Source organism: Symphalangus syndactylus, chromosome 6 (genome assembly GCF_028878055.3).
Source record: "Symphalangus syndactylus isolate Jambi chromosome 6, NHGRI_mSymSyn1-v2.1_pri, whole genome shotgun sequence".
NCBI lineage: Eukaryota > Metazoa > Chordata > Mammalia > Primates > Hylobatidae > Symphalangus > Symphalangus syndactylus.
This window is the reverse complement of record NC_072428.2, coordinates 149,267,181-149,339,269: the sequence shown is the minus strand read 5'-3', so window position 1 is coordinate 149,339,269 and position 72,089 is coordinate 149,267,181.

Sequence of the window (72,089 nt, the reverse complement as noted above, 5' to 3'; positions counted from 1 at the left end):
TCTACAGACAGAGTGTTTCAAAACTGCTCAATCAAAAGTATGGTTTAACTCTGTTAGCTGAATGCTCAGATCAGAAAGAAGTTTCACAGAATGCTTCTGTGTAGTTTATATTTGAATATATTCCTTTTTCCACTACTACTCTCTTAGCGCTCCAAATGTCCAGTTGCATTTTCTACAGAAAGAGTGTTCAGATCTGCTCAATCAAAAGTATGGTTTAACTCTGTTAGCTGAATGCACAGATCAGAAAGAAGTTTCACAGAATGATTCTGTGTAGTTTATATTTGGAGACATTCCTTTTTCCACTATTACCCTCTTAGCGCTCCGAATCTCCACTTGCATTTTCTACAGAAAGAGTGTTTCAGAACGGCTCAATCAAAACTAAGGTTCAACTCTTGTAGTTGAACAAACAGAACAGAAAGAAGTTTCACACAATTATTCTGTGTAGTTTTTATTTGTAGACATTCTTTTTCCCAATATAGGCCTCTTAGCGCTCAGAATGTCCAACTGCAGTTTCTACAGAAAGAGTGTTTCAGAACGGCTCAATCAAAAGTAAGGTTCAACTCTGTTAGTTGAATGCACAGAACAGAAAGTAGTTTCATACAATGCTTCCGTGTAGTTTATATTTGAACATATTCTTGTTTCCACTATTACCCACTTAGCGCTACGAATATCCAGTTGCATTTTCTACAGACAGAGTGTTTCAAAACTGCTCAATCAAAAGTATGGTTTAACTCTGTTAGCTGAATGCTCAAATCAGAAAGAAGTTTCACAGAATGCTTCTGTGTAGTTTATATTTGAATATATTCCTTTTTCCACTACTACGCTCTTAGCGCTCCAAATGTCCAGTTGCATTTTCTACAGAAAGAGTGTTCAGATCTGCTCAATCAAAAGTATGGTTTAACTCTGTTAGCTGAATGCACAGATCAGAAAGAAGTTTCACCGAATGATTCTGTGTAGTTTATATTTGAAGACATTCCTTTTTCCACTATTACCATCTTAGCGCTCAGAATCTCCACTTGCATTTTCTACAAAAAGTGTGTTTCATAACTGCTCAATCAAAAATATGTTTTATCTCTGTTAACTGAATTTACAGATCAGAAATAAGTTTCACAGAATGCATCTGTGTAGATTTTATTTGAAGATATTCTTTTTCCCAATGTAGGCCTCTTAGCGCTTAGCATGTCCAATAGCAGTTCCTACAGAAAGAGTGTTTCAGAACGGCTCAATCAAAAGTAAGGTTCAACTCTGTTAGTTGAATGAACAGAACAGAAAGAATTTTCACAGAATGCTACTGTGTAGTTTATATTTGAATATATTCCTTTCTCCACTATTACCCTCTTAGCGCTCCGAATGTCCACTTGCATTTTCTACAGAAAGAGTGTTCAGAACTGCGCAATCAAAAGTATGGTTTAACTCTGTTAGCTTAATGAACATATCAGAAATAAGTTTCACACAATGCTTCTGTGTAGTTTTTATTTGAAGATATTAATTTTCCCTATATAGGCCTCTTAGCGCTCAGAATGTCCAATTGCAGTTTCTACAGAAAGAGTGTTTCAGAAAGGCTCAATCAAACGTAAGGTTCAAATCTGTTAGTTGAATGCACAGAACAGAAAGAAGTTTCATACAATGCTCCTGTGTAGTTTATACTTGAACATATTCTTTTTTCCACTATTACCCACTTAGCGCTACGAATGTCCAGTTGCATTTTCTACAGACAGAGTGTTTCAAAACTGCTCAATCAAAAGTATGGTTTAACTCTGTTAGCTGAATGCTCAGATCAGAAAGAAGTTTCACAGAATGCTTCTGTGTAGTTTATATTTGAATTTATTCCTTTTTCCACTACTACTCTCTTAGCGCTCCAAATGTCCAGTTGCATTTTCTACAGAAAGAGTGTTCAGATCTGCTCAATCAAAAGTATGGTTTAACTCTGTTAGCTGAATGCACAGATCAGAAAGAAGTTTCACAGAATGATTCTGTGTAGTTTATATTTGGAGACATTCCTTTTTCCACTATTACCCTCTTAGCGCTCCGAATCTCCACTTGCATTTTCTACAGAAAGAGTGTTTCAGAACGGCTCAATCAAAACTAAGGTTCAACTCTTTTAGTTGAACAAACAGAACAGAAAGAAGTTTCACCCAATTATTCTGTGTAGTTTTTATTTGTAGACATTCTTTTTCCCAATATAGGCCTCTTAGCGCTCAGAATGTCCAACTGCAGTTTCTACAGAAAGAGTGTTTCAGAACGGCTCAATCAAAAGTAAGGTTCAACTCTGTTAGTTGAATGCACAGAACAGAAAGTAGTTTCATACAATGCTTCTGTGTAGTTTATATTTGAACATATTCTTTTTTCCACTATTACCCTCTTAGCGCTCCGAATCTCCAGTTGCATTTTCTACAAAAAGAGTGTCTCATAACTGCTCAATCAAAAATATGTTTTAACTCTGTTAACTGAATTTACAGATCAGAAATAAGTTTCACAGAATGCATCTGTGTAGTTTTTATTTGAAGATATTCTTTTTCCCAATGTAGGCCCCTTTACGCTTAGCATGTCCAATTGCAGTTTCTACAGAAAGAGTGTTTCAGAACGGCTCAATCAAAAGTAAGGTTCAACTCTGTTAGTTGAATGCACAGAACAGAAAGAATTTTCACAGAATGCTACTGTGTAGTTTATATTTGAATATATTCCTTTTTCCACTATTACCCCCTTAGCGCTCCGATTGTCCACTTGCATTTTCTACAGAAAGAGTGTTCAGAACTGCGCAATCAAAAGTATGGTTTAACTCTGTTAGCTTAATGAACATATCAGAAATAAGTTTCACACAATGCTTCTGTGTAGTTTTTATTTGAAGATATTATCTTTCCCAATAGAGGCCTCTTAGCGCTCAGAATGTCCAATTGCAGTTTCTACAGAAAGAGTGTTTCAGAAAGGCTCAATCAAAAGTAAGGTTCAACTCTGTTAGTTGAATGCACAGAACAGAAAGAAATTTCATACAATGCTTCTGTGTAGTTTATATTTGAACATATTCTTTTTCCCACTATTACCCACTTGGCGCTACGAATGTCCAGTTGCATTTTCTACAGACAGAGTGTTTCAAAACTGCTCAATCAAAAGTATGGTTTAACTCTGTTAGCTGAATGCTCAGATCAGAAAGAAGTTTCACATAATGCTTCTGTGTAGTTTATATTTGAATATATTCCTTTATCCACTACTACTCTCTTAGCGCTCCAAATGTCCAGTTGCATTTTCTACAGAAAGAGTGTTCAGATCTGCTCAATCAAAAGTACGGTTTAACTCTGTTAGCTGAATGCACAGATCAGAAAGAAGTTTCACAGAATGATTCTGTGTAGTTTATATTTGGAGACATTCCTTTTTCCACTATTACCCTCTTAGCGCTCCGAATCTCCACTTGCATTTTCTACAGAAAAAGTGTTTCAGAACGGCTCAATCAAAACTAAGGTTCAACACGTTTAGTTGAACAAACAGAACAGAAAGAAGTTTCACACAATTCTTCCGTGTAGTTTTTATTTGTAGACATCCTTTTTCCCAATATAGGCCTCTTAGCGCTCAGAATGTCCAATTGCAGTTTCTACAGAAAGAGTGTTTCAGAACGGCTAAATCAAAAGTAAGGTTCAACTCTGTTAGTTGAATGCACAGAACAGAAAGAAGTTTCATACAATGCTTCTGTGTAGTTTATATTTGAACATATTCTTTTTTCCACTATTACCCACTTAGCGCTACGAATATCCAGTTGCATTATCTACAGACAGAGTGTTTCAAAACTGCTTAATCAAAAGTATGGTTTAACTCTGTTAGCTGAATGCTCAGATCAGAAAGAAGTTTCACAGAATGCTTCTGTGTAGTTTATATTTGAATATATTCCTTTGTCCACTACTACTCTCTTAGCGCTCCAAATGTCCAGTTGCATTTTCTACAGAAAGAGTGTTCAGATCTGCTCAATCAAAAGTATGGTTTAACTCTGTTAGCTGAATGCTCAGATCAGAAAGAAGTTTCACAGAATGCTTCTGTGTAGTTTATATTTGAATATATTCCTTTTTCCACTACTACGCTCTTAGCGCTCCAAATGTCCAGTTGCATTTTCTACACAAAGAGTGTTCAGATCTGCTCAATCAAAAGTATGGTTTAACTCTGTTAGCTGAATGCACAGATCAGAAAGAAGTTTCACCGAATGATTCTGTGTAGTTTATATTTGAAGACATTCCTTTTTCCACTATTACCCACTTAGCGCTCCGAATCTCCACTTGCATTTTCTACAAAAAGAGTGTTTCATAACTGCTCAATCAAAAATATGTTTTATCTCTGTTAACTGAATTTACAGATCAGAAATAAGTTTCACAGAATGCATCTGTGTAGTTTTTATTTGAAGATATTCTTTTTCCCAATGTAGGCCTCTTAGCGCTTAGTATGTCCAATTGCAGTTTCTACAGAAAGAGTGTTTCAGAACGGCTCAATTAAAAGTAAGGTTCAACTCTGTTAGTTGAATGCACAGAACAGAAAGAATTTTCACAGAATGCTACTGTGTAGTTTATATTTGAATATATTCCTTTTTCCACTATTACCCTCTTAGCGCTCCGAATGTCCACTTGCATTATCTACAGAAAGAGTGTTCAGAACTGCGCAATCAAAAGTATGGTTTAACTCTGTTAGCTTAATGAACATATCAGAAATAAGTTTCAAACAATGCTTCTGTGTAGTTTTTATTTGAAGATACTCTTTTTCCCAATAGAGGCCTCTTAGCGCTCAGAATGTCCAATTGCAGTTTCTACAGAAAGAGTGTTTCAGAAAGGCTCAATCAAAAGTAAGGTTCAACTCTGTTAGTTGAATGCACAGAACAGAAAGAAGTTTCATACAATGCTTCTGTGTAGTTTATATTTGAACATATTCTTTTTTCCACTATTACCCACTTAGCGCTACGAATGTCCAGTTGCATTTTCTATAGACAGAGTGTTTCAAAACTGCTCAATCAAAAGTATGGTTTAACTCTGTTAGCTGAATGCTCAGATCAGAAAGAAATTTCACAGAATGCTTCTGTGTAGTTTATATTTGAATATATTCCTTTGTCCACTACTACTCTCTTAGCGCTACAAATGTCCAGTTGCAGTTTCTACAGAAAGAGTGTTCAGATCTGCTCAATCAAATGTATGGTTTAACTCTGTTAGCTGAATGCACAGATCAGAAAGAAGTTTCACCGAATGATTCTGTGTAGTTTATATTTGAAGACATTCCTTTTTCCACTATTACCCTCTTAGCGCTCCGAATCTCCACTTGCATTTTCTTCAAAAAGAGTGTTTCATAACTGCTCAATCAAAAATATGTTTTATCTCTGTTAACTGAATTTACAGATCAGAAATAAGTTTCACAGAATGCATCTGTGTAATTTTTATTTGAAGAAATTCTTTTTCCCAATGTAGGCCTCTTAGCGCTTAGCATGTCCAATTGCAGTTTCTACAAAAAGAGTGTTTCAGAACGGCTCAATTAAAAGTAAGGTTCAACTCTGTTAGTTGAATGCACAGAACAGAAAGAATTTTCACAGAATGCTACTGTGTAGTTTATATTTGAATATATTCCTTTTTCCACTATTAAAATCTTAGCGCTCCGAATGTCCACTTGCATTTTCTACAGAAAGAGTGTTCAGAACTGCGCAATCAAAAGTATGGTTTAACTCTGTTAGCTTAATGAACATATCAGAAATAAGTTTCACAAAATGCTTCTGTGTAGTTTTTATTTGAAGATACTCTTTTTCCCAATAGAGGCCTCTTAGCGCTCAGAATGTCCAATTGCAGTTTCTACAGAAAGAGTGTTTCAGAAAGGCTCAATCAAAAGTAAGGTTCAACTCTGTTAGTTGAATGCACAGAACAGAAAGTAGTTTCATACAATGCTTCTGTGTAGTTTATACTTGAACATATTCTTTTTTCCACTATTACCCACTTAGCGCTACGAATGTCCAGTTGCATTTTCTACAGACAGAGTGTTTCAAAACTGCTCAATCAAAAGTATGGTTTAACTCTGTTAGCTGAATGCTCAGATCAGAAAGAAGTTTCACAGAATGCTTCTGTGTAGTTTATATTTGAATATATTCCTTTTTCCACTACTACTCTCTTAGCGCTCCAAATGTCCAGTTGCATTTTCTACAGAAAGAGTGTTCAGATCTGCTCAATCAAAAGTATGGTTTAACTCTGTTAGCTGAATGCACAGATCAGAAAGAAGTTTCACAGAATGATTCTGTGTAGTTTATATTTGGAGACATTCCTTTTTCCACTATTACCCTCTTAGCGCTCCGAATCTCCACTTGCATTTTCTACAGAAAGAGTGTTTCAGAACGGCTCAATCAAAACTAAGGTTCAACTCTTGTAGTTGAACAAACAGAACAGAAAGAAGTTTCACACAATTATTCTGTGTAGTTTTTATTTGTAGACATTCTTTTTCCCAATATAGGCCTCTTAGCGCTCAGAATGTCCAACTGCAGTTTCTACAGAAAGAGTGTTTCAGAACGGCTCAATCAAAAGTAAGGTTCAACTCTGTTAGTTGAATGCACAGAACAGAAAGTAGTTTCATACAATGCTTCCGTGTAGTTTATATTTGAACATATTCTTGTTTCCACTATTACCCACTTAGCGCTACGAATATCCAGTTGCATTTTCTACAGACAGAGTGTTTCAAAACTGCTCAATCAAAAGTATGGTTTAACTCTGTTAGCTGAATGCTCAAATCAGAAAGAAGTTTCACAGAATGCTTCTGTGTAGTTTATATTTGAATATATTCCTTTTTCCACTACTACGCTCTTAGCGCTCCAAATGTCCAGTTGCATTTTCTACAGAAAGAGTGTTCAGATCTGCTCAATCAAAAGTATGGTTTAACTCTGTTAGCTGAATGCACAGATCAGAAAGAAGTTTCACCGAATGATTCTGTGTAGTTTATATTTGAAGACATTCCTTTTTCCACTATTACCATCTTAGCGCTCAGAATCTCCACTTGCATTTTCTACAAAAAGTGTGTTTCATAACTGCTCAATCAAAAATATGTTTTATCTCTGTTAACTGAATTTACAGATCAGAAATAAGTTTCACAGAATGCATCTGTGTAGATTTTATTTGAAGATATTCTTTTTCCCAATGTAGGCCTCTTAGCGCTTAGCATGTCCAATAGCAGTTCCTACAGAAAGAGTGTTTCAGAACGGCTCAATCAAAAGTAAGGTTCAACTCTGTTAGTTGAATGAACAGAACAGAAAGAATTTTCACAGAATGCTACTGTGTAGTTTATATTTGAATATATTCCTTTCTCCACTATTACCCTCTTAGCGCTCCGAATGTCCACTTGCATTTTCTACAGAAAGAGTGTTCAGAACTGCGCAATCAAAAGTATGGTTTAACTCTGTTAGCTTAATGAACATATCAGAAATAAGTTTCACACAATGCTTCTGTGTAGTTTTTATTTGAAGATATTAATTTTCCCTATATAGGCCTCTTAGCGCTCAGAATGTCCAATTGCAGTTTCTACAGAAAGAGTGTTTCAGAAAGGCTCAATCAAACGTAAGGTTCAACTCTGTTAGTTGAATGCACAGAACAGAAAGAAATTTCATACAATGCTTCTGTGTAGTTTATATTTGAACATATTCTTTTTTCCACCATTACCCACTTGGCGCTACGGATGTCCAGTTGCATTTTCTACAGACAGAGTGTTTCAAAACTGCTCAATCAAAAGTATGGTTTAACTCTGTTAGCTGAATGCTCAGATCAGAAAGATGTTTCACATAATCCTTCTGTGTAGTTTATATTTGAATATATTCCTTTTTCCACTACTACTCTCTTAGCGCTCCAAATGTCCAGTTGCATTTTCTACAGAAAGAGTGTTCAGATCTGCTCAATCAAAAGTATGGTTTAACTCTGTTAGCTGAATGCACAGATCAGAAAGAAGTTTCACAGAATGATTCTGTGTAGTTTATATTTGGAGACATTCCTTTTTCCACTATTACCCTCTTAGCGCTCCGAATCTCCACTTGCATTTTCTACAAAAAGAGTGTTTCATAACTGCTCAATCAAAAATATGTTTTATCTCTGTTAACTGAATTTACAGATCAGAAATAAGTTTCACAGAATGCATCTGTGTAGTTTTTATTTGAAGATATACTTTTTCCCAATGTAGGCCTCTTAGCGCTTAGCATGTCCAATTGCAGTTTCTACAGAAAGAGTGTTTCAGAACGGCTCAATTAAAAGTAAGGTTCAACTCCGTTAGTTGAATGCACAGAACAGAAAGAATTTTCACAGAATGCTACTGTGTAGTTTATATTTGAATATATTCCTTTTTCCACTATTAACCTCTTAGCGCTCCGAATGTCCACTTGCATTATCTACAGAAAGAATGTTCAGAACTGCGCAATCAAAAGTATGGTTTAACTCTGTTAGCTTAATGAACATATCAGAAATAAGTTTCACACAATGCTTCTGTGTAGTTTTTATTTGAAGATATTATTTTTCCCAATAGAGGCCTCTTAGCGCTCAGAATGTCCAATTGCAGTTTCTACAGAAAGAGTGTTTCAGAAAGGCTCAATCAAAAGTAAGGTTCAACTCTGTTAGTTGAATGCACAGAACAGAAAGAAGTTTCATACAATGCTTCTGTGTAGTTTATATTTGAACATATTCTTTTTTCCACTATTAACCACTTAGCGCTACGAATGTCCAGTTGCATTTTCTACAGACAGAGTGTTTCAAAACTGCTCAATCAAAAGTATGGTTTAACTCTGTTAGCTGAATGCTCAGATCAGAAAGAAGTTTCACAGAATGCATCTGTGTAGTTTATATTTGAATATATTCCTTTGTCCACTACTACTCTCTTAGCGCTCCAAATGTCCAGTTGCATTTTCCACAGAAAGAGTGTTCAGATCTGCTCAATCAAAAGTATGGTTTAACTCTGTTAACTGAATGCTCAGATCAGAAAGAAGTTTCACAGAATGCTTCTGTGTAGTTTATATTTGAATATATTCCTTTTTCCACTACTACGCTCTTAGCGCTCCAAATGTCCAGTTGCATTTTCTACACAAAGAGTGTTCAGATCTGCTCAATCAAAAGTATGGTTTAACTCTGTTAGCTGAATGCACAGATCAGAAAGAAGTTTCACCAAATGATTCTGTGTAGTTTATATTTGAAGACATTCCTTTTTCCACTATTACCCTCTTAGCGCTCCGAATCTCCACTTGCATTTTCTACAAAAAGAGTGTTTCATAACTGCTCAATCAAAAATATGTTTTATCTCTGTTAACTGAATTTACAGATCAGAAATAAGTTTCACAGAATGCATCTGTGTAGTTTTTATTTGAAGATATTCTTTTTCCCAATGTAGGCCTCTTAGCGCTTAGCATGTCCAATTGCAGTTTCTACAGAAAGAGTGTTTCAGAACGGCTCAATCAATAGTAAGGTTCAACTCTGTTAGTTGAATGCACAGAACAGAAAGAAGTTTCATACAATGCTTCTGTGTAGTTTATATTTGAACATATTCTTTTTTTCCACTATTACCCACTTAGCGCTATGAATGTCCAGTTGCATTTTCTACAGACAGAGTGTTTCAAAACTGCTCAATCAAAAGTATGGTTTAACTCTGTTAGCTGAATGCTCAGATCAGAAAGAATTTTCACAGAATGCTTCTGTGTAGTTTATATTTGAATATATTCTTTTTTCCACTACTACGCTCTTAGCGCTCCAAATGTCCAGTTGCATTTTCTACAGAAAGAGTGTTCAGATCTGCTCAATCAAAAGTATGGTTTAACTCTGTTAGCTGAATGCACAGATCAGAAAGAGGTTTCACAGAATTCTTCTGTGTAGTTTATATTTGAAGACATTCCTTTTTCCACTATTACCCTCTTAGCGCTCCGAATCTCCACTTGCATTTTCTACAAAAAGAGTGTTTCATAACTGCACAATCAAAAATATGTTTTATCTCTGTTAACTGAATTTACAGATCAGAAATAAGTTTCACAGAATGCATCTGTGTAGATTTTATTTGAAGATATTCTTTTTCCCAATGTAGGCCTCTTAGCGCTTAGCATGTCCAATTGCAGTTTCTACAGAAAGAGTGTTTCAGAACGGCTCAATCAAAAGTAAGGTTCAACTCTGTTAGTTGAATGCACAGAACAGAAAGGATTTTCACAGAATGCTACTGTGTAGTTTATATTTGAATATATTCCTTTCTCCACTATTACCCTCTTAGCGCTCCGAATGTCCACTTGCATTTTCTACAGAAAGAGTGTTCAGAACTGCGCAATCAAAAGTATGGTTTAACTCTGTTAGCTTAATGAACATATCAGAAATAAGTTTCACACAATGCTTCTGTGTAGTTTTTATTTGAAGATATTATTTTTCCCTATATAGGCCTCTTAGCGCTCAGAATGTCCAATTGCAGTTTCTACAGAAAGAGTGTTTCAGAAAGGCTCAATCAAAAGTAAGGTTCAACACTGTTAGTTGAATGCACAGAACAGAAAGAAGTTTCATACAATGCTTCTGTGTAGTTTATATTTGAACATATTCTTTTTTCCACTATTACCCACTTAGCGCTACGAATGTCCAGTTGCATTTTCTACAGACAGAGTGTTTCAAAACTGCTCAATCAAAAGTATGGTTTAACTCTGTTAGCTGAATGCTCAGATCAGAAAGAAGTTTCACAGAATGCTTCTGTGTAGTTTATATTTGAATATATTCCTTTGTCCACTACTACTCTCTTAGCGCTCCAAATGTCCAGTTGCATTTTCTACAGAAAGAGTGTTCAGATCTGCTCAATCAAAAGTATGGTTTAACTCTGTTAGCTGAATGCTCAGATCAGAAAGAAGTTTCACAGAATGCTTCTGTGTAGTTTATATTTGAATATATTCCTTTTTCCACTACTACGCTCTTAGCGCTCCAAATATCCAGTTGCATTTTCTACACAAAGAGTGTTCAGATCTGCTCAATCAAAAGTATGGTTTAACTCTGTTAGCTGAATGCACAGATCAGAAAGAAATTTCACCGAATGATTCTGTGTAGTTTATATTTGAAGACATTCCTTTTTCCACTATTACCCGCTTAGCGCTCCGAATCTCCACTTGCATTTTCTACAAAAAGAGTGTTTCATAACTGCTCAATCAAAAATATGTTTTATCTCTGTTAACTGAATTTACAGATCAGAAATAAGTTTCACAGAATGCATCTGTGTAGTTTTTATTTGAAGATATTCTTTTTCCCAATGTAGGCCTCTTAGCGCTTAGCATGTCCAATTGCAGTTTCTACAGAAAGAGTGTTTCAGAACGGCTCAATCAAAAGTAAAGTTCAACTCTGTTAGTTGAATGCACAGAACAGAAAGAAGTTTCCTACAATGCTTCTGTGTAGTTTATATTTGAACATATTCTTTTTTCCACTATTACCCACTTAGCGCTACGAATGTCCAGTTGCATTTTCTACAGACAGAGTGTTTCAAAACAGCTCAATCAAAAGTATGGTTTAACTCTGTTAGCTGAATGCTCAGATCAGAAAGAAGTTTCACAGAATGCTTCTGTGTAGTTTATATTTGAATATATTCCTTTTTCCACTACTACGCTCTTAGCGCTCCAAATGTCCAGTTGCATTTTCTACAGAAAGAGTGTTCAGATCTGCTCAATCAAAAATATGTTTTATCTCTGTTAACTGAATTTACAGATCAGAAATAATTTTCACAGAATGCATCTGTGTAGTTTTTATTTGAAGATATTCTTTTTCCCAATGTAGGCCTCTTAGCGCTTAGCATGTCCAATTGCAGTTTCTACAGAAAGAGTGTTTCAGAACGGCTCAATCAAAAGTAAGGTTCAACTCTGTTAGTTGAATGCACAGAACAGAAAGAATTTTCACAGAATGCTACTGTGTAGTTTATATTTGAATATATTCCTTTTTCCACTATTACCCTCTTAGCGCTCCGAATGTCCACTTGCATTATCTACAGAAAGAGTGTTCAGAACTGCGCAATCAAAAGTATGGTTTAACTCTGTTAGCTTAATGAACATATCAGAAATAAGTTTCACACAATGCTTCTGTGTAGTTTTCATTTGAAGATATTATTTTTCCCAATAGAGTCCTCATAGCGCTCAGAATGTCCAATTGCAGTTTCTACAGAAAGAGTGTTTCAGAAAGGCTCAATCAAAAGTAAGGTTCAACTCTGTTAGTTGAATGCACAGAACAGAAAGAAGTTTCATACAATGCTTCTGTGTAGTTTATATTTGAACATATTCTTTTTTCCACTATTACCCACTTAGCGCTACGAATGTCCAGTTGCATTTTCTACAGACAGAGTGTTTCAAAACTGCTCAATCAAAAGTATGGTTTAACTCTGTTAGCTGAATGCTCAGATCAGAAAGGAGTTTCACAGAATGCTTCTGTGTAGTTTATATTTGAATATATTCCTTTGTCCACTACTACTCTCTTAGCGCTCCAAATGTCCAGTTGCATTTTCTACAGAAAGAGTGTTCAGATCTGCTCAACCAAAAGTATGGTTTAACTCTGTTAGCTGAATGCTCAGATCAGAAAGAAGTTTCACAGAATGCTTCTGTGTAGTTTATATTTGAATATATTCCTTTTTCCACTAATACGCTCTTAGCGCTCCAAATGTCCAGTTGCATTTTCTACAGAAAGAGTGTTCAGATCTGCTCAATCAAAAGTATGCTTTAACTCTGTTAGCTGAATGCACAGATCAGAAAGAAGTTTCACCGAATGATTCTGTGTAGTTTATATTTGAAGACATTCCTTTTTCCACTATTACCCTCTTAGCGCTCCGAATCTCCACTTGCATTTTCTACAAAAAGAGTGTTTCATAACTGCTCAATCAAAAATATGTTTTATCTCTGTTAACTGAATTTACAGATCAGAAATAAGTTTCACAGAATGCATCTGTGTAGTTTTTATTTGAAGATATTCTTTTTCCCAATGTAGGCCTCTTAGCGCTTAGCATGTCCAATTGCAGTTTCTACAGAAAGAGTGTTTCAGAACGGCTCAATCAAAAGTAAGGTTCAACTATGTTAGTTGAATGCACAGAACAGAAAGAAGTTTCATACAATGCTTCTGTGTAGTTTATATTTGAACATATTCTTTTTTCCACTATTACCCACTTAGCGCTACGAATGTCCAGTTGCATTTTCTACAGACAGAGTGTTTCAAAACTGCTCAATCAAAAGTATGGTTTAACTCTGTTAGCTGAATGCTCAGATCAGAAAGAAGTTTCACAGAATGCTTCTGTGTAGTTTATATTTGAATATATTCCTTTTTCCACTACAAAGCTCTTAGCGCTCCAAATGTCCAGTTGCATTTTCTACAGAAAGAGTGTTCAGATCTGCTCAATCAAAAGTATGGTTTAAGTCTGTTAGCTGAATGCACAGATCAGAAAGAAGTTTCACCGAAGGATTCTGTGTAGTTTATATTTGAAGACATTCCTTTTTCCACTATTACCCTCTTAGCGCTCCGAATCTCCACTTGCATTTTCTACAAAAAGAGTGTTTCATAACTGCTCAATCAAAAATATGTTTTATCTCTGTTAACTGAATTTACAGATCAGAAATAAGTTTCACAGAATGCATCTGTGTAGATTTTATTTGAAGATATTCTTTTTCCCAATGTAGGCCTCTTAGCGCTTAGCATGTCCAATTGCAGTTTCTACAGAAAGAGTGTTTCAGAACGGCTCAATCAAAAGTAAGGTTCAACTCTGTTAGTTAAATGCACAGAACAGAAAGAATTTTCACAGAATGCTACTGTGTAGTTTATATTTGAATATATTCCTTTCTCCACTATTACCCTCTTAGCGCTCCGAATGTCCACTTGCATTTTCTACAGAAAGAGTGTTCAGAACTGCGCAATCAAAAGTATGGTTTAACTCTGTTAGCTTAATGAACATATCAGAAATAAGTTTCACACAATGCTTCTGTGTAGTTTTTATTTGAAGATATTATTTTTCCCTATATAGGCCTCTTAGCCCTCAGAATGTCCAATTGCAGTTTCTACAGAAAGAGTGTTTCAGAAAGGCTGAATCAAAAGTAAGGTTCAACTCTGTTAGTTGAATGCACAGAACAGAAAGAAATTTCATACAATGCTTCTGTGTAGTTTATATTTGAACATATTTTTTTTCCACCATTACCCACTTGGCGCTACGAATGTCCAGTTGCATTTTCTACAAACAGAGTGTTTCAAAACTGCTCAATCAAAGGTATGGTTTAACTCAGTTAGCTGAATGCTCAGATCAGAAAGATGTTTCACATAATGCTTCTGTGTAGTTTATATATGAATATATTCCTTTTTCCACTACTACGCTCTTAGCGCTCCAAATGTCCAGTTGCATTTTCTACAGAAAGAGTGTTCAGATCTGCTCAATCAAAAGTATGGTTTAACCCTGTTAGCTGAATGCACAGAGCAGAAAGAAGTTTCACAGAATGATTCTGTGTAGTTTATATTTGGAGACATTCCTTTTTCCACTATTACCCTCTTAGAGCTCCGAATCTCCACTTGCATTTTCTACAAAAAGAGTGTTTCATAACTGCTCAATCAAAAATATGTTTTATCTCTGTTAACTGAATTTACAGATCAGAAATAAGTTTCACAGAATGCATCTGTGTAGTTTTTATTTGAAGATATTCTTTTTCCCAATGTAGTCCTCTTAGCGCTTAGCATGTCCAATTGCAGTTTCTACAGAAAGAGTGTTTCAGAACGGCTCAATTAAAAGTAAGGTTCAACTCTGTTAGTTGAATGCACAGAACAGAAAGAATTTTCACAGAATGCTACTGTGTAGTTTATATTTGAATATATTCCTTTTTCCACTATTACCCTCTTAGCGCTCCGAATGTCCACTTGCATTATCTACAGAAAGAGTGTTCAGAACTGCGCAATCAAAAGTATGGTTTAACTCTGTTAGCTTAATGAACATATCAGAAATAAGTTTCACACAATGCTTCTGTGTAGTTTTCATTTGAAGATATTATTTTTCCCAATAGAGTCCTCATAGCGCTCAGAATGTCCAATTGCAGTTTCTACAGAAAGAGTGTTTCAGAAAGGCTCAATCAAAAGTAAGGTTCAACTCTGTTAGTTGAATGCACAGAACAGAAAGAAGTTTCATACAATGCTTCTGTGTAGTTTATATTTGAACATATTCTTTTTTCCACTATTACCCACTTAGCGCTACGAATGTCCAGTTGCATTTTCTACAGACAGAGTGTTTCAAAACTGCTCAATCAAAAGTATGGTTTAACTCTGTTAGCTGAATGCTCAGATCAGAAAGGAGTTTCACAGAATGCTTCTGTGTAGTTTATATTTGAATATATTCCTTTCTCCACTACTACTCTCTTAGCGCTCAAAATGTCCAGTTGCATTTTCTACAGAAAGAGTGTTCAGATCTGCTCAACCAAAAGTATGGTTTAACTCTGTTAGCTGAATGCTCAGATCAGAAAGAAGTTTCACAGAATGCTTCTGTGTAGTTTATATTTGAATATATTGCTTTTTCCACTACTACGCTCTTAGCGCTCCAAATGTCCAGTTGCATTTTCTACAGAAAGAGTGTTCAGATCTGCTCAATCAAAAGTATGCTTTAACTCTGTTAGCTGAATGCACAGATCAGAAAGAAGTTTCACCGAATGATTCTGTGTAGTTTATATTTGAAGACATTCCTTTTTCCACTATTACCCTCTTAGCGCTCCGAATCTCCACTTGCATTTTCTACAAAAAGAGTGTTTCATAACTGCTCAATCAAAAATATGTTTTATCTCTGTTAACTGAATTTACAGATCAGAAATAAGTTTCACAGAATGCATCTGTGTAGTTTTTATTTGAAGATATTCTTTTTCCCAATGTAGGCCTCTTAGCGCTTAGCATGTCCAATTGCAGTTTCTACAGAAAGAGTGTTTCAGAACGGCTCAATCAAAAGTAAGGTTCAACTCTGTTAGTTGAATGCACAGAACAGAAAGAAGTTTCATACAATGCTTCTGTGTAGTTTATATTTGAACATATTCTTTTTTCCACTATTACCCACTTAGCGCTACGAATGTCCAGTTGCATTTTCTACAGACAGAGTGTTTCAAAACTGCTCAATCAAAAGTATGGTTTAACTCTGTTAGCTGAATGCTCAGATCAGAAAGAAGTTTCACAGAATGCTTCTGTGTAGTTTATATTTGAATATATTCCTTTTTCCACTACAAAGCTCTTAGCGCTCCAAATGTCCAGTTGCATTTTCTACACAAAGAGTGTTCAGATCTGCTCAATCAAAAGTATGGTTTAAGTCTGTTAGCTGAATGCACAGATCAGAAAGAAGTTTCACCGAAGGATTCTGTGTAGTTTATATTTGAAGACATTCCTTTTTCCACTATTACCCTCTTAGCGCTCCGAATCTCCACTTGCATTTTCTACAAAAAGAGTGTTTCATAACTGCTCAATCAAAAATATGTTTTATCTCTGTTAACTGAATTTACAGATCAGAAATAAGTTTCACAGAATGCATCTGTGTAGATTTTATTTGAAGATATTCTTTTTCCCAATGTAGGCCTCTTAGCGCTTAGCATGTCCAATTGCAGTTTCTACAGAAAGAGTGTTTCAGAACGGCTCAATCAAAAGTAAGGTTCAACTCTGTTAGTTAAATGCACAGAACAGAAAGAATTTTCACAGAATGCTACTGTGTAGTTTATATTTGAATATATTCTTTCTCCACTATTACCCTCTTAGCGCTCCGAATGTCCACTTGCATTTTCTACAGAAAGAGTGTTCAGAACTGCGCAATCAAAAGTATGGTTTAACTCTGTTAGCTTAATGAACATATCAGAAATAAGTTTCACACAATGCTTCTGTGTAGTTTTTATTTGAAGATATTATTTTTCCCTATATAGGCCTCTTAGCGCTCAGAATGTCCAATTGCAGTTTCTACAGAAAGAGTGTTTCAGAAAGGCTGAATCAAAAGTAAGGTTCAACTCTGTTAGTTGAATGCACAGAACAGAAAGAAATTTCATAGAATGCTTCTGTGTAGTTTATATTTGAACATATTCTTTTTTCCACCATTACCCACTTGGCGCTACGAATGTCCAGTTGCATTTTCTACAGACAGAGTGTTTCAAAACTGCTCAATCAAAAGTATGGTTTAACTCTGTTAGCTGAATGCTCAGATCAGAAAGATGTTTCACATAATGCTTCTGTGTAGTTTATACTTGAATATATTCCTTTTTCCACTACTACTCTCTTAGCGCTCCAAATGTCCAGTTGCATTTTCTACAGAAAGAGTGTTCAGATCTGCTCAATCAAAAGTATGCTTTAACTCTGTTAGCTGAATGCACAGATCAGAAAGAAGTTTCACAGAATGATTCTGTGTAGTTTATATTTGGAGACATTACTTTTTCCACTATTACCCTCTTAGCGCTCCGAATCTCCACTTGCATTTTCTACAAAAAGAGTGTTTCATAACTGCTCAATCAAAAATATGTTTTATCTCTGTTAACTGAATTTACATATCAGAAATAAGTTTCACAGAATGCATCTGTATAGTTTTTATTTGAAGATATTCTTTTTCCCAATGTAGGCCTCTTAGCGCTTAGCATGTCCAATTGCAGTTTCTACAGAAAGAGTGTTTCAGAACGGCTCAATTAAAAGTAAGGTTCAACTCTGTTAGTTGAATGCACAGAACAGAAAGAATTTTCACAGAATTCTACTGTGTAGTTTATATTTGAATATATTCCTTTTTCCACTATTACCCTCTTAGCGCTCCGAATGTTCACTTGCATTATCTACAGAAAGAGTGTTCAAAACTGCGCAATCAAAAGTATGGTTTAACTCTGTTAGCTTAATGAACATATCAGAAATAAGTTTCACACAATGCTTCTGTGTAGTTTTTATTTGAAGATATTATTTTTCCCAATAGAGGCCTCTTAGCGCTCAGAATGTCCAATTGCAGTTTCTACAGAAAGAGTGTTTCAGAAAGGCTCAATCAAAAGTAAGGTTCAACTCTGTTAGTTGAATGCACAGAACAGAAAGAAGTTTCATACAATGCTTCTGTGTAGTTTATATTTGAACATATTCTTTTTTCCACTATTACCCACTTAGCGCTACGAATGTCCAGTTGCATTTTCTACAGACAGAGTGTTTCAAAACTGCTCAATCAAAAGTATGGTTTAACTCTGTTAGCTGAATGCTCAGATCAGAAAGAAGTTTCACAGAATGCTTCTGTGTAGTTTATATTTGAATATATTCCTTTCTCCACTATTACCCTCTTAGCGCTCCGAATGTCCACTTGCATTTTCTACAGAAAGAGTGTTCAGAACTGCGCAATCAAAAGTATGGTTTAACTCTGTTAGCTTAATGAACATATCAGAAATAAGTTTCACACAATGCTTCTGTGTAGTTTTTATTTGAAGATATTATTTTTCCTATATAGGCCTCTTAGCGCTCAGAATGTCCAATTGCAGTTTCTACAGAAAGAGTGTTTCAGAAAGGCTCAATCAAAAGTAAGGTTCAACTCTGTTAGTTGAATGCACAGAACGGAAAGTAATTTCATACAATGCTTCTGTGTAGTTTATATTTGAACATATTCTTTTTTCCACCATTACCCACTTGGCGCTACGAATGTCCAGTTGCATTTTCTACAGACAGAGTGTTTCAAAACTGCTCAATCAAAAGTATGGTTTAACTCTGTTAGCTGAATGCTCAGATCAGAAAGATGTTTCACATAATGCTTCTGTGTAGTTTATATTTGAATATATTCCTTTTTCCACTACTACTCTCTTAGCGCTCCAAATGTCCAGTTGCATTTTCTACAGAAAGAGTGTTCAGATCTGCTCAATCAAAAGTATGGTTTAACTCTGTTAGCTGAATGCACAGAACAGAAAGAAGTTTCACAGAATGATTCTGTGTAGTTTATATTTGGAGACATTCCTTTTTCCACTATTACCCTCTTAGCGCTCCGAATCTCCACTTGCATTTTCTACAAAAAGAGTGTTTCATAACTGCTCAATCAAAAATATGTTTTATCTCTGTTAACTGAATTTACAGATCAGAAATAAGTTTCACAGAATGCATCTGTGTAGTTTTTATTTGAAGATATTCTTTTTCCCAATGTAGGCCTCTTAGCGCTTAGCATGTCCAATTGCAGTTTCTACAGAAAGAGTGTTTCAGAACGGCTCAATTAAAAGTAAGGTTCAACTCTGTTAGTTGAATGCACAGAACAGAAAGAATTTTCACAGAATTCTACTGTGTAGTTTATATTTGAATATATTCCTTTTTCCACTATTACCCTCTTAGCGCTCCGAATGTTCACTTGCATTATCTACAGAAAGAGTGTTCAGAACTGCGCAATCAAAAGTATGGTTTAACTCTGTTAGCTTAATGAACATATCAGAAATAAGTTTCACACAATGCTTCTGTGTAGTTTTTATTTGAAGATATTATTTTTCCCAATAGAGGCCTCTTAGCGCTCAGAATGTCCAATTGCAGTTTCTACAGAAAGAGTGTTTCAGAAAGGCTCAATCAAAAGTAAGGTTCAACTCTGTTAGTTGAATGCACAGAACAGAAAGAAGTTTCATACAATGCTTCTGTGTAGTTTATATTTGAACATATACTTTTTTCCTCTATTACCCACTTAGCGCTACGAATGTCCAGTTGCATTTTCTACAGACAGAGTGTTTCAAAACTGCTCAATCAAAAGTATGGTTTAACTCTGTTAGCTGAATGCTCAGATCAGAAAGAAGTTTCACAGAATGCTTCTGTGTAGTTTATATTTGAATATATTCCTTTGTCCACTACTACTCTCTTAGCGCTCCAAATGTCCAGTTGCATTTTCGACAGAAAGAGTGTTCAGATCTGCTCAATCAAAAGTATGGTTTAACTCTGTTAGCTGAATGCTCAGATCAGGAAGAAGTTTCACAGAATGCTTCTGTGTAGTTTATATTTGAATATATTACTTTTTCCACTACTACGCTCTTAGCGCTCCAAATGTCCAGTTGCATTTTCTACACAAAGAGTGTTCAGATCTGCTCAATCAAAAGTATGGTTTAACTCTGTTAGTTGAATGCACAGAACAGAAAGAAGTTTCATACAATGCTTCTGTGTAGTTTATATTTGAACATATTCTTTTTTCCACTATTACCCACTTAGCGCTACGAATGTCCAGTTGCATTTTCTACAGACAGAGTGTTTCAAAACTGCTCAATCAAAAGTATGGTTTAACTCTGTTAGCTGAATGCTCAGATCAGAAAGAAGTTTCACAGAATCCTTCTGTGTAGTTTATATTTGAATATATTCCTTTTTCCACTACTACGCTCTTAGCGCTCCAAATGTCCAGTTGCATTTTCTACACAAAGAGTGTTCAGATCTGCTCAATCAAAAGTATGGTTTAACTCTGTTAGCTGAATGCACAGATCAGAAAGAAGTTTCACCGAAGGATTCTGTGTAGTTTATATTTGAAGACATTCCTTTTTCCACTATTACCCTCTTAGCGCTCCGAATCTCCACTTGCATTTTCTACAAAAAGAGTGTTTCATAACTGCTCAATCAAAAATATGTTTTATCTCTGTTAACTGAATTTACAGATCATAAATAAGTTTCACAGAATGCATCTGTGTAGATTTTATTTGAAGATATTCTTTTTCCCAATGTAGGCCTCTTAGCGCTTAGCATGTCCAATTGCAGTTTCTACAGAAAGAGTGTTTCAGAACGGCTCAATCAAAAGTAAGCTTCAACTCTGTTAGTTGAATGCACAGAACAGAAAGAATTTTCACAGAATGCTACTGTGTAGTTTATATTTGAATATATTCCTTTCTCCACTATTACCCTCTTAGCGCTCCGAATGTCCACTTACATTTTCTACAGAAAGAGTGTTCAGAACTGCGCAATCAAAAGTATGGTTTAACTCTGTTAGCTTAATGAACATATCAGAAATAAGTTTCACACAATGCTTCTGTGTAGTTTTTATTTGAAGATATTATTTTTCCCTATATAGGCCTCTTAGCGCTCAGAATGTCCAATTGCAGTTTCTACAGAAAGAGTGTTTCAGAAAGGCTCAATCAAAAGTAAGGTTCAAGTCTGTTAGTTGAATGCACAGAACAGAAAGAAATTTCATACAATGCTTCTGTGTAGTTTATATTTGAACATATTCTTTTTTCCACCATTACCCACTTGGCGCTACGAATGTCCAGTTGCATTTTCTACAGACAGAGTGTTTCAAAACTGCTCAATCAAAAGTATGGTTTAACTCTGTTAGCTGAATGCTCAGATCAGAAAGATGTTTCACATAATGCTTCTGTGTAGTTTATATTTGAATATATTCCTTTTTCCACTACTACTCTCTTAGCGCTCCAAATGTCCAGTTGCATTTTCTACAGAAAGAGTGTTCAGATCTGCTCAATCAAAAGTATGGTTTAACTCTGTTAGCTGAATGCACAGATCAGAAAGAAGTTTCACAGAATGATTCTGTGTAGTTTATATTTGGAGACATTCCTTTTTCCACTATTACCCTCTTAGCGCTCCGAATCTCCACTTGCATTTTCTACAAAAAGAGTGTTTCATAACTGCTCAATCAAAAATATGTTTTATCTCTGTTAACTGAATTTACAGATCAGAAATAAGTTTCACAGAATGCATCTGTGTAGTTTTTATTTGAAGATATTCTTTTTCCCAATGTAGGCCTCTTAGCGCTTAGCATGTCCAATTGCAGTTTCTACAGAAAGAGTGTTTCAGAACGGCTCAATTAAAAGTAAGGTTCAACTCTGTTAGTTGAATGCACAGAACAGAAAGAATTTTCACAGAATGCTACTGTGTAGTTTATATTTGAATATATTCCTTTTTCCACTATTACCCTCTTAGCGCTCCGAATGTCCACTTGCATTATCTACAGAAAGAGAGTTCAGAACTGCGCAATCAAAAGTATGGTTTAACTCTGTTAGCTTAATGAACATTTCAGAAATAAGTTTCACACAATGCTTCTGTGTAGTTTTTATTTGAAGATATTATTTTTCCCAATAGAGGCCTCTTAGCGCTCAGAATGCCCAATTGCAGTTTCTACAGAAAGAGTGTTTCAGAAAGGCTCAATCAAAATTAAGGTTCAACTCTGTTAGTTGAATGCACAGAACAGAAAGAAGTTTCATACAATGCTTCTGTGTAGTTTATATTTGAACATATTCTTTTTTCCACTATTACCCACTTAGCGCTACGAATGTCCAGTTGCATTTTCTACAGACAGAGTGTTTCAAAACTGCTCAATCAAAAGTATGGTTTAACTCTGTTAGCTGAATGCTCAGATCAGAAAGAAGTTTCACAGAATGCTTCTGTGTAGTTTATATTTGAATATATTCCTTTGTCCACTACTACTCTCTTAGCGCTCCAAATGTCCAGTTGCATTTTCTACAGAAAGAGTGTTCAGATCTGCTCAATCAAAAGTATGGTTTAACTCTGTTAACTGAATGCTCAGATCAGAAAGAAGTTTCACAGAATGCTTCTGTGTAGTTTATATTTGAATATATTCCTTTTTCCACTACTACGCTCTTAGCGCTCCAAATGTCCAGTTGCATTTTCTACACAAAGAGTGTTCAGATCTGCTCAATCAAAAGTATGGTATAACTCTGTTAGCTGAATGCACAGATCAGAAAGAAGTTTCACCGAATGATTCTGTGTAGTTTATATTTGAAGACATTCCTTTTTCCACTCTTACCCTCTTAGCGCTCCGAATCTCCACTTGCATTTTCTACAAAAAGAGTGTTTCATAACTGCTCAATCAAAAATATGTTTTATCTCTGGTAACTGAATTTACAGATCAGAAATAAGTTTCACAGAATGCATCTGTGTAGTTTTTATTTGAAGATATTATTTTTCCCAATGTAGGCCTCTTAGCGCTTAGCATGTCCAATTGCAGTTTCTACAGAAAGAGTGTTTCAGAACGGCTCAATCAAAAGTAAGGTTCAACTCTGTTAGTTGAATGCACAGAACAGAAAGAAGTTTCATACAATGCTTCTGTGTAGTTTATATTTGAACATATTCTTTTTTCCACTATTACCCACTTAGCGCTACGAATGTCCAGTTGCATTTTCTACAGACAGAGTGTTTCAAAACTGCTCAATCAAATGTATGGTTTAACTCTGTTACCTGAATGCTCAGATCAGAAAGAAGTTTCACAGAATGCTTCTGTGTAGTTTATATTTGAATATATTCCTTTTTCCACTACTACGCTCTTAGCGCTCCAAATGTCCAGTTGCATTTTCTACAGAAAGATTGTTCAGATCTGCTCAATCAAAAGTATGGTTTAACTCGGTTAGCTGAATGCACAGATCAGAAAGAAGTTTCACCGAATGATTCTGTGTAGTTTATATTTGAAGACATTCCTTTTTCCACTATTACCCTCTTAGCGCTCCGAATCTCCACTTGCATTTTCTACAAAAAGAGTGTTTCATAACTGCTCAATCAAAAATATGTTTTATCTCTGTTAACTGAATTTACAGATCAGAAATAAGTTTCACAGAATGCATCTGTGTAGATTTTATTTGAAGATATTCTTTTTCCCAATGTAGGCCTCTTAGCGCTTAGCATGTCCAATTGCAGTTTCTACAGAAAGAGTGTTTCAGAACGGCTCAATCAAAAGTAAGGTTCAACTCTGTTAGTTGAATGCGCAGATCAGAAAGAATTTTCACAGAATGCTACTGTGTAGTTTATATTTGAATATGTTCCTTTCTCCACTATTACCCTCTTAGCCCTCCGAATGTCCACTTGCATTTTCTACAGAAAGTGTGTTCAGAACTGCGCAATCAAAAGTATGGTTTAACTCTGTTAGCTTAATGAACATATCAGAAATAAGTTTCACACAATGCTTCTGTGTAGTTTTTATTTGAAGATATTATTTTTCCCTATATAGGCCTCTTAGCGCTCAGAATGTCCAATTGCAGTTTCTACAGAAGGATTGTTTCAGAAAGGCTCAATCAAATGTAAGGTTCAACTCTGTTTGTTGAATGCACAGAACAGAAAGGAATTTCATACAATGCTTCTGTGTAGTTTATATTTGAACATATTCTTTTTTCCACCATTACCCACTTGGCGCTACGAATGTCCAGTTGCATTTTCTACAGACAGAGTGTTTCAAAACTGCTCAATCAAAAGTATGGTTTAACTCTGTTAGCTGAATGCTCAGATCAGAAAGATGTTTCACATAATGCTTCTGTGTAGTTTATATTTGAATATATTCCTTTTTCCACTACTACTCTCTTAGCGCTCCAAATGTCCAGTTGCATTTTCTACAGAAAGAGTGTTCAGATCTGCTCAATCAAAAGTATGGTTTAACTCTGTTAGCTGAATGCACAGATCAGAAAGAAGTTTCACAGAATGATTCTGTGTAGTTTATATTTGGAGACATTCCTTTTTCCACTATTACCCTCTTAGAGCTCCGAATCTCCACTTGCATTTTCTACAAAAAGAGTGTTTCTTAACTGCTCAATCAAAAATATGTTTTATCTCTGTTAACTGAATTTACAGATCAGAAATAAGTTTCACAGAATGCATCTGTGTAGTTTTTATTTGAAGATATTCTTTTTCCCAATGTAGGCCTCTTAGCGCTTAGCATGTCCAATTGCAGTTTCTACAGAAAGAGTGTTTCAGAACGGCTCAATTAAAAGTAAGGTTCAACTCTGTTAGTTGAATGCACAGAACAGAAAGAATTTTCACAGAATGCTACTGTGTAGTTTATATTTGAATATATTCCTTTCTCCACTATTACCCTCTTAGCGCTCCGAATGTCCACTTGCATTTTCTACAGAAGAGTGTTCAGAACTGCGCAATCAAAAGTATGGTTTAACTCTGTTAGCTTAATGAACATATCAGAAATAAGTTTCACACAATGCTTCTGTGTACTTTTTATTTGAAGATATTATTTTTCCCAATAGAGGCCTCTTAGCGCTCAGAATGTACAATTGCAGTTTCTACAGAAAGAGAGTTTCAGAAATGCTCAATCAAAAGTAAGGTTCAACTCTGTTAGTTGAATGCACAGAACAGAAAGAAGTTTCATACAATGCTTCTGTGTAGTTTATATTTGAACATATTCTTTTTTCCACTATTACCCACTTAGCGCGACGAATGTCCAGTTGCATTTCCTACAGACAGAGTGTTTCAAAACTGCTCAATCAAAAGTATGGTTTAACTCTGTTAGCTGAATGCTCAGATCAGAAAGAAGTTTCACTGAATGTTTCTGTGTAGTTTATATTTGAATATATTCCTTTGTCCACTACTACTCTCTTAGCGCTCCAAATGTCCAGTTGCATTTTCTACAGAAAGAGTGTTCAGATCAGCTCAATCAAAAGTATGGTTTAACTCTGTTAGCTGAATGCTCAGATCAGAAAGAAGTTTCACAGAATGCTTCTGTGTAGTTTATATTTGAATATATTTCTTTTTCCACTACTACGCTCTTAGCGCTCCAAATGTCCAGTTGCATTTTCTACACAAAGAGTGTTCAGATCTGCTCAATCAAAAGTATGGTTTAACTCTGTTAGCTGAATGCACAGATCAGAAAGAAGTTTCACCGAATGATTCTGTGTAGTTTATATTTGAAGACATTCCTTTTTCCACTATTACCCTCTTAGCGCTCCGAATCTCCACTTGCATTTTCTACAAAAAGAGTGTTTCATAACTGCTCAATCAAAAATATGTTTTATCTCTGTTAACTGAATTTACAGATCAGAAATAAGTTTCACAGAATGAATCTGTGTAGTTTTTATTTGAAGATATTCTTTTTCCCAATGTAGGCCTCTTAGCGCTTAGCATGTCCAATTGCAGTTTCTACAGAAAGAGTGTTTCAGAACGGCTCAATCAAAAGTAAGGTTCAACTCTGTTAGTTGAAAGTACAGAACAGAAAGAAGTTTCATACAATGCTTCTGTGTAGTTTATATTTGAACATATTCTTTTTTCCACTATTACCCACTTAGCGCTACGAATGTCCAGTTGCATTTTCTACAGACAGAGTGTTTCAAAACTGCTCAATCAAAAGTATGGTTTAACTCTGTTAGCTGAATGCTCAGATCAGAAAGAAGTTTCACAGAATGCTTCTGTGTAGTTTATATTTGAATATATTCCTTTGTCCACTACTACTCTCTTAGCGCTCCAAATGTCCAGTTGCATTTTCTACAGAAAGAGTGTTCAGATCTGCTCAATCAAAAGTATGGTTTAACTCTGTTAGCTGAATGCTCAGATCAGAAAGAAGTTTCACAGAATGCTTCTGTGTAGTTTATATTTGAATATATTCCTTTTTCCACTACTACGCTCTTAGCGCTCCAAATGTCCAGTTGCATTTTCTACACAAAGAGTGTTCAGATCTGCTCAATCAAAAGTATGGTTTAACTCTGTTAGCTGAATGCACAGATCAGAAAGAAGTTTCACCGAATGATTCTGTGTAGTTTATATTTGAAGACATTCCTTTTTCCACTATTACCCGCTTAGCGCTCCGAATCTCCACTTGCATTTTCTACAAAAAGAGTGTTTCATAACTGCTCAATCAAAAATATGTTTTATCTCTGTTAACTGAATTTACAGATCAGAAATAAGTTTCACAGAATGCATCTGTGTAGTTTTTATTTGAAGATATTCTTTTTCCCAATGTAGGCCTCTTAGCGCTTAGCATGTCCAATTGCAGTTTCTACAGAAAGAGTGTTTCAGAACGGCTCAATCAAACGTAAGGTTCAACTCTGTTAGTTGAATGCACAGAACAGAAAGAAGTTTCATACAATGCTTCTGTGTAGTTTATATTTGAACATATTCTTTTTTCCACTATTACCCACTTAGCGCTACGAATGTCCAGTTGCATTTTCTACAGACAGAGTGTTTCAAAACTGCTCAATCAAAAGTATGGTTTAACTCTGTTAGCTGAATGCTCAGATCAGAAAGAAGTTTCACAGAATGCTTCTGTGTAGTTTATATTTGAATATATTCCTTTTTCCACTACTACGCTCTTAGCGCTCCAAATGTCCAGTTGCATTTTCTACAGAAAGAGTGTTCAGATCTGCTCAATCAAAAGTATGGTTTAACTCTGTTAGCTGAATGCACAGATCAGAAAGAGGTTTCACAGAATGCTTCTGTGTAGTTTATATTTGAAGACATTCCTTTTTCCACTATTACCCTCTTAGCGCTCCGAATCTCCACTTGCATTTTCTACAAAAAGAGTGTTTCATAACTGCTCAATCAAAAATATGTTTTATCTCTGTTAACTGAATTTACAGATCAGAAATAAGTTTCACAGAATGCATCTGTGTAGATTTTATTTGAAGATATTCTTTTTCCCAATGTAGACCTCTTAGCGCTTTGCATGTCCAATTGCAGTTTCTACAGAAAGAGTGTTTCAGAACGGCTCAATCAAAAGTAAGGTTAAACTCTGTTAGTTGAATGCACAGAACAGAAAGAATTTTCACAGAATGCTACTGTGTAGTTTATATTTGAATATATTCCTTTCTCCACTATTACCCTCTTAGCGCTCCGAATCTCCACTTGCATTTTCTACAGAAAGAGTGTTCAGAACTGCGCAATCAAAAGTATGGTTTAACTCTGTTAGCTTAATGAACATATCAGAAATAAGTTTCACACAATGCTTCTGTGTAGTTTTTATTTGAAGTTATTATTTTTCCCTATATAGTCCTCTTAGCGCTCAGAATGTCCAATTGCAGTTTCTACAGAAAGAGTGTTTCAGAAAGGCTCAATCAAAAGTAAGGTTCAACTCTGTTAGTTGAATGCACAGAACAGAAAGAAATTTCATACAATGCTTCTGTGTAGTTTATATTTGAACATATTATTTTTTCCACCATTACCCACTTGGGGCTACGAATGTCCAGTTGCATTTTCTACAGACAGAGTGTTTCAAAACTGCTCAATCAAAGGTATGGTTTAACTCTGTTAGCTGAATGCTCAGATCAGAAAGATTTTTCACATAATGCTTCTGTGTAGTTTATATTTGAATATATTGCTTTTTCCACTACTACGCTCTTAGCGCTCCAAATGTCCAGTTGCATTTTCTACAGAAAGAGTGTTCAGATCTGCTCAATCAAAAGTATGGTTTAACTCTGTTAGCTGAATGCACAGAGCAGAAAGAAGTTTCACAGAATGATTCTGTGTAGTTTATATTTGGAGACATTCCTTTTTCCACTATTACCCTCTTATAGCTCCGAATCTCCACTTGCATTTTCTACAAAAAGAGTGTTTCATAACTGCTCAATCAAAAATATGTTTTATCTCTGTTAACTGAATTTACAGATCAGAAATAAGTTTCACAGAATGCATCTGTGTAATTTTTATTTGAAGATATTCTTTTTCCCAATGTAGGCCTCTTAGCGCTTAGCATGTCCAATTGCAGTTTCTACAGAAAGAGTGTTTCAGAACGGCTCAATTAAAAGTAAGGTTCAACTCTGTTAGTTGAATGCACAGAACAGAAAGAGTTTTCACAGAATGCTACTGTGTAGTTTATATTTGAATATATTCCTTTTTCCACTATTACCCTCTTAGCCCTCCGAATGTCCACTTGCATTTTCTACAGAAAGTGTGTTCAGAACTGCGCAATCAAAAGTATGGTTTAACACTGTTAGCTTAATGAACATATCAGAAATAAGTTTCACACAATGCTTCTGTGTAGTTTTTATTTGAAGATATTATTTTTCCCTATATAGGCCTCTTAGCGCTCAGAATGTCCAATTGCAGTTTCTACAGAAGGAGTGTTTCAGAAAGGCTCAATCAAATGTAAGGTTCAACTCTGTTTGTTGAATGCACAGAACAGAAAGGAATTTCATACAATGCTTCTGTGTAGTTTATATTTGAACATATTCTTTTTTCCACCATTACCCACTTGGCGCTACGAATGTCCAGTTGCATTTTCTACAGACAGAGTGTTTCAAAACTGCTCAATCAAAAGTATGGTTTAACTCTGTTAGCTGAATGCTCAGATCAGAAAGATGTTTCACATAATGCTTCTGTGTAGTTTATATTTGAATATATTCCTTTTTCCACTACTACTCTCTTAGCGCTCCAAATGTCCAGTTGCATTTTCTACAGAAAGAGTGTTCAGATCTGCTCAATCAAAAGTATGGTTTAACTCTGTTAGCTGAATGCACAGATCAGAAAGAAGTTTCACAGAATGATTCTGTGTAGTTTATATTTGGAGACATTCCTTTTTCCACTATTACCCTCTTAGAGCTCCGAATCTCCACTTGCATTTTCTACAAAAAGAGTGTTTCTTAACTGCTCAATCAAAAATATGTTTTATCTCTGTTAACTGAATTTACAGATCAGAAATAAGTTTCACAGAATGCATCTGTGTAGTTTTTATTTGAAGATATTCTTTTTCCCAATGTAGGCCTCTTAGCGCTTAGCATGTCCAATTGCAGTTTCTACAGAAAGAGTGTTTCAGAACGGCTCAATTAAAAGTAAGGTTCAACTCTGTTAGTTGAATGCACAGAACAGAAAGAATTTTCACAGAATGCTACTGTGTAGTTTATATTTGAATATATTCCTTTCTCCACTATTACCCTCTTAGCGCTCCGAATGTCCACTTGCATTTTCTACAGAAGAGTGTTCAGAACTGCGCAATCAAAAGTATGGTTTAACTCTGTTAGCTTAATGAACATATCAGAAATAAGTTTCACACAATGCTTCTGTGTACTTTTTATTTGAAGATATTATTTTTCCCAATAGAGGCCTCTTAGCGCTCAGAATGTACAATTGCAGTTTCTACAGAAAGAGAGTTTCAGAAATGCTCAATCAAAAGTAAGGTTCAACTCTGTCAGTTGAATGCACAGAACAGAAAGAAGTTTCATACAATGCTTCTGTGTAGTTTATATTTGAACATATTCTTTTTTCCACTATTACCCACTTAGCGCGACGAATGTCCAGTTGCATTTCCTACAGACAGAGTGTTTCAAAACTGCTCAATCAAAAGTATGGTTTAACTCTGTTAGCTGAATGCTCAGATCAGAAAGAAGTTTCACTGAATGTTTCTGTGTAGTTTATATTTGAATATATTCCTTTGTCCACTACTACTCTCTTAGCGCTCCAAATGTCCAGTTGCATTTTCTACAGAAAGAGTGTTCAGATCAGCTCAATCAAAAGTATGGTTTAACTCTGTTAGCTGAATGCTCAGATCAGAAAGAAGTTTCACAGAATGCTTCTGTGTAGTTTATATTTGAATATATTTCTTTTTCCACTACTACGCTCTTAGCGCTCCAAATGTCCAGTTGCATTTTCTACACAAAGAGTGTTCAGATCTGCTCAATCAAAAGTATGGTTTAACTCTGTTAGCTGAATGCACAGATCAGAAAGAAGTTTCACCGAATGATTCTGTGTAGTTTATATTTGAAGACATTCCTTTTTCCACTATTACCCTCTTAGCGCTCCGAATCTCCACTTGCATTTTCTACAAAAAGAGTGTTTCATAACTGCTCAATCAAAAATATGTTTTATCTCTGTTAACTGAATTTACAGATCAGAAATAAGTTTCACAGAATGAATCTGTGTAGTTTTTATTTGAAGATATTCTTTTTCCCAATGTAGGCCTCTTAGCGCTTAGCATGTCCAATTGCAGTTTCTACAGAAAGAGTGTTTCAGAACGGCTCAATCAAAAGTAAGGTTCAACTCTGTTAGTTGAAAGCACAGAACAGAAAGAAGTTTCATACAATGCTTCTGTGTAGTTTATATTTGAACATATTCTTTTTTCCACTATTACCCACTTAGCGCTACGAATGTCCAGTTGCATTTTCTACAGACAGAGTGTTTCAAAACTGCTCAATCAAAAGTATGGTTTAACTCTGTTAGCTGAATGCTCAGATCAGAAAGAAGTTTCACAGAATGCTTCTGTGTAGTTTATATTTGAATATATTCCTTTGTCCACTACTACTCTCTTAGCGCTCCAAATGTCCAGTTGCATTTTCTACAGAAAGAGTGTTCAGATCTGCTCAATCAAAAGTATGGTTTAACTCTGTTAGCTGAATGCTCAGATCAGAAAGAAGTTTCACAGAATGCTTCTGTGTAGTTTATATTTGAATATATTCCTTTTTCCACTACTACGCTCTTAGCGCTCCAAATGTCCAGTTGCATTTTCTACACAAAGAGTGTTCAGATCTGCTCAATCAAAAGTATGGTTTAACTCTGTTAGCTGAATGCACAGATCAGAAAGAAGTTTCACCGAATGATTCTGTGTAGTTTATATTTGAAGACATTCCTTTTTCCACTATTACCCGCTTAGCGCTCCGAATCTCCACTTGCATTTTCTACAAAAAGAGTGTTTCATAACTGCTCAATCAAAAATATGTTTTATCTCTGTTAACTGAATTTACAGATCAGAAATAAGTTTCACAGAATGCATCTGTGTAGTTTTTATTTGAAGATATTCTTTTTCCCAATGTAGGCCTCTTAGCGCTTAGCATGTCCAATTGCAGTTTCTACAGAAAGAGTGTTTCAGAACGGCTCAATCAAAAGTAAGGTTCAACTCTGTTAGTTGAATGCACAGAACAGAAAGAAGTTTCATACAATGCTTCTGTGTAGTTTATATTTGAACATATTCTTTTTTCCACTATTACCCACTTAGCGCTACGAATGTCCAGTTGCATTTTCTACAGACAGAGTGTTTCAAAACTGCTCAATCAAAAGTATGGTTTAACTCTGTTAGCTGAATGCTCAGATCAGAAAGAAGTTTCACAGAATGCTTCTGTGTAGTTTATATTTGAATATATTCCTTTTTCCACTACTACGCTCTTAGCGCTCCAAATGTCCAGTTGCATTTTCTACAGAAAGAGTGTTCAGATCTGCTCAATCAAAAGTATGGTTTAACTCTGTTAGCTGAATGCACAGATCAGAAAGAGGTTTCACAGAATGCTTCTGTGTAGTTTATATTTGAAGACATTCCTTTTTCCACTATTACCCTCTTAGCGCTCCGAATCTCCACTTGCATTTTCTACAAAAAGAGTGTTTCATAACTGCTCAATCAAAAATATGTTTTATCTCTGTTAACTGAATTTACAGATCAGAAATAAGTTTCACAGAATGCATCTGTGTAGATTTTATTTGAAGATATTCTTTTTCCCAATGTAGACCTCTTAGCGCTTTGCATGTCCAATTGCAGTTTCTACAGAAAGAGTGTTTCAGAACGGCTCAATCAAAAGTAAGGTTAAACTCTGTTAGTTGAATGCACAGAACAGAAAGAATTTTCACAGAATGCTACTGTGTAGTTTATATTTGAATATATTCCTTTCTCCACTATTACCCTCTTAGCGCTCCGAATCTCCACTTGCATTTTCTACAGAAAGAGTGTTCAGAACTGCGCAATCAAAAGTATGGTTTAACTCTGTTAGCTTAATGAACATATCAGAAATAAGTTTCACACAATGCTTCTGTGTAGTTTTTATTTGAAGTTATTATTTTTCCCTATATAGTCCTCTTAGCGCTCAGAATGTCCAATTGCAGTTTCTACAGAAAGAGTGTTTCAGAAAGGCTCAATCAAAAGTAAGGTTCAACTCTGTTAGTTGAATGCACAGAACAGAAAGAAATTTCATACAATGCTTCTGTGTAGTTTATATTTGAACATATTATTTTTTCCACCATTACCCACTTGGGGCTACGAATGTCCAGTTGCATTTTCTACAGACAGAGTGTTTCAAAACTGCTCAATCAAAGGTATGGTTTAACTCTGTTAGCTGAATGCTCAGATCAGAAAGATTTTTCACATAATGCTTCTGTGTAGTTTATATTTGAATATATTCCTTTTTCCACTACTACGCTCTTAGCGCTCCAAATGTCCAGTTGCATTTTCTACAGAAAGAGTGTTCAGATCTGCTCAATCAAAAGTATGGTTTAACTCTGTTAGCTGAATGCACAGAGCAGAAAGAAGTTTCACAGAATGATTCTGTGTAGTTTATATTTGGAGACATTCCTTTTTCCACTATTACCCTCTTATAGCTCCGAATCTCCACTTGCATTTTCTACAAAAAGAGTGTTTCATAACTGCTCAATCAAAAATATGTTTTATCTCTGTTAACTGAATTTACAGATCAGAAATAAGTTTCACAGAATGCATCTGTGTAATTTTTATTTGAAGATATTCTTTTTCCCAATGTAGGCCTCTTAGCGCTTAGCATGTCCAATTGCAGTTTCTACAGAAAGAGTGTTTCAGAACGGCTCAATTAAAAGTAAGGTTCAACTCTGTTAGTTGAATGCACAGAACAGAAAGAGTTTTCACAGAATGCTACTGTGTAGTTTATATTTGAATATATTCCTTTTTCCACTATTACCCTCTTAGCGCTCCGAATGTCCACTTGCATTATCTACAGAAAGAGTGTTCAGAACTGCGCAATCAAAAGTATGGTTTAACTCTGTTAGCTTAATGAACATATCAGAAATAAGTTTCACACAATGCTTCTGTGTAGTTTTTATTTGAAGATATTATTTTTCCCAATAGAGTCCTCATAGCGCTCAGAATGTCCAATTGCAGTTTCTACAGAAAGAGTGTTTCAGAAAGGCTCAATCAAAAGTAAGGTTCAACTCTGTTAGTTGAATACACAGAACAGAAAGAAGTTTCATACAATGCTTCTGTGTAGTTTATATTTGAACATATTCTTTTTTCCACTATTTCCCACTTAGCGCTACGAATGTCCAGTTGCATTTTCTACAGACAGAGTGTTTCAAAACTGCTCAATCAAAAGTATGGTTTAACTCTGTTAGCTGAATGCTCAGATCAGAAAGGAGTTTCACAGAATGCTTCTGTGTAGTTTATATTTGAATATATTCCTTTGTCCACTACTACTCTCTTAGCGCTCCAAATGTCCAGTTGCATTTTCTACAGAAAGAGTGTTCAGATCTGCTCAATCAAAAGTATGGTTTAAATCTGTTAGCTGAATGCTCAGATCAGAAAGAATTTTCACAGAATGCTTCTGTGTAGTTTATATTTGAATATATTCTTTTTTTCCACTACTACGCTCTTAGCGCTCCAAATGTCCTGTTGCATTTTCTACACAAAGAGTGTTCAGATCTGCTTAATCAAAAGTATGGTTTAACTCTGTTAGCTGAATGCACAGATCAGAAAGAAGTTTCACCGAATGATTCTGTGTAGTTTATATTTGAAGACATTCCTTTTTCCACTATTACCCTCTTAGCGCTCCGAATCTCCACTTGCATTTTCTACAAAAAGAGTGTTTCATAACTGCTCAATCAAAAATATGTTTTATCTCTGTTAACTGAATTTACAGATCAGAAATAAGTTTCACAGAATGCATCTGTGTAGTTTTTATTTGAAGATATTCTTTTTCCCAATGTAGGCCTCTTAGCGCTTAGCATGTCCAATTGCAGTTTCTACAGAAAGAGTGTTTCAGAACGGCTCAATCAAAAGTAAGGTTCAACTCTGTTAGTTGAATGCACAGAACAGAAAGAAGTTTCATACAATGCTTCTGTGTAGTTTATATTTGAACATATTCTTTTTTCCACTATTACCCACTTAGCGCTACGAATGTCCAGTTGCATTTTCTACAGACAGAGTGTTTCAAAACTGCTCAATCAAAAGTATGGTTTAACTCTGTTAGCTGAATGCTCAGATCAGAAAGAAGTTTCACAGAATGCTTCTGTGTAGTTTATATTTGAATATATTCCTTTTTCCACTACAAAGCTCTTAGCGCTCCAAATGTCCAGTTGCATTTTCTACACAAAGAGTGTTCAGATCTGCTCAATCAAAAGTATGGTTTAACTCTGTTAGCTGAATGCACAGATCAGAAAGAAGTTTCACCGAAGGATTCTGTGTAGTTTATATTTGAAGACATTCCTTTTTCCACTATTACCCTCTTAGCGCTCCGAATCTCCACTTGCATTTTCTACAAAAAGAGTGTTTCATAACTGCTCAATCAAAAATATGTTTTATCTCTGTTAACTGAATTTACAGATCAGAAATAAGTTTCACAGAATGCATCTGTGTAGATTTTATTTGAAGATATTCTTTTTCCCAATGTAGGCCTCTCAGCGCTTAGCATGTCCAATTGCAGTTTCTACAGAAAGAGTGTTTCAGAAAGGCTCAATCAAAAGTAAGGTTCAACTCTGTTAGTTGAATGCACAGAACAGAAAGAATTTTCACAGAATGCTACTGTGTAGTTTATATTTGAATATATTCCTTTCTCCACTATTACCCTCTTAGCGCTCCGAATGTCCACTTGCATTTTCTACAGAAACAGTGTTCAGAACTGCGCAATCAAAAGTATGGTTTAACTCTGTTAGCTTAATGAACATATCAGAAATAAGTTTCACACAATGCTTCTGTGTAGTTTTTATTTGAAGATATTATTTTTCCCAATAGAGGCCTCTTAGCGCTCAGAATGTACAATTGCAGTTTCTACAGAAAGAGAGTTTCAGAAATGCTCAATCAAAAGTAAGGTTCAACTCTGTTAGTTGAATGCACAGAACAGAAAGAAGTTTCATACAATGCTTCTGTGTAGTTTATATTTGAACATATTCTTTTTTCCACTATTACCCACTTAGCGCGACGAATGTCCAGTTGCATTTCCTACAGACAGAGTGTTTCAAAACTGCTCAATCAAAAGTATGGTTTAACTCTGTTAGCTGAATGCTCAGATCAGAAAGAAGTTTCACTGAATGTTTCTGTGTAGTTTATATTTGAATATATTCCTTTGTCCACTACTACTCTCTTAGCGCTCCAAATGTCCAGTTGCATTTTCTACAGAAAGAGTGTTCAGATCAGCTCAATCAAAAGTATGGTTTAACTCTGTTAGCTGAATGCTCAGATCAGAAAGAAGTTTCACAGAATGCTTCTGTGTAGTTTATATTTGAATATATTTCTTTTTCCACTACTACGCTCTTAGCGCTCCAAATGTCCAGTTGCATTTTCTACAGAAAGAGTGTTCAGATCTGCTCAATCAAAAGTATGGTTTAACTCTGTTAGCTGAATGCACAGATCAGAAAGAAGTTTCACCGAATGATTCTGTGTAGTTTATATTTGAAGACATTCCTTTTTCCACTATTACCCTCTTAGCGCTCCGAATCTCCACTTGCATTTTCTACAAAAAGAGTGTTTCATAACTGCTCAATCAAAAATATGTTTTATCTCTGTTAACTGAATTTACAGATCAGAAATAAGTTTCACAGAATGAATCTGTGTAGTTTTTATTTGAAGATATTCTTTTTCTCAATGTAGGCCTCTTAGCGCTTAGCATGTCCAATTGCAGTTTCTACAGAAAGAGTGTTTCAGAACGGCTCAATCAAAAGTAAGGTTCAACTCTGTTAGTTGAAAGCACAGAACAGAAAGAAGTTTCATACAATGCTTCTGTGTAGTTTATATTTGAACATATTCTTTTTTCCACTATTACCCACTTAGCGCTACGAATGTCCAGTTGCATTTTCTACAGACAGAGTGTTTCAAAACTGCTCAATCAAAAGTATGGTTTAACTCTGTTAGCTGAATGCTCAGATCAGAAAGAAGTTTTACAGAATGCTTCTGTGTAGTTTATATTTGAATATATTCCTTTGTCCACTACTACTCTCTTAGCGCTCCAAATGTCCAGTTGCATTTTCTACAGAAAGAGTGTTCAGATCTGCTCAATCAAAAGTATGGTTTAACTCTGTTAGCTGAACGCACAGAACAGAAAGAACTTTCACAGAATGATTCTGTGTAGTTTATATTTGGAGACATTCCTTTTTCCACTATTACCATCTTAGCGCTCCGAATCTCCACTTGCATTTTCTACAAAAAGAGTGTTTCATAACTGCTCAATCAAAAATATGTTTTATCTCTGTTAACTGAATTTACAGATCAGAAATAAGTTTCACAGAATGCAACTGTGTAGTTTTTATTTGAAGATATTCTTTTTCCCAATGTAGGCCTCTTAGCGCTTAGCATGTCCAATTGCAGTTTCTACAGAAAGAGTGTTTCAGAACGGCTCAATTAAAAGTAAGGTTCAAGTCTGTTAGTTGAATGCACAGAACAGAAAGAATTTTCACAGAATGCTACTGTGTAGTTTATATTTGAATATATTCCTTTTTCCACTATTACCCTCTTAGCGCTCCGAATGTCCACTTGCATTATCTACAGAAAGAGTGTTCAGAACTGCGCAATCAAAAGTATGGTTTAACTCTGTTAGCTTAATGAACATATCAGAAATAAGTTTCACACAATGCTTCTGAGTAGTTTTTATTTGAAGATACTATTTTTCCCAATAGAGGCCTCTTAGCGCTCAGAATGTCCAATTGCAGTTTCTACAGAAAGAGTGTTTCAGAAAGGCTCAATCAAAAGTAAGGTTCAACTCTGTTAGTTGAATGCACAGAACAGAAAGAAGTTTCATACAATGCTTCTGTGTAGTTTATATATGAACATATTCTTTTTTCCACTATTACTCACTTAGCGCTACGAATGTCCAGTTTCATTTTCTACAGACAGAGTGTTTCAAAACTGCTCAATCAAAAGTATGGTTTAACTCAGTTAGCTGAATGCTCAGATCAGAAAGAAGTTTCACAGAATGCTTCTGTGTAGTTTATATTTGAATATATTCCTTTGTCCACTACTACTCTCTTAGCGCTCCAAATGTCCAGTTGCATTTTCTACAGAAAGAGTGTTCAGATCTGCTCAATCAAAAGTATGGTTTAACTCTGTTAGCTGAATGCTCAGATCAGAAAGAAGTTTCACAGAATGCTTCTGTGTAGTTTATATTTGAATATATTCCTTTTTCCACTACTACGCTCTTAGCGCTCCAAATGTCCAGTTGCATTTTCTACACAAAGAGTGTTCAGATCTGCTCAATCAAAAGTATGGTATAACTCTGTTAGCTGAATGCAGAGATCAGAAAGAAGTTTCACCGAATGATTCTGTGTAGTTTATATTTGAAGACATTCCTTTTTCCACTATTACCCTCTTAGCGCTCCGAATCTCCACTTGCATTTTCTACAAAAAGAGTGTTTCATAACTGCTCAATCAAAAATATGTTTTATCTCTGTTAACTGAATTTACAGATCAGAAATAAGTTTCACAGAATGCATTTGTGTAGATTTTATTTGAAGATATTTTTTCCCAATGTAGGCCTCTTAGCGCTTAGCATGTCCAATTGCAGTTTCTACAGAAAGAGTGTTTCAGAACGGCTCAATCAAAAGTAAGGTTCAACTCTGTTAGTTGAATGCACAGAACAGAAAGAATTTTCACAGAATGCTACTGTGTAGTTTATATTTGAATATATTCCTTTCTCCACTATTACCCTCTTAGCGCTCCGAATGTCCACTTGCATTTTCTACAGAAAGAGTGTTCAGAACTGCGCAATCAAAAGTATGGTTTAACTCTGTTAGCTTAATGAACATATCAGAAATAAGTTTCACACAATGCTTCTGTGTAGTTTTTATTTGAAGATATTATTTTTCCCTATATGCCTCTTAGCGCTCAGAATGTCCAATTGCAGTTTCTACAGAAAGAGTGTTTCAGAAAGGCTCAATCAAAAGTAAGGTTCAACTCTGTTAGTTGAATGCACAGAACAGAAAGAAATTTCATACAATGCTTCTGTGTAGTTTATATTTGAACATATTCTTTTTTCCACCATTACCCACTTGGCGCTACGAATGTCCAGTTGCATTTTCTACAGACAGAGTGTTTCAAAACTGCTCAATCAAAAGTATGGTTTAACTCTGTTAGCTGAATGCTCAGATCAGAAAGATGTTTCACATAATGCTTCTGTGTAGTTTATATTTGAATATATTCCTTTTTCCACTACTACTCTCTTAGCGCTCCAAATGTCCAGTTGCATTTTCTAAAGAAAGAGTGTTCGGATCTGCTCAATCAAAAGTATGGTTTAACTCTGTTAGCTGAATGCACAGATCAGAAAGAAGTTTCACAGAATGATTCTGTGTAGTTTATATTTGGAGACATTCCTTTTTCCACTATTACCCTCTTAGCGCTCCGAATCTCCACTTGCATTTTCTACAAAAAGAGTGTTTCATAACTGCTCAATCAAAAATATGTTTTATCTCTGTTAACTGAATTTACAGATCAGAAATAAGTTTCACAGAATGCATCTGTGTAGTTTTTATTTGAAGATATTCTTTTTCCCAATGTAGGCCTCTTAGCGCTTAGCATGTCCAATTGCAGTTTCTACAGAAAGAGTGTTTCAGAACGGCTCAATTAAAAGTAAGGTTCAACTCTGTTAGTTGAATGCACAGAACAGAAAGAATTTTCACAGAATGCTACTGTGTAGTTTATATTTGAATATATTCCTTTTTCCACTATTACCCTCTTAGCGCTCCGAATGTTCACTTGCATTATCTACAGAAAGTGTGTTCAGAACTGCGCAATCAAAAGTATGGTTTAACTCTGTTAGCTTAATGAACATATAAAAATAAGTTTCAAACAATGCTTCTGTGTAGTTTTTATTTGAAGATATTATTTTTCCCAATAGAGGCCTCTTAGCGCTCAGAATGTCCAATTGCAGTTTCTACAGAAAGAGTGTTTCAGAAAGGCTCAATCAAAAGTAAGGTTCAACTCTGTTAGTTGAATGCACAGAACAGAAAGTAGTTTCATACAATGCTTCTGTGTAGTTTATATTTGAACATATTCTTTATTCCACTATTACCCACTTAGCGCTACGAATGTCCAGTTGCATTTTCTACAGACAGAGTGTTTCAAAACTGCTCAATCAAAAGTATGGTTTAACTCTGTTAGCTGAATGCTCAGATCAGAAAGAAGTTTCACAGAATGCTTCTGTGTAGTTTATATTTGAATATATTCCTTTGTCCACTACTATTCTCTTAGCGCTCCAAATGTCCAGTTGCATTATCTACAGAAAGAGTGTTCAGATCTGCTCAATCAAAAGTATGGTTTAACTCTGTTAGCTGAATGCTCAGATCAGAAAGAAGTTTCACAGAATGCTTCTGTGTAGTTTATATTTGAATATATTCCTTTTTCCACTACTACGCTCTTAGCGCTCCAAATGTCCAGTTGCATTTTCTACACAAAGAGTGTTCAGATCTGCTCAATCAAAAGTATGGTTTAACTCTGTTAGTTGAATGCACAGAACAGAAAGAAGTTTCATACAATGCTTCTGTGTAGTTTATATTTGAACATATTCTTTTTTCCACTATTACCCACTTAGCGCTACGAATGTCCAGTTGCATTTTCTACAGACAGAGTGTTTCAAAACTGCTCAATCAAAAGTATGGTTTAACTCTGTTAGCTGAATGCTCAGATCAGAAAGAAGTTTCACAGAATGCTTCTGTGTAGTTTATATTTGAATATATTCCTTTTTCCACTACTACGCTCTTAGCGCTCCAAATGTCCAGATGCATTTTCTACACAAAGAGTGTTCAGATCTGCTCAATCAAAAGTATGGTTTAACTCTGTTAGCTGAATGCACAGATCAGAAAGAAGTTTCACCGAAGGATTCTGTGTAGTTTATATTTGAAGACATTCCTTTTTCCACTATTACCCTCTTAGCGCTCCGAATCTCCACTTGCATTTTCTACAAAAAGAGTGTTTCATAACTGCTCAATCAAAAATATGTTTTATCTCTGTTAACTGAATTTACAGATCAGAAATAAGTTTCACAGAATGCATCTGTGTAGATTTTATTTGAAGATGTTCTTTTTCCCAATGTAGGCCTCTTAGCGCTTAGCATGTCCAATTGCAGTTTCTACAGAAAGAGTGTTTCAGAACGGCTCAATCAAAAGTAAGCTTCAACTCTGTTAGTTGAATGCACAGAACAGAAAGAATTTTCACAGAATGCTACTGTGTAGTTTATATTTGAATATATTCCTTTCTCCACTATTACCCTCTTAGCGCTCCGAATGTCCACTTGCATTTTCTACAGAAAGAGTGTTCAGAACTGCGCAATCAAAAGTATGGTTTAACTCTGTTAGCTTAATGAACATATCAGAAATAAGTTTCACACAATGCTTCTGTGTAGTTTTTATTTGTAGATATTATTTTTCCCTATATAGGCCTCTTAGCGCTCAGAATGTCCAATTGCAGTTTCTACAGAAAGAGTGTTTCAGAAAGGCTCAATCAAAAGTAAGGTTCAACTCTGTTAGTTGAATGCACAGAACAGAAAGAAATTTAATACAATGCTTCTGTGTAGTTTATATTTGAACATATACTTTTTTCCACCATTACCCACTTGGCGCTACGAATGTCCAGTTGCATTTTCTACAGACAGAGTGTTTCAAAACTGCTCAATCAAAAGTATGGTTTAACTCTGTTAGCTGAATGCTCAGATCATAAAGATGTTTCACATAATGCTTCTGTGTAGTTTATATTTGAATATATTCCTTTTTCCACTACTACTCTCTTAGCGCTCCAAATGTCCAGTTGCATTTTCTACAGAAAGAGTGTTCAGATCTGCTCAATCAAAAGTATGGTTTAACTCTGTTAGCTGAATGCACAGATCAGAAAGAAGTTTCACAGAATGATTCTGTGTAGTTTATATTTGGAGACATTCCTTTTTCCACTATTACCCACTTAGCGCTCCGAATCTCCACTTGCATTTTCTACAAAAAGAGTGTTTCATAACTGCTCAATCAAAAATATGTTTTATCTCTGTTAACTGAATTTACAGATCAGAAATAAGTTTCACAGAATGCATCTGTGTAGTTTTTATTTGAAGATATTCTTTTTCCCAATGTAGGCCTCTTAGCGCTTAGCATGTCCAATTGCAGTTTCTACAGAAAGAGTGTTTCAGAACGGCTCAATTAAAAGTAAGGTTCAACTCTGTTAGTTGAATGCACAGAACAGAAAGAATTTTCACAGAATGCTACTGTGTAGTTTATATTTGAATATATTCCTTTTTCCACTATTACCCTCTTAGCGCTCCGAATGTCCACTTGCATTATCTACAGAAAGAGAGTTCAGAACTGCGCAATCAAAAGTATGGTTTAACTCTGTTAGCTTAATGAACATTTCAGAAATAAGTTTCACACAATGCTTCTGTGTAGTTTTTATTTGAAGATATTATTTTTCCCAATAGAGGCCTCTTAGCGCTCAGAATGCCCAATTGCAGTTTCTACAGAAAGAGTGTTTCAGAAAGGCTCAATCAAAATTAAGGTTCAACTCTGTTAGTTGAATGCACAGAACAGAAAGAAGTTTCATACAATGCTTCTGTGTAGTTTATATTTGAACATATTCTTTTTTCCACTATTACCCACTTAGCGCTACGAATGTCCAGTTGCATTTTCTACAGACAGAGTGTTTCAAAACTGCTCAATCAAAAGTATGGTTTAACTCTGTTAGCTGAATGCTCAGATCAGAAAGAAGTTTCACTGAATGCTTCTGTGTAGTTTATATTTGAATATATTCCTTTGTCCACTACTACTCTCTTAGCGCTCCAAATGTCCAGTTGCATTTTCTACAGAAAGAGTGTTCAGATCTGCTCAATCAAAAGTATGTTTTAACTCTGTTAGCTGAATGCTCAGATCAGAAAGAAGTTTCACAGAATGCTTCTGTGTAGTTTATATTTGAATATATTCCTTTTTCCACTACTACGCTCTTAGCGCTCCAAATGTCCAGTTGCATTTTCTACACAAAGAGTGTTCAGATCTGCTCAATCAAAAGTATGGTATAACTCTGTTAGCTGAATGCACAGATCAGAAAGAAGTTTCACCGAATGATTCTGTGTAGTTTATATTTGAAGACATTCCTTTTTCCACTATTACCCGCTTAGCGCTCCGAATCTCCACTTGCATTTTCTACAAAAAGAGTGTTTCATAACTGCTCAATCAAAAATATGTTTTATCTCTGTTAGCTGAATTTACAGATCAGAAATAAGTTTCACAGAATGCATCTGTGTAGTTTTTATTTGAAGATATTCTTTTTCCCAATGTAGGCCTCTTAGCGCTTAGCATGTCCAATTGCAGTTTCTACAGAAAGAGTGTTTCAGAACGGCTCAATCAAAAGTAAGGTTCAACTCTGTTAGTTGAATGCACAGAACAGAAAGAAGTTTCATACAATGCTTCTGTGTAGTTTATATTTGAACATATTCTTTTTTCCACTATTACCCACTTAGCGCTACGAATGTCCAGTTGCATTTTCTACAGACAGAGTGTTTCAAAACTGCTCAATCAAAAGTATGGTTTAACTCTGTTAGCTGAATGCTCAGATCAGAAAGAAGTTTCACAGAATGCTTCTGTGTAGTTTATATTTGAATATATTCCTTTTTCCACTACTACCCTCTTAGCGCTCCAAATGTCCAGTTGCATTTTCTACAGAAAGAGTGTTCAGATCTGCTCAATCAAAAGTATGGTTTAACTCTGTTAGCTGAATGCACAGATCAGAAAGAAGTTTCACCGAATGATTCTGTGTAGTTTATATTTGAAGACATTCCTTTTTCCACTATTACCCTCTTAGCGCTCCGAATCTCCACTTGCATTTTCTACAAAAAGAGTGTTTCATAACTGCTCAATCAAAAATATGTTTTATCTCTGTTAACTGAATTTACAGATCAGAAATAAGTTTCACAGAATGCATCTGTGTAGATTTTATTTGAAGATATTCTTTTTCCCAATGTAGGCCTCTTAGCGCTTAGCATGTCCAATTGCAGTTTCTACAGAAAGAGTGTTTCAGAACGGCTCAATCAAAAGTAAGGTTCAACTCTGTTAGTTGAATGCGCAGATCAGAAAGAATTTTCACAGAATGCTACTGTGTAGTTTATATTTGAATATGTTCCTTTCTCCACTATTACCCTCTTAGCCCTCCGAATGTCCACTTGCATTTTCTACAGAAAGTGTGTTCAGAACTGCGCAATCAAAAGTATGGTTTAACTCTGTTAGCTTAATGAACATATCAGAAATAAGTTTCACACAATGCTTCTGTGTAGTTTTTATTTGAAGATATTATTTTTCCCTATATAGGCCTCTTAGCACTCAGAATGTCCAATTGCAGTTTCTACAGAAGGAGTGTTTCAGAAAGGCTCAATCAAATGTAAGGTTCAACTCTGTTTGTTGAATGCACAGAACAGAAAGGAATTTCATACAATGCTTCTGTGTAGTTTATATTTGAACATATTCTTTTTTCCACCATTACCCACTTGGCGCTACGAATGTCCAGTTGCATTTTCTACAGACAGAGTGTTTCAATACTGCTCAATCAAAAGTATGGTTTAACTCTGTTAGCTGAATGCTCAGATCAGAAAGATGTTTCACATAATGCTTCTGTGTAGTTTATATTTGAATATATTCCTTTTTCCACTACTACCCTCTTAGCGCTCCAAATGTCCAGTTGCATTTTCTACAGAAAGAGTGTTCAGATCTGCTCAATCAAAAGTATGGTTTAACTCTGTTAGCTGAATGCACAGATCAGAAAGAAGTTTCACAGAATGATTCTGTGTAGTTTATATTTGGAGACATTCCTTTTTCCACTATTAGCCTCTTAGAGCTCCGAATCTCCACTTGCATTTTCTACAAAAAGAGTGTTTCTTAACTGCTCAATCAAAAATATGTTTTATCTCTGTTAACTGAATTTACAGATCAGAAATAAGTTACACAGAATGCATCTGTGTAGTTTTTATTTGAAGATATTCTTTTTCCCAATGTAGGCCTCTTAGCGCTTAGCATGTCCAATTGCAGTTTCTACAGAAAGAGTGTTTCAGAACGGCTCAATTAAAAGTAAGGTTCAACTCTGTTAGTTGAATGCACAGAACAGAAAGAATTTTCACAGAATGCTACTGTGTAGTTTATATTTGAATATATTCCTTTTTCCACTATTACCCTCTTAGCGCTCCGAATGTCCGCTTGCATTATCTACAGAAGAGTGTTCAGAACTGCGCAATCAAAAGTATGGTTTAACTCTGTTAGCTTAATGAACATATCAGAAATAAGTTTCACACAATGCTTCTGTGTAGTTTTTATTTGAAGATATTATTTTTCCCTATAGAGGCCTCTTAGCGCTCAGAATGTACAATTGCAGTTTCTACAGAAAGAGTGTTTCAGAAATGCTCAATCAAAAGTAAGGTTCAACTCTGTTAGTTGAATGCACAGAACAGAAAGAAGTTTCATACAATGCTTCTGTGTAGTTTATATTTGAACATATTTTTTTTCCACTATTACCCACTTAGCGCGACGAATGTCCAGTTGCATTTCCTACAGACAGAGTGTTTCAAAACTGCTCAATCAAAAGTATGGTTTAACTCTGTTAGCCGAATGCTCAGATCAGAAAGAAGTTTCACTGAATGCTTCTGTGTAGTTTATATTTGAATATATTCCTTTGTCCACTACTACTCTCTTAGCGCTCCAAATGTCCAGTTGCATTTTCTACAGAAAGAGTGTTCAGATCAGCTCAATCAAAAGTATGGTTTAACTCTGTTAGCTGAATGCTCAGATCAGAAAGAAGTTTCACAGAATGCTTCTGTGTAGTTTATATTTGAATATATTCCTTTTTCCACTACTACGCTCTTAGCGCTCCAAATGTCCAGTTGCATTTTCTACACAAAGAGTGTTCAGATCTGGTGAATCAAAAGTATGGTTTAACTCTGTTAGCTGAATGCACAGATCAGAAAGAAGTTTCACCGAATGATTCTGTGTAGTTTATATTTGAAGACATTCCTTTTTCCACTATTACCCTCTTAGCGCTCCGAATCTCCACTTGCATTTTCTACAAAAAGAGTGTTTCATAACTGCTCAATCAAAAATATGTTTTATCTCTGTTAACTGAATTTACAGATCAGAAATAAGTTTCACAGAATGAATCTGTGTAGTTTTTATTAGAAGATATTCTTTTTCCCAATGTAGGCCTCTTAGCGCTTAGCATGTCCAATTGCAGTTTCTACAGAAAGAGTGTTTCAGAACGGCTCAATCAAAAGTAAGGTTCAACTCTGTTAGTTGAAAGCACAGAACAGAAAGAAGTTTCATACAATGCTTCTGTGTAGTTTATATTTGAACATATTCTTTTTTCCACTATTACCCACTTAGCGCTACGAATGTCCAGTTGCATTTTCTACAGACAGAGTGTTTCAAAACTGCTCAATCAAAAGTATGGTTTAACTCTGTTAGCTGAATGCTCAGATCAGAAAGAAGTTTCACAGAATGCTTCTGTGTAGTTTATATTTGAATATATTCCTTTTTCCACTACTACGCTCTTAGCGCTCCAAATGTCCAGTTGCATTTTCTACAGAAAGAGTGTTCAGATCTGCTCAATCAAAAGTATGGTTTAACTCTGTTAGCTGAATGCACAGATCAGAAAGAAGTTTCACCGAAGGATTCTGTGTAGTTTATATTTGAAGACATTCCTTTTTCCACTATTACCCTCTTAGCACTCCGAATCTCCACTTGCATTTTCTACAAAAAGAGTGTTTCATAACTGCTCAATCAAAAATATGTTTTATCTCTGTTAACTGAATTTACAGATCAGAAATAAGTTTCACAGAATGCATCTGTGTAGATTTTATTTGAAGATATTCTTTTTCCCAATGTAGGCCTCTTAGCGCTTAGCATGTCCAATTGCAGTTTCTACAGAAAGAGTGTTTCAGAACGGCTCAATCAAAAGTAAGGTTCAACTCTGTTAGTTGAATGCACAGAACAGAAAGAATTTTCACAGAATGCTACTGTGTAGTTTATATTTGAATATATTCCTTTTTACACTATTACCCTCTTAGCGCTCCGCATGTCCACTTGCATTTTCTACAGAAAGAGTGTTCAGAACTGCGCAATCAAAAGTATGGTTTAACTCTGTTAGCTTAATGAACATATCAGAAATAAGTTTCACACAATGCTTCTGTGTAGTTTTTATTTGAAGATATTATTTTTCCCTATATAGGCCTCTTAGCGCTCAGAATGTCCAATTGCAGTTTCTACAGAAAGAGTGTTTCAGAAAGGCTCAATCAAAAGTAAGGTTCAACTCTGTTAGTTGAATGCACAGAACAGAAAGAAATTTCATACAATGCTTCTGTGTAGTTTATATTTGAACATATTCTTTTTTCCACCATTACCCACTTGGCGCTACTAATGTCCAGTTGCATTTTCTACAGACAGAGTGTTTCAAAACTGCTCAATCAAAAGTATGGTTTAACTCTGTTAGCTGAATGCTCAGATCAGAAAGATGTTTCACATAATGCTTCTGTGTAGTTTATATTTGAATATATTCCTTTTTCCACTACTACTCTCTTAGCGCTCCAAATGTCCAGTTGCATTATCTACAGAAAGAGTGTTCAGATCTGCTCAATCAAAAGTATGGTTTAACTCTGTTAGCTGAATGCACAGATCAGAAAGAAGTTTCACAGAATGATTCTGTGTAGTTTATATTTGGAGACATTCCTTTTTCCACTATTACCCTCTTAGCGCTCCGAATCTCCACTTGCATTTTCTACAAAAAGAGTGTTTCATAACTGCTCAATCAAAAATATGTTTTATCTCTGTTAACTGAATTTACAGATCAGAAGTAAGTTTCACAGAATGCATCTGTGTAGTTTTTATTTGAAGATATTCTTTTTCCCAATGTAGGCCTCTTAGCGCTTAGCATGTCCAATTGCAGTTTCTGCAGAAAGAGTGTTTCAGAACGGCTCAATTAAAAGTAAGGTTCAACTCTGTTAGTTGAATGCACAGAACAGAAAGAATTTTCACAGAATGCTACTGTGTAGTTTATATTTGAATATATTCCTTTTTCCACTATTACCCTCTTAGCGCTCCGAATGTCCACTTGCATTATCTACAGAAAGAGTGTTCAGAACTGCGCAATCAAAAGTATGGTTTAACGCTGTTAGCTTAATGAACATATCAGAAATAAGTTTCACACAATGCTTCTGTGTAGTTTTTATTTGAAGATATTATTTTTCCCAATAGAGGCCTCTTAGCGCTCAGAATGTCCAATTGCAGTTTCTACAGAAAGAGTGTTTCAGAAAGGCTCAATCAAAAGTAAGGTTCAACTCTGTTAGTTGAATGCACAGAACAGAAAGAAGTTTCATACAATGCTTCTGTGTAGTTTATATTTGAACATATTCTTTTTTCCACTATTACCCACTTAGCGCTACGAATGTCCAGTTGCATTTTCTACAGACAGAGTGTTTCAAAACTGCTCAATCAAAAGTATGGTTTAACTCTGTTAGCTGAATGCTCAGATCAGAAAGAAGTTTCATAGAATGCTTCTGTGTAGTTTATATTTGAATATATTCCTTTGTCCACTACTACTCTCTTAGCGCTCCAAATGTCCAGTTGCATTTTCTACAGAAAGAGTGTTCAGATCTACTCAATCAAAAGTATGGTTTAACTCTGTTAGCTGAATTCTCAGATCAGAAAGAAGTTTCACAGAATGCTTCTGTGTAGTTTATATTTGAATATATTCCTTTTTCCACTACTACGCTCTTAGCGCTCCAAATGTCCAGTTGCATTTTCTACACAAAGAGTGTTCAGATCTGCTCAATCAAAAGTATGGTTTATCTCTGTTAGCTGAATGCACAGATCAGAAAGAAGTTTCACCGAATGATTCTGTGTAGTTTATATTTGAAGACATTCCTTTTTCCACTATTACCCGCTTAGCGCTCCGAATCTCCACTTGCATTTTCTACAAAAAGAGTGTTTCGTAACTGCTCAATCAAAAATATGTTTTATCTCTGTTAACTGAATTTACAGATCAGAAATAAGTTTCACAGAATGCATCTGTGTAGTTTTTATTTGAAGATATTCTTTTTCCCAATGTAGGCCTCTTAGCGCTTAGCATGTCCAATTGCAGTTTCTACAGAAAGAGTGTTTCAGAACGGCTCAATCAAAAGTAAGGTTCAACTCTGTTAGTTGAATGCACAGAACAGAAAGAAGTTTCATACAATGCTTCTGTGTAGTTTATATTTGAACATATTCTTTTTTCCACTATTACCCACTTAGCGCTACGAATGTCCAGTTGCATTTTCTACAGACAGAGTGTTTCAAAACTGCTCAATCAAAAGCATGGTTTAACTCTGTTAGCTGAATGCTCAGATCAGAAAGAAGTTTCACAGAATGCTTCTGTGTAGTTTATATTTGAATATATTCCTTTTTCCACTACTAAGCTCTTAGCGCTCCAAATGTCCAGTTGCATTTTCTACAGAAAGAGTGTTCAGATCTGCTCAATCAAAAGTATGGTTTAAATCTGTTAGCTGAATGCACAGATCAGAAAGAAGTTTCACCGAAGGATTCTGTGTAGTTTATATTTGAAGACATTCCTTTTTCCACTATTACCCTCTTAGCGCTCCGAATCTCCACTTGCATTTTCTACAAAAAGAGTGTTTCATAACTGCTCAATCAAAAATATGTTTTATCTCTGTTAACTGAATTTACAGATCAGAAATAAGTTTCACAGAATGCATCTGTGTAGATTTTGTTTGAAGATATTCTTTTTCCCAATGTAGGCCTCTTAGCGCTTAGCATGTCCAATTGCAGTTTCTACAGAAAGAGTGTTTCAGAACGGCTCAATCAAAAGTAAGGTTCAACTCTGTTAGTTGAATGCACAGAACAGAAAGAATTTTCACAGAATGCTACTGTGTAGTTTATATTTGAATATATTCCTTTCTCCACTATTACCCTCTTAGCGCTCCGAATGTCCACTTGCATTTTCTACAGAAAGAGAGTTCAGAACTGCGCAATCAAATGTATGGTTTAACTCTGTTAGCTTAATGAACATATCAGAAATAAGTTTCACACAATGCTTCTGTGTAGATTTATTTGAAGATATTATTTTTCCCTATATAGGCCTCTTAGCGCTCAGAATGTCCAATTGCAGTTTCTACAGAAAGAGTGTTTCAGAAAGGCTCAATCAAAAGTAAGGTTCAACACTGTTAGTTGAATGCACAGAACAGAAAGAAATTTCATACAATGCTTCTGTGTAATTTATATTTGAACATATTCTTTTTTCCACTATTACCCACTTGGCGCTACGAATGTCCAGTTGCATTTTCTACAGACAGAGTGTTTCAAAACTGCTCAATCAAAAGTATGGTTTAACTCTGTTAGCTGAATGCTCAGATCAGAAAGAAGTTTCACAGAATGCTTCTGTGTAGCTTATATTTGAATATATTCCTTTGTCCACTACTACTCTCTTAGCGCTCCAAATGTCCAGTTGCATTTTCTACAGAAAGAGTGTTCAGATCTGCTCAATCAAAAGTATGGTTTAACTCTGTTACCTGAATGCTGAGATCAGAAAGAAGTTTCACAGAATGCTTCGGTGTAGTTTATATTTGAATATATTCCTTTTTCCACTACTACGCTCTTAGCGCTCCAAATGTCCAGTTGCATTTTCTACACAAAGAGTGTTCAGATCTGCTCAATCAAAAGTATGGTTTAACTCTTTTAGCTGAATGTACAGATCAGAAAGAAGTTTCACCGAATGATTCTGTGTAGTTTATATTTGAAGACATTCCTTATTCCACTATTACCCTCTTAGCGCTCCGAATCTCCACTTGCATTTTCTACAAAAAGAGTGTTTCATAACTGCTCAATCAAAAATATGTTTTATCTCTGTTAACTGAATTTACAGATCAGAAATACGTTTCACAGAATGCATCTGTGTAGTTTTTATATGAAGATATTCTTTTTCCCAATGTAGGCCTCTTAGCGCTTAGCATGTCCAATTGCAGTTTCTACAGAAAGAGTGTTTCAGAACGGCTCAATTAAAAGTAAGGTTCAACTCTGTTAGTTGAATGCACAGAACAGAAAGAAGTTTCATACAATGCTTCTGTGTAGTTTATATTTGAACATATTCTTTTTTCCACTATTACCCACTTGGCGCTACGAATGTCCGGTTGTATTTTCTACAGACAGAGTGTTTCAAAACTGCTCAATCAAAAGTATGCTTTAATTCTGTTAGCTGAATGCTCAGATCAGAAAGAAGTTTCACAGAATGCTTCTGTGTAGTTTATATTTGAATATATTCCTTTTTCCACTACTACGCTCTTAGCGCTCCAAATGTCCAGTTGCATTTTCTACAGAAAGAGTGTTCAGATCTGCTCAATCAAAAGTATGGTTTAACTCTGTTAGCTGAATGCACAGATCAGAAAGAAGTTTCACAGAATGATTCTGTGTAGTTTATATTTGGAGACATTCCTTTTTCCACTATTACCCTCTTAGCGCTCCGAATCTCCACTTGCATTTTCTACAAAAAGAGTGTTTCATAACTGCTCAATCAAAAATATGTTTTATCTCTGTTAACTGAATTTACAGATCAGAAATAAGTTTCACAGAATGCATCTGTGTAGTTTTTATTTGTAGATATTCTTTTTCCCAATACAGGCCTCTTAGCGCTCAGAATGTCCAATTGCATTTTCTACATAAAGAGTGTTTCAGAACGGCCCAATCAAAACTAAGGTTCAACTCTTTTAGTAGAATGAACAGAACAGAAAGGAGTTTCACAGAATGCTTCTGTGTAGTTTTTATTTGTAGATATTCTTTTTCCCAATACAGGCCTCTTAGCGCTCAGAATGTCCAATTGCAGTTTCTACAGAAAGAGTGTTTCAGAGCAGCTCAATCAAAAGTAAGGTTCAACCCTGGTAGTTGAATGCACAGAACAGAAAGAAGTTTCACAGAATGCTTCTGTGTAGTTTATATTTGAATATATTCCTTTTTCCACTATTATCCTCTTAGCGCTCCGAATGTCCACTTGCATTTTCTACAGAAAGACTGTTCGGAACTGCGCAATCAAAAGTATGGTTTAACTGTGTTAGTTGAATGCACATATCAGAATTAAGTTTCACACAATGCTTCTGTGTAGATTTTATTTGAAGATATTATTTTTCCCAATATAGGCCTCTTAGCGCTCAGAATGTCCAATTGCAGTTTCTACAGAAAGAGTGTTTCAGAACGGCTCAATCAAAAGTAAGGTTCAACTCTGTTAGTTGAATGCACAGAACAGAAAGAAGTTTCATACAATGCTTCTGTGTAGTTTATATTTGAACATATTCTTTTTTCCACTATTACCCACTTAGCGCTACGAATGTCCAGTTGCATTTTCTACAGACAGAGTGTTTCAAAACTGCTCAATCAAAAGTATGGTTTAACTCTGTTAGCTGAATGCTCAGATCAGAAAGAAGTTTCACAGAATGCTTCTGTGTAGTTTATATTTGAATATATTCCTTTTTCCACTAATACCCTCTTAGCGCTCCAAATGTCCAGTTGCATTTTCTACAGAAAGAGTGTTCAGATCTGCTCAATCAAAAGTATGGTTTACCTCTGTTAGCTGAATGCACAGATCAGAAAGAAGTTTCACAGAATGATTCTGTGTAGTTTATATTTGAAGACATTCCTTTTTCCACTATTACTCTCTTAGCGCTCCGAATCTCCACTTGCATTTCCTACAGAAAGAGTGTTTCAGAATGGCTCGATCAAAACTAAGGTTCAACTCTCTTAGTAGAATGAACAGAACAGGAAGAAGTTTCACAGAATGCTTCTGTGTAGTTTTAATTTGTAGATATTCTTTTTCCCAATATAGGCCTCTTAGCGCTCAGAATGTCCAATTGCAGTTTCTACAGAAAGAGTGTTTCAGAACGGCTCAATCAAAAGTAAGGTTCAACCCTGGTAGTTGAATGCACAGAACAGAAAGGAGTTTCACAGAATGCTTCTGTGTAGTTTATATTTGAATATATTCCTTTTTCCACTATTACCCTCTTAGCGCTACGAATGTCCACTTGCATTTTCTACAGAAAGAGTGTTCGGAACTGCGCAATCAAAAGTATGGTTTAACTCTGTTAGCTGAATGCACATATCAGAAATAAGTTTCACACAATGCTTCTGTGTAGTTTTTATTTGAAGATATTATTTTTCCCAATATAGGCCTCTTAGCGCTCAGAATGTCCAATTGCAGTTTCTACGGAAAGAGGGTTTCAGAACGGCTCAATCAAAAGTAAGGTTCAACGCTGTTAGTTGAATGCACAGAACAGAAAGAAGTTTCATACAATGCTTCTGTGTAGTTAATATTTGAACATATTCTTTTTTCCACTATTACCCACCTAGCGCTACGAAGGTCCAGTTGCATTTTCTACAGACAGAGTGTTTCAAAACGGCTCAATCAAAAGTATGGTTTAACTCTGTTAGTTGAATGCTCAGATCAGAAAGAAGTTTCACAGAATGCTTCTGTGTAGTTTATATTTGAATATATTCCTTTTTCCACTACTACCCTCTTAGCGCTCCAAATGTAAAGTTGCATTTTCTACAGAAAGAGTGTTCAGATCTGCTCAATCAAAAGTATGGTTTAACTCTGTTAGCTGAATGCACAGATCAGAAAGAAGTTTCACAGAATGATTCTGTGTAGTTTATATTTGAATATATTCCTTTTTCCACTATTATCCTCTTAGCGCTCCGAATGTCCACTTGCATTTTCTACAGAAAGAGTGTTCGGAACTGTGCAATCAAAAGTATGGTTTAACTCTGTTAGCTGAATGCACATATCAGAATTAAGTTTCACACAATGCTTCTGTGTAGTTTTTATTTGAAGATATTATTTTTCCCAATATAGGCCTCTTAGCGCTCAGAATGTCCAATTGCAGTTTCTACAGAAAGAGTGTTTCAGAACGGCTCAATCAAAAGTAAGGTTCAACTCTGTTAGTTGAATGCACAGAACAGAAAGAAGTTTCATACAATGCTTCTGTGTAGTTTATATTTGAACATATTCTTTTTTCCACTATTACCCACTTAGCGCTACGAATGTCCAGTTGCATTTTCTACAGACAGAGTGTTTCAAAACTGCTCAATCAAAAGTATGGTTTTACTCTGTTAGCTGAATGCTCAAATCAGAAAGAAGTTTCACAGAATGCTTCTGTGTAGTTTATATTTGAATATATTCCTTTTTCCACTAATACACTCTTAGCACTCCAAATGTCCAGTTGCATTTTCTACAGAAAGAGTGTTCAGGTCTGCTCAATCAAAAGTATGGTTTAACTCTGTTAGCTGAATGCACAGATCAGAAAGAAGTTTCACAGAATGATTCTGTGTAGTTTATATTTGAAGACATTCCTTTTTCCACTATTACTCTCTTAGCGCTCCGAATCTCCACTTGCATTTTCTACAGAAAGAGTGTTTCAGAACGGCTCGATCAAAACTAAGGTTCAACTCTTTTAGTAGAATGAACAGAACAGGAAGAAGTTTCACAGAATGCTTCTGTGTAGTTTTTATTTGTATATATTCTTTTTCCCAATATAGGCCTCTTAGCGCTCAGAATGTCCAATTGCAGTTTCTACAGAAAGAGTGTTTCAGAACGGCTCAATCAAAAGTAAGGTTCAACCCTGGTAGTTGAATGCACAGAACAGAAAGAAGTTTCACAGAATACTTCTCTGTAGTTTATATTTGAATATATTCCTTTTTCCACTATTACCCTCCTAGCGCTCCGAATGTCCACTTGCATTTTCTACAGAAAGAGTGTTCGGAACTGCGCAATCAAAAGTATGGTTTAACTCTGTTAGTTGAATGCACATATCAGAAATAAGTTTCACACAATACTTCTGTGTAGTTTTTATTTGAAGATATTATTTTTCCCAATATAGGCCTCTTAGCGCTCAGAATGTCCAATTGCAGTTTCTACGGAAAGAGGGTTTCAGAACGGCTCAATCAAAAGTAAGGTTCAACTCTGTAAGTTGAATGCACTGAACAGAAAGAAGTTTCTTACAATGCTTCTGTGTAGTTAATATTTGAACATATTCTTTTTCCACTATTACCCACCTAGCGCTACGAATGTCCAGTTGCATTTTCTACAGACAGAGTGTTTCAAAACTGCTCAATCAAAAGTATGGTTTAACTCTGTTAGCTGAATGCTCAGATCAGAAATAAGTTTCACAGAATGCTTCTGTGTAGTTTATATTTGAATATATTAATTTTTCCACTACTACCCTCTTAGCGCTCCAAATGTAAAGTTGCATTTTCTACAGAAAGAGTGTTCAGATCTGCTCAATCAAAACTATGGTTTAACTCTGTTAGCTGAATGCACAGATCAGAAAGAAGTTTCACAGAATGATTCTGTGTAGTTTATATTTGAAGACATTCCTTTTTCCACTATTACCTTTTTAGCGCTCCGAATCTCCACTTGCATTTTCTACAGAAAGAGTGTTTCAGAACGGCTCAATCAAAACTAAGGTTCAACTCTTTTAGTAGAATGAACAGAACAGAAAGGAGATTCACAGAATGCTTATGTGTAGTTTTTATTTGTAGATATTCTTTTTCCCAATACAGGCCTCATAGCGCTCAGAATGTCCAATTGCAGTTTCTACAGAAAGAGTGTTTCAGAACAGCTCAATCAAAAGTAAGGTTCAACCCTGGTAGTTGAATGCACAGAACAGAAAGAAGTTTCACAGAATGCTTCTGTGTAGTTTATATTTGAATATATTCCTTTTTCCACTATTATCCTCTTAGGGCTCCGAAAGTCCACTTGCATTTTCTACAGAAAGAGTGTTCGGAACTGCGCAATCAAAAGTATGGTTTAACTCTGTTTGCTGAATGCACATATCAGAATTAAGTTTCACACAATGCTTCTGTGTAGTTTTTATTTGAAGATATTATTTTTCCCAGTAGAGGCCTCTTAGCGCTCAGAATGTCCAATTGCAGTTTCTACAGAAAGAGTGTTTCAAAACGGCTCAATCAAAAGTAAGTTTCAACTCTGTTAGTTGAATGCACAGAACAGAAAGAAGTTTCATACAATGCTTCTGTGTAGTTTATATATGAACATATTCTTTTTTCCACTATTACCCACTTAGCGCTACGAATGTCCAGTTGCATTTTCTACAGACAGAGTGTTTCAAAACTGCTCAATCAAAATTATGGTTTAACTCTGTTAGCTGAATGCTCAGATCAGAAAGAAGGTTCACAGAATGCTTCTGTGCAGTTTATCTTTGAATATATTCCTTTTTCCACTACTACCCTCTTAGCGCTCCAAATGTCCAGTTGCATTTTCTACAGAAAGAGTGTTCAGATCTGCTCAATCAAAAGTATGGTTTAACTCTGTTAGCTGAATGCACGGATCAGAAAGAAGTTTCACAGAATGATTCTGTGTAGTTTATATTTGAAGACATTCCTTTTTCCACTATTACTCTCTTAGCGCTCCGAATCTCCACTTGCATTTTCTACAGAAAGAGTGTTTCAGAACGGCTCGATCAAAACTAAGGTTCAACTCTTTTAGTAGAATGAACAGAACAGGAAGAAGTTTCACAGAATGCTTCTGTGTAGTTTTTATTTGTAGATATTCTTTTTCCCAATATAGGCCTCTTAGCGCTCAGAATGTCCAATTGCAGTTTCTACAGAAAGAGTGTTTCAGAACGGCTCAATCAAAAGTAAGGTTCAACCCTGGTAGTTGAATGCACAGAAGAGAAAGAAGTTTCACAGAATGCTTCTGTGTAGTATATATTTGAATATATTCCTTTTTCCACTATTACCCTCTTAGCGCTCCGAATGTCCACTTGCATTTTCTACAGAAAGAGTGTTCGGAACTGCGCAATCAAAAGTATGGTTTAACTCTGTTAGCTGAATGCACATATCAGAAATAAGTTTCACACAATGCTTCTGTGTAGTTTTTATTTGAAGATATTATTTTTCCCAATATAGGCCTCTTAGCGCTCAGAATGTCCAATTGCACTTTCTACGGAAAGAGTGTTTCAGAACGGCTCAATCAAAACTAAGGTTCAACTCTTTTAGTAGAATGAACAGAACAGAAAGGAGTTTCACAGAATGCTTCTGTGTAGTTTTTATTTGTAGATATTCTTTTTCCCAATACAGGCCTCTTATCGCTCAGAATGTCCAATTGCAGTTTCTACAGAGAGAGTGTTTCAGAACAGCTCAATCAAAAGTAACGTTCAACCCTTGTAGTTGAATGCACAGAACAGAAAGAAGTTTCACAGAATGCTTCTGTGTAGTTTATATTTGAATATACTCCTTTTTCCACTATTATCCTCTTGGCGCTCCGAATGTCCACTTGCATTTTCTACAGAAAGAGTGTTCGGAACTGCGCAATCAAAAGTATGGTTTAACTCTGTTAGCTGAATGCACATATCAGAATTAAGTTTCACACAATGCTTCTGTGTAGTTTTTATTTGAAGTTATTATTTTTCCCAATATAGGCCTCTTAGCGCTCAGAATGTCCAATTGCAGTTTCTACAGAAAGAGTGTTTAAGAACGGCTCAATCAAAAGTAAGGTGCAACCCTGGTAGTTGAATGCACAGAACAGAAAGAAGTTTCACAGAATGCTTCTGTGTAGTTTATATTTGAATATATGCCTTTTTCCACTATTACCCTCTTAACGCTCAGAATGTCCACTTGCATTTTCTACAGAAAGAGTGTTTCAGAACGGCTCAATCAAATGTAAGGTTCAACTCTCTTAGTTGAATGCACAGAACAGAAAGAAGTTTCACAGAATGCTTCTGTGTAGTATTTAGTTGAAGATAATCCTTTTTGGACTATTACCCACTTAGCGCCCCGAATATCCACTGGCAGTTTCTACACAAAGAGTGTTTCAGAACTGCTCCTTCAAAAGTAAGGCTCAATTCTGTTAGTTGAATGCGGAGAACAGAAAGAAGTTTCATACAATGCTTCTGTGTAGTTTTTATTTGTATATATTCTTTTTCCCAATGTAGGCCTCTTAGCGCTCAGAATGTCCAATTGCAGTTTCTACAGAAAGAGTGTTTCAGAACGGCTCAATCAAAAGTAAGGTTCAACCCTGGTAGTTGAATGCACAGAACAGAAAGAAGTTTCACAGAATCTTTCTGTGTAGTTTATATTTGAATATACTCCTTTTTCCACTATTACCCTCTTAGCGCTCCGAATGTCCACTTGCATTTTCTACAGAAAGAGTGTTCGGAACTGCGCAATCAAAAGTATGGTTTAACTCTGTTGGCTGAATGCACATATCAGAAATAAGTTTCACACAATGCTTCTGTGTAGTTTTTATTTGAAGATATTATTTTTCCCAATATAGGCCTCCTAGCGCTCAGAATGCCCAATTGCAGTTTCTACGGAAGGAGGGTTTCAGAACGGCGCAATAAAAAGTAAGGTTCAACTCTGTTAGTTGAATGCACAGAACAGAAAGAAGTTTCATACAATGCTTCTGTGTAGTTAATATTTGAACATATTCTTTTTTCCACTATTACCCACCTAGCGCTACGAATGTCCAGTTGCATTTTCTACAGACAGAGTGTTTCAAACCTGCTCAATCAAAAGTATGGTTTAACTCTGTTAGCTGAATGCTCAGATCAGAAAGAAGTTTCACAGAATGCTTCTCTGTAGTTTATATTTGAATATATTCCTTTTTCCACTACTACCCTCTTAGCGCTCCAAATGTAAAGTTGCATTTTCTACAGAAAGAGTGTTCAGATCTGCTCAATCAAAAGTATGGTTTAACTCTGTTAGCTGAATGCACAGATCAGAAAGAAGTTTCACAGAATGATTCTGTGTAGTTTATATTTGAAGACATTCCTTTTACCACTATTACCCTCTTAGCGCTCCGAATCTCCACTTACATTTTCTACAGAAAGAGTGTTTCAGAACGGCTCAATCAAATCTAAGGTTCAACTCTTTTAGTAGAATGAACAGAACAGAAAGGAGTTTCACAGAATGCTTCTGTGTAGTTTTTATTTGTAGATATTCTTTTTCCCAATACAGGCTTCTTAGCGCTCAGAATGTCCAATTGCAGTTTCTACAGAAAGAGTGTTTCAGAACAGCTCAATCAAAAGTAAGGTTCAACCCCGGTAGTTGAATGCACAGAACAGAAAGAAGTTTCACAGAATGCTTCTGTGTAGTTTATATTTGAATATATTCCTTTTTCCACTATTATCCTCTTAGCGATCCGAATGTCCACTTGCATTTTCTACAGAAAGAGTGTTCGGAACTGCGCAATCAAAAGTATGGTTTAACTCTGTTAGCTGAATGCACAGTTCAGAATTATGTTTCACACAATGCTTCTGTGTAGTTTTTATTTGAAGATAATATTTTTCCCAATATAGGCCTCTTAGCGCTCAGAATGTCCAATTGCAGTTTCTACAGAAAGAGTGTTTCAGAACGGCTCAATCAAAAGTAAGGTTCAACTCTGTTAGTTGAATGCCCAGAACAGAAAGAAGTTTCATACAATGCTTCTGTGTAGTTTATATTTGAACATATTCTTTTTTCCACTATTACCCACTTAGCGCTACGAATGTACAGTTGCATTTTCTACAGAAAGAGTGTTCAGATCTGCTCAATCAAAAGCATGGTTTAACTCTGTTAGCTGAATGCACAGATCAGAAAGAAGTTTCACAGAATGATTCTGTGTAGTTTATATTTGAAGACATTCCTTTTTCCACTATTACTCTCTTAGCGCTCCGAATCTCCACTTGCATTTTCTACAGAAAGAGTGTTTCAGAACGGCTCGATCAAAACTAAGGTTCAACTCTTTTAGTAGAATGAACAGAACAGGAAGAAGTTTCACAGAATGCTTCTGTGTAGTTTTTATTTGTAGATATTCTTTTTCCCAATACAGGCCTCTTAGCGCTCAGAAAGTCCAATTGCAGTTTCTACAGAAAGAGTGTTTCAGAACGGCTCAATCAAAAGTAGGGTTCAACCCTGGTAGTTGAAAGCACAGAACAGAAAGAAGTTTCACAGAATGCTTCTGTGTAGTTTATATTTGAATATATTCCTTTTTCCACTATTACCCTCTTAGCGCTCCGAATGTCCACTTGCATTTTCTACAGAAAGGGTGTTCGGAACTGCGCAATCAAAAGTATGGTTTAACTCTGTTAGCTGAATGCACATATCAGAAATAAGTTTCACACAATGCTTCTGTGTAGTTTTTATTTGAAGATATTATTTTTCCCAATATAGGCCTCTTAGCGCTCAGAATGTCCAATTGCAGTTTCTACGGAAAGAGGGTTTCAGAACGGCTCAATGAAAAGTAAGGTCCAAATCTGTTAGTTGAATGCACAGAACAGAAAGAAGTTTCATACAATGCTTCTGTGTAGTTAATATTTGAATATATTCTATTTTCCACTATTACCAACGTAGCGCTAGGAATGTCCAGTTGCATTTTCTACAGACAGAGTTTTTCAAAACTACTCAATCAAAAGTATGGTTTAACTCTGTTAGCTGAATGCTCAGATCAGAAAGAAGTTTCACGGAATGCTTCTGTGTAGTTTATATTTGAATATATTCCTTTTTCCACTACTACCCTCTTAGCGCTCCAAATGTCCAGTTGCATTTTCTACCGAAAGGGTGTTCACATCCGCTCAATCAAAAGTATGGTTTAACTCTGTTAGCTGAATGCACAGATCAGAAAGAAGTTTCACAGAATGATTCTGTGTAGTTTATATTTGAAGACATTCCTTTTTCCACTATTACTCTCTTAGCGCTCCGAATCTCCACTTGCATTTTCTACAGAAAGATTGTTTCAGAACGGCTCGATCAAAACTAAGTTTCAACTCTTTTAGTAGAATGAACAGAACAGGAAGAAGTTTCACAGAATGCCTCTGTGTAGTTTTTATTTGTAGATATTCTTTTTCCCAATATAGGCCTCTTAGCGCTCAGAATGTCCAATTGCAGTTTCTACAGAAAGAGTGTTCCAGAACGGCTCAATCAAAACTAAGGTTCAACTCTTTTAGTTGAATGAACAGAACAGAAAGAAGTTTCACAGAATGATTCTGTGTAGTTTATATTTGAAGAAATTCCTTTTTGCACTATTACCCTCTTAGCGCTCCGAATCTCCGCTTGCATTTTCTACAGCAAGAGTGTTTCAGAACGGCTCAATCAAAACTAAGGTTCAACTCTTTTAGTTCAATGAACAGAAGAGAAAGAAGTTTCACAGAATGCTTCTGTGTAGTTTTTATTTGTAGATATTCTTTTTTCCACTATTACACTCTTAGCGCTCCGAATGTCCACTTGCATTTTCTACAGAAAGAGTGTTCTGAACTGCGCAATCAAAAGTATGGTTTAACTCTGTTAGCTGAATGCACATATCAGAAATAAGTTTCAAACAATGCTTCTGTGTAGTTTTTCTTTGAAGACATTATTTTTCCCAATATAGGCCTCTTAGCGCTCATAATGTCCAATTGCAGTTTCTACAGAAAGAGTGTTTCAGAACTGCTCAATCAAAAGTAAGGTTCAACTCTGTTAGTTGAATGCACAGAACAGAAAGAAATTTCATACAATGCTTCTGTGTAGTTTATATTTGAACATATTGTTTTTTCCACTTTTACCCACTTAGCGCTATGAATGTCCAGTTGCATTTTCTACAGACAGAGTGTTTCAAAACTGCTCAATCAAAAGTATGGTTTAACTCTGTTAGCTGAATGCACAGATCAGAAAGAAGTTTCACAGAATGATTCTGTGTAGTTTATATTTGAAGACATTACTATTTCCACTATTACCCTCTTAGCGCTCCGAATCTCCACTTGCATTTTCTACAGAAAGAGTGTTTCAGAATGGCTCAATCAAAACTAAGGTTCAACTCTTTTAGTAGAATGAACAGAACAGAAAGAAGTTTCACAGAATGCTTCTGTGTAGTTTTTATTTGTAGATATTCTTTTTCCCAATAGAGGCCTCTTAGCGCTCAGAATGTCCAATTGCAGTTTCTACAGAAAGAGTGTTTCAGAACGGCTCAATCAAATGTAAGGTTCAACCCTGGTAGTTGAATGCACAGAACAGAAAGAAGTTTCACAGAATGCTTCTGTGTAGTTTATATTTGAATATATTCATTTTTCCACTCTTACCCTCTTAGCGCTCCGAATGTCCACTTGCATTTTCTACAGAAAGAGTGTTTCAGAACGGCTCAATCAAATGTAAGGTTCAACTCTCTTAGTTGAATGCACAGAACAGAAAAAAGTTTCACAGAATGCTTCTGTGTAGTATTTAGTTGAAGATACTCCTTTTTGGACTATTACCCACTTAGCGCTCCGAATATCCACTGGCAGTTTCTACACAAAGTGTATTTCAGAACTGCTCCTTCAAAAGTAAGGCTCAACACTGTTAGTTGAATGTGGAGAACAGAAAGGGGTTTCAGAGAATGCTTCTCTGTAGTTTTTAATTGGAGATATTCCTTTTTCCTCTATTACAATCTTAGCGCTCCGAATGTCCAATTACATTTTCTACAAAAAGATTGTTTCATAACTGCTCAATCAAAAATATGGTTTAGCTCTGTTAACTGAATTCACAGATCAGAAATAAGTTTCACAGAATGCATCTGTGTAGTTTTTATTTGAAGATATTCTTTTTCCCAATATAGGCCTCTTAGCGCTTAGAATGTCCAATTGCAGTTTCTACAGAAAGAGTGTTTCAGAACGGCTCAATCAAAAGTAAGGTTCAACTCTGTTAGTTGAATGCACAGAACAGAAAGAAGTTTCACAGAATGCTACTGTGTAGTTTATATTTGAATATATTCCTTTTCCCACTAATACACTCTTAGCGCTCCGAATGTCCACTTGCATTTTCTACAGAAAGAGTGTTCGGAACTGCGCAATCAAAAGTATGGTTTAACTCTGTTAGCTGAATGCACATATCAGAAATACGTTTCACACAATGCTTCTGTGTAGTTTTTATTTGTAGATATTATTTTTCCCAATATAGGCCTCTTAGCGGTCAGAATGTCCAATTGCAGTTTCTACGGAAAGAGGGTTTCAGAACGGCTCAATCAAAAGTAAGGTTCAACTCTGTTAGTTGAATGCACAGAACAGAAAGAAGTTTCATACAATGCTTCTGTGTAGTTTCTATTTGAATATATTCCTTTTTCCACTATTACCCTCTTAGCGCTCCGAATGTCCACTTGCATTTTCTACAGAAAGAGTGTTTCAAAACGGCTCAATCAAATGTAAGGTTCAACTCTCTTAGTTGAATGCACAGAACAGAAAGAAGTTTCACAGAATGCTTCTGTGTAGTATTTAGTTGAAGATACTCCTTTTTGGACTATTACCCACTTAGCGCTCCGAATATCCACTGGCAGTTTCTACACAAAGTGTGTTTCAGAACTGCTCCTTCAAAAGTAAGGCTCAACTCTGTTATTTGAATGCGGAGAACAGAAAGGGGTTTCAGAGAATGCTTCTCCGTAGTTTTTAATTGGAGATATTCCTTTTTCCTCTATTAAAATCTTAGCGCTCCGAATGTCCACTTGCATTTTCTACAAAAAGAGTGTTTCATAACTGCTCAATCAAAAATATGGTTTAGCCCTGTTAACTGAATTTACAGATCAGAAATAAGTTTCACAGAATGCATCTGTGTAGTTTTTATTTGAAGATATTCTTTTTCCCAATGTAGGCCTCTTAGCGCTTAGAATGTCCAATTGCTGTTTCTACAGAAAGAGTGTTTCAGAACGGCTCAATCAAAAGTAAGGTTCAACTCTGTTAGTTGAATGCACAGAACAGAAAGAAGTTTCACAGAATGCTACTGTGTAGTTTATATTTGAATATATTCCTTTTTCCACTAATACCCTCTTAGCGCTCCGAATGTCCACTTGCATTCTCTACAGATAGAGTGTTCGGTACTGCGCAATCAAAAGTATGGTTTAACTCTGTTAGCTGAATGCACATATCAGAAATAAGTTTCACACAATGCTTCTGTGTAGTTTTAATTTGAAGATATTATTTTTCCCAATATAGGCCTCTTAGCGCTCAGAGTGTCCAATTGCAGTTTCTACGGAAGGAGGGTTTCAGAACGGCTCAATCAAAAGTAACGTTCAACTCTGTTAGTTGAATGCACAGAACAGAAAGAAGTTTCATACAATGCTTCTGTGTAGTTTATATTTGAACATATTATTTTTTCCACTATTACCCACTTAGCGCTAAGAATGTCCAGTTGCATTTTCTACAGAGAGAGTGTTTCAAAACTGCTCAATCAAAAGTATGGTTTAACTCTGTTTGCTGAATGCTCAGATCTGAAAGTAGTTTCAAAGAATGCTTCTGTGTAGTTTATATTTGAATATGTTCCTTTTTCCACTACAAAACTCTTAGCGATCCAAAGGTCCAGTTGCATTTTCTACAGAAGGAGTGTTCAGATCTGCTCAATCAAAAGTATGGTTTAACTCTGTTAGCTGAATGCAGAGATCAGAAAGAAGTTTCACAGAATGATTCTGTGTAGTTGATATTTGATGACATTCCTTTTTCCACTATTACCCTCTTAGCGCTCCGAATATCCACTTGCATTTTCTACAGAAAGAGTGTTTCAGAACGGCTCATTCAAAACTAAGGTTCAACTCTTTTAGTTGAAAAAACAGAACAGAAAGAAGTTTCACAGACTGCTTCTGTGTAGTTTTTATTTGTAGATATTCTTTTTCCCAATAAAGGCTTCTTAGCGCTCAGAATGTCCAATTGCAGTTTCTACAGAAATAGTGTTTCAATACGGCTCAATCAAAAGTAAGGTTCAATCCTGGTAGTTGAATGCACAGAAGAGAAAGAAGTTTCACAGAATGCTTCTGTGTAATTTATATTTGAATATATTCCTTTTTCCACTATTACGCTCTTAGCGCTCCGAATGTCCACTTGCATTTTCTACAGAAACAGTGTTTGGAACTGCGCCATCAAAAGTATGGTTTAACTCTGTTAGCTGAATGCACATATCAGAAATAAGTTTCACACAATGCTTCTGTGTAGTTTTTATTTGAAGATATTATTTTTCCCAATATAGGCCTCTTAGCGCTCAGAATGTCCAATTGCAGTTTCTACAGAAAGAGTGTTTCACAACGGCTCAATCAAAAGTAAGGTTCAACTCTGTTAGTTGAATGCACAGAACAGAAAGAAGTTTCATACAATGCTTCTGTGTAGTTTATATTTGAACATATTCTTTTTTCCACTATTACCCACTTAGCGCTACGAATGTCCAGTTGAATTTTCTACAGACAGAGTGTTTCAAAACTGCTCAATCAAAAGTATGGTTTAACACTGTTAGCTGAATACTCAGATCAGAAAGTAGTTTCACAGAATGATTCTTTGTAGTTCATATTTGAATATACTCCTTTTTCCACTACTACCCTCTTAGCGCTCCAAATGTCCAGTTGCATTTTCTACAGAAAGTGTGTTCAGATCTGCTCAATCAAATTATGGTTTAACTCTATTATCTGAATGCACAGATCAGAAAGAAGTTTCAAAGGATGAATCTGTGTAGTTTATATTTGAAGACATTCCTTTTTCCACTATTACCCTCTTAGCGCTCCGAATCTCCACTTGCATTTTCTGCAGAAAGAGTGTTTCAGAACGGCTCAATCAAAACTAAGGTTCAACTTTTTTAGTTGAATGAACAGAACAGAAAGAAGTTTCACAGAATGCTTCTGTGTAGTTTTTATTTGTAGATATTCTTTTTCCCAACATAGGCCTCTTAGCGCTCAGAATGTCCAATTCCAGTTTCTACAGAAAGAGTGTTTCAGAACGGCTCAATCAAAAGTAAGGTTCAACCCTGGTAGTTGAATGCACAGAACAGAAAGAAGTTTCACAGAATGCTTCTGTGTAGTTTATATTTGAATATATTCCTTTTTCCACTATTACCCTCTTAGCGCTCCGAATGTCCACTTGCATTTTCTACAGAAAGAGTGTTCTGAACTGCGCAATCAAAAGTATGGTTTAATTCTGTTAGCTGAATGCCCATATCAGAAATAAGTTTCAAACAATGCTTCTGTGTAGTTTTTATTTGAAGATATTATTTTTCCCAATATAGGCCTCTTAGCGCTCAGAATGTCCAATTGCAGTTTCTACAGAAAGAGTGTTTCAGAACGGCTCAATCAAAAGCAAGTTTCAACTTTGATAGTTGAATGCACAGAACAGAAAGAAGTTTCATACAATGCTTCTGTGTAGTTTATATTTGAACATATTCTTTTTTCCACTATTACCCACTTAGCGCTACGAATGTCCAGTTGCATTTTCTACAGACAGAGTGTTTCAAAACTGCTCAATCAAAAGTGTGGTTTAACTCTGTTAGCTGAATTCTCAGATCAGAAAGAAGTTTCACAGAATGCTTCTGTGTAGTTTATATTTGAATATATTGCTTTTTCCAATAGTACCCTCTTAGCGCTCCAAATGTCCAGTTGCATTTTCTACAGAAAGAGTGTTCAGATCTGCTCAATCAAAAGTATGGTTTAACTCTGTTAGCTGAATGCACAGATCAGAAAGAAGTTTCACAGAATGATTCTGTGTAGTTTATATTTGAAGACATTCCTTTTTCCACTATTACCCTCTTAGCGCTCCGAATCTCCACTTGCATTTTCTACAGAAAGAGTGTTTCAGAAAGGCTCAATCAAAACTAAGGTTCAACTCTTTTAGTTGAACGAACAGAACAGAAAGAAGTTTCACAGAATGCTTCTGTGTAGTATTTAGTTGAAGATACTCCTTTTTGGACTATTACCCACTTAGCCCTCCGAATATCCACTGGCAGTTTCTACACAAAGAGGGTTTCAGAACTGCTCCTTCAAAAGAAAGGCTCAACTCTGTTAGTTGAATGCGCAGAACAGAAAGGGGTTTCAGAGAATGCTTCTGTGTAGTTTTTAATTGGAGATATTCCTTTTTCCTCTATTACGAACTTAGCGCTCCGAATGTCCACATGCATTTTCTACAAAAAGAGTGTTTCATAACTGCTCAATCAAAAATATGGTTTAGCTCTGTTAACTGAATTTACAGATCAGAAATAAGTTTCAGAGAATGCATCTGTGTAGTTTTTATTTGAAGATATTCTTTTTCCTAATGTAGGCCTCTTAGCGCTTAGAATGTCCAATTGCACTTTCTACAGAAAGAGTGTTTCAGAACGGCTCAATCAAAAGTAAGGTTCAAATCTGTTAGTTGAATGCACAGAACAGGAAGAAGTTTCACAGAATGCTTCTGTGTAGTTTATATTTGTATATATTCCTTTTTCCACTATTACCCTCTTAGCGCTCAGAATGTCCACTTGCATTTTCTACAGAAAGAGTGTTCGGAACTGCGCAATCAAAAGTATGGTTTAAATCTGTTAGCTGAATGCACATATCAGAAATAAGTTTCACACAATGCTTCTGTGTAGTTTTTATTTGAAGATATTATTTTTCCCAATATAGGCCTCTTAGCGCTCAGAATGTCCAATTGCAGTTTCTACAGAAAGAGTGTTTCAGAACGGCTCAATCAAAAGTAAGGTTCAACTCTGTTAGTTGAATGCACAGAACAGAAAGAAGTCTCATACAATGCTTCTGTGTAGTTTATATTTGAACATGTTCTTTTTTCCACTATTACCCACTTAGCGCTACGAATGTCCAGTTGCATTTTCTACAGACAGAGTGTTTCAAAACTCCTCAATCAAAAGTAGGGTTTAACTCTGTTAGCTGAATACTCAGATCAGAAAGAAGTTTCACAGAATGCTTCTGTGTAGTTTATATTTGAATATATTCCTATTTCCACTACTACCCTCTTAGCACTCCAAATGTCCAGTTGCATTTTCTACAGAAAGAGTGTTCAGATCTGCTCAATCAAATGTAAGGTTTAACTCTGTTAGCTGAATGCACAGATCAGAAAGTAGTTTCACAGAATGATTCTGTGTAGTTTATATTTGGAGACATTCCTTTTTCCACTATTCCCCTCTTAGTGCTCCGAATCTCCACTTGCATTTTCTACAGAAAGAGTGTTTCAGAACGGCTCAATCAAAACTAAGGTTCAACACTTTTAGTTGAACGAACAGAACAGAAAGAAGTTTCACAGAATGCTTCTGTGTAGTTTTTATTTGTAGATATTCTTTTTTCCACTATTACACTCTTAGCGCTCCGATTGTCCACTTGCATTTTCTACAGAAAGAGTGTTCTGAACTGTGCAATCAAAAGTATGGTTTAACTCTATTAGCTGAATGCACAGATCAGAAAGAAGTTTCACAGAATGATTCTGTGTAGTTTATATATGAAGACATTCCTTTTTCCACTATTACCCTCTTAGCGCTCCGAATCTCCACTTGCATTTTCTACGGAAAGAGTGTTTCAGAACGGCTCAATCAAAACTAAGGTTCAACTCTTTTAGTTGAATGAACAGAACAGAAAGAAGTTTCACAGAATGCTTCTGTGTAGTTTTTATTTGAAGATATTATTTTTCCCAAAATAGTCCTCTTAGCGCTCACAATGTCCAATTGCAGTTTCTACAGAAAGAGTGTTTCAGAACGGCTCAATCAAATGTAAGGTTCAACTCTCTTAGTTGAATGCACAGAACAGAAAGAAGTTTCACAGAATGCTTCTGTGTAGTATGTAGTTGAAGATACTCCTTTTTGTACTATTACCCACTTAGCGCTCCGAATATCCACTGGCAATTTCTACACAAAGAGGGTTTCAGAACTGCTCCTCCAAAAGTAAGTCTCAACACTGTTAGTTGAATGCGCAGAACAGAAAGGGGTTTCAGAGAATGCTTCTGTGTAGTTTTTAATTGGAGATATTCCTTTTTCCTCTATTACAATCTTAGCGCTCCGAATGTCCACTTGCATTTTCTACAAAAAGAGTGTTTCATAACTGCTCAATCAAAAATATGGTTTAGCTCTGTTAACTGAATTTACAGATCAGAATTAAGTTTCACAGAATGCATCTGTGTAGTTTTTTTTGAAGATATTCTTTTTCCTAATGTAGGCCTCTTAGCGCTTAGAATGTCCAATTGCAGTTTCTACAGAAAGAGTGTTTCAGAACGGCTCAATCAAAAGTAAGGTTCAACTCTGTTAATTGAATGCACAGAACAGAAAGAAGTTTCATACAATGCTTCTGTGTAGTTTATATTTGAACATATTCCTTTTTCCACTATTACCCACTTAGCGCTCCGAATTTGCAGTTGTATTTTCTACAGACAAAGTGTTTCAAAACAGTTCATCAAAAATATGGTTTAACTCTGTTAGCTGAATGCTCAGATCAGAAAGAAGTTTCACAGAATGCTTCTGTGTAGTTTATATTTGAATATATTACATTTTCCACTACTACCCTCTTAGCGCTCTTAATGTCCAGTTGCATTTTCTACAAAAAGAGTGTTCAGAACTGCTCAATCAAAAGTATGGTTTAATTCTGTTAGCTGAATGCACAGATCAGAAAGAAGTTTCACAGAATGATTCTGTGTAGTTTATATTTGAAGGTATTCCTTTTTCCACTATTACCCACTTAGCGCTCCGAATCTCCACTTGCATTTTCTACAGAAAGAGTGTTTCAGAACGGCTCAATCAAAACTAAGGTTCAACTCTTTTAGTTGAACAAACAGAACAGAAAGAAGTTTCACACAATTCTTCTGTGTAGCTTTTATTTGTAGACATTCTTTTTCCCAATATAGGCCTCTTAGCGCTCAGAATGTCCAATTGCATTTTCTACAGAAAGAGTGTTTCAGAACGGCTCAATCAAAACTAAGGATCAACTCTTTTAGTTGAATGAACAGAACAGAAAGAAGTTTCACAGAATGCTTCTGTGTAGTTTTTATTTGTAGATATTCTTATTCCCAATATAGGCCTCTTAGCGCTCAGAATGTCCAATTGCAGTTTCTACAGAAAGAGTGTTTCAGAACGGCTCAATCAAAAGTAAGGTACAACTCTCTTAGTTGAATGCACAGAACAGAAAGAAATTTCACAGACTGCTACTGTGTAGTTTATATTTGAATATATTCCTTTTTCCACTATTACCGTCTTAGCGCTCCGAATGTCCACTTGCATTTTCTACAGAAAGAGTGTTCGGAACTGCGCAATCAAAAGTATGGTTTAACTCTGTTAGCTGAGTGCACATATCAGAAATAAGTTTCACAAAATGCTTCTGTGTAGTTTTTATTTGAAGATATTATTTTTCCCAATGTAGGCCTCTTAGCGCTCAGAATGTCCAATTGCAGTTTCTACAGAAAGAGTGTTTCAGAACAGCTCAATCAAAAGTAAGGTTCAACACTGTTAGTTGAATTCACAGAACAGAAAGAAGTTTCATACAATGATTCTGTGTAGTTTATATTTGAACATATTTTTTTTCCACTATTACCCACTTAGCGCTACGAATGTCCAGTTGCATTTTCTACAGACAGAGTGTTTCAAAACTGCTCAATCAAAAGTATGGTTTAACTCAGTTAGCTGAATGCTCAGATCAGAAAGAAGTTTCACAGAATGCCTCTGTGAAGTTTATATTTGAATATATTCCTTTTTCCCCTACTACACTCTTAGCGCTCCAAATGTCCAGTTGCAATTTCTACACAAAGAGTGTTCAGATCTGCTCAATCAAAAGTATGGTTTAACTCTGTTAGCTGAATGCACAGATCAGAAAGAAGTTTCACAGAATGATTCTGTGTAGTTTATATTTGAAGGCATTCCATTTTCCACTATTACCCTCTTAGTACTCCGAATCTCCACTTGCATTTTCTATGGAAAGACTGTTTCAGAACGGCTCAATCAAAACTAAGGTTCAACACTTTTAGTTGAATGAACAGCACAGAAAGAAGTTTCACAGAATGCTTCTGTGTATTTTTTATTTGTAGATATACTTTTTCCCAATATAGGCCTCTTAGCGCTCAGAATGTCCAATTGCAGTTTCTACAGAAAGAGTGTTTCAGAACGGCTCAATCAAAAGTAAGGTTCAACCCTGGTAGTTGCATGCACAGAACAGAAAGAAGTTTCACAGAATGCTTCTGTGTAGTTTATATTTGAATATATTCCTTTTTCCACTATTACCCTCTTAGCGCTCCGAATGTCCACTTGCATTTTCTACAGAAAGAGTGTTCTGAACTGCGCAATCAAAAGTATGGTTTAACTCTGTTAGCTGAATGCACATATCAGAAATAAGTTTCAAACAATGCTTCTGTGTAGTTTTCATTTGAAGATATTATTTTTCCCAATATAGGCCTCTTAGCGCTCAAAATGTCCAATTACAGTTTCTACAGAAAGAGTGTTTCAGAACGGCTCAATCAAATGTAAGTTTCAACTCTCTTAGTTGAATGCACAGAACAGAAAGAAGTTTCACAGAATGCTTCTGTGTAGTATTTAGTTGAAGATACTCCTTTTTGGACTATTACCCACTTAGTGCTCCGAATATCAACTGGCAGTTTCTACACAAAGAGGGTTTCAGAACTGCTCCTTCAAAAGTAAGTCTCAACACTGTTAGTTGAATGCGCAGAACAGAAAGGGGTTTCAGAGAATGCTTCTGTGTAGTTTTTAATTGGAGATATTCCTTTTTCCTCTATTACAATCTTAGCGCTCCGTATGTCCACTTGCATTTTCTACAAAAAGAGTGTTTCATAACTGCTCAATCAAAAATATGGTTTAGCTCTGTTAACTGAATTTACAGATCAGAATTAAGTTTCACAGAATGCATCTGTGTAGTTTTTTTTGAAGATATTCTTTTTCCTAATGTAGGCCTCTTAGCGATTAGAATGTCCAATTGCAGTTTCTACAGAAAGAGTGTTTCAGAACGGCTCAATCAAAAGCAAGGTTCAACTCTGTTAGTTGAATGCACAGAACAGAAAGAAGTTTCACAGAATGCTACTGTGTAGTTTATATTTGAATATATTCCTTTTTCCACTATTATCCTCTTAGCGCTCCGAATGTCCACTTGCATTCTCTACAGAAAGAGTGTTCGGTACTGCGCAATCAAAAGTATGGTTTAACTCTGTTAGCTGAATGCACATATCAGAAATAAGTTTCACACAATGCTTCTGTGTAGTTTTAATTTGAAGATATTATTTTTCCCAATATAGGCCTCTTAGCGCTCAGAATGTCCAATTGCAGTTTCTACGGAGAGAGGGTTTCAGAACGGCTCAATCAAAAGTAAGGTTCAACTCTGTTAGTTGAATGCACAGAACAGAAAGAAGTTTCATACAATGCTTCTGTGTAGTTTATATTTGAACATATTATTTTTTCCACTATTACCCACTTAGCGCTACGAATGTCCAGTTGCATTTACTACAGAGAGAGTGTTTCAAAACTGCTCAATCAAAAGTATGGTTTAACTCTGTTTGCTGAATGCTCAGATCTGAAAGACGTTTCAAAGAATGCTTCTGTGTAGCTTATATTTGAATATGTTCCTTTTTCCACTACAACCCTCTTAGCGATCCAAAGGTCCAGTTGCATTTTCTACAGAAAGAGTGTTCAGATCTGCTCAATCAAAAGTATGGTTTAACTCTGTTAGCTGAATGCAGATATCAGAAAGATGTTTCACAGAATGATTCTGTGTAGTTTATATTTGAAGACATTCCTTTTTCCACTATTACCCTCTTAGCGCTCCGAATATCCACTTGCATTTTCTACAGAAAGAGTGTTTCAGAACGGCTCATTCAAAAGTAAGGTTCAACTCTTTTAGTTGAAAAAACAGAACAGAAAGAAGTTTCA